Source organism: Homo sapiens, chromosome 3 (assembly GCF_000001405.40).
Source record: "Homo sapiens chromosome 3, GRCh38.p14 Primary Assembly".
Classification (NCBI taxonomy): domain Eukaryota; kingdom Metazoa; phylum Chordata; class Mammalia; order Primates; family Hominidae; genus Homo; species Homo sapiens.
The window spans coordinates 90,190,555-90,262,643 of record NC_000003.12 but is presented as its reverse complement, the minus strand read 5'-3'; the positions used below and the strand labels follow the sequence as shown (position 1 = coordinate 90,262,643).

At 37.1% G+C, this 72,089-nt stretch overlaps 2 pseudogenes; both read left to right on the top strand.

Moving 5' to 3' along the window:
• On the top strand, positions 936-1,230 carry HSPE1P19 (heat shock protein family E (Hsp10) member 1 pseudogene 19; annotated as a pseudogene).
• Positions 20,580-61,524, top strand: PROS2P (protein S (beta) pseudogene; annotated as a pseudogene).

Below are 72,089 nucleotides of genomic sequence, written 5' to 3'. Positions count from 1 at the left end.
TTACTTTTTTGAAGGTAAGTCAATCAAATTTACACTCAAAAAATGAAGATTTACCCTTCACATGAAGAGAACATATGCAGGCTGTGAATACAATTTCAAAGAGAATTCCAGTTCATGTTTGCACAATGGTTTTATTGTTATAATTGTTCCACCTGCTTTGATCATCATTTTGAAGAAGGAGTGACTCAGGGAAGTTAAAAAAATCAAGTTGACTCAGTTGTACTTCTTATCTTGAAAGACTCATAAACTCCACATTATAACTTAAAATTTTGAATCTGAATGTAACATTTTTCAAGCAACATAGTTGGGTTTTAACAAAGACTTTTTTGAGCTGCTTCTTAATACAAAGAAGTGAAAAAAATGAGTAAGGGACAGTGTGCTAATATAAAAACAGGACAGGTTTTGGATGCTGGTTGTCTGTGTTCTCAGCTGTGGGAACTTGCTAAAATTAACTCAACTCTAAATTTTAGCTTATTCATATATGAAATGGAAAATTTTAGTCTACTTATAACAGTTATGATTCAGATTAAAGGAAATAATGTAAAACAGCATTTATGTGCTCATATGTCATGGTTATTATGGTAAATAATGGAACTTTTTAGATATTGCTGCATGTCAGCAGGGTGAATATTTTTAGGCAGAAGGACTTTGAGTCAATTGGTGAAAGTACTTCACACCCGGTGCTTATCTCATCCCACAGTCCTGTAGTTTTAATTTGGGTTCATGATGTCATGCCGGTATCTTTCTGGCAAGAAACAGTAGACTGCTTCAAAAGCCATTCTCTTAGATGGATGGGTTTATTTTGTAAAGGACAGCTAATTATTTAAGATAGTGACCTTACCCACTGCACAACCACATAATTTCTTTTACAAAAATTAAAATCAGCTCGTGGCAGTTGTGCAAGAACAGAGTATGAGCTGTGGCAGCGGCAGTCATGGGAGACCAAACATGTAGAAAGTTTCTTCTGCTCTTTGACCGAGTGTTGTTTGGCTAAAAGTAGTGCAGCCAAAACCGTAACCAAAGAAGGCATTATGCTTCCAGAAAATTCTCAGGAAAAGTATTGCAAGCAATACTGTTGGATTGGGCCCTAAAGGAAAGGGATTCAAGCAGTTAGTGTGAAAGCTGGAGATAAAGTACTTCTCTCAGAATATGGAGGCACCAAAGTAATTCTAGACCACAGCGATTATTTTTTTATTTAGAGATAGTGACATTCTTAGAAAGTAGGTAGACTGAAATAATTCACTGTTGAAATGGCATCAACATGAAGCTGCCCATTCCACTGAAGTTCTAAAATCTTACATAATATATTAATTACCATGTCTTTTATTATAAAGTAATTTTGTCTAAATTAATGACATCAGTGTCTCTATAATTTAGTTTCACTGTACTGATAAACACATTTCCAGATAAAAATATGTAAATAAAAAAATTAAATCAGGTACATCGTGGACATTTGAGTAGCAGAATACACTGCAGAAAAGAGCACTGGGCTAAGGGGATGGGTATATTTGAATTCCATTAGCACAACTTGTAGCAAATCATGTCACCTCTCTCAGCTTCAATTTCTTCAATAGGAAAATAGGGATAATAATTCTGACTTATAGTTTATTTCATTATGTGAAAATCAAATGAAATTACTAATTCATGCTTTGAACATTGTCATGTATCATACCAATTTAAAGCATTGTTGCACTGAATTAGATGAAATCCAAATTTGGTGCAAATATATTTAGACAAAATTTTTTGTTGTTGTTAGCTTAATTTTCCTGTAGGACAGAAGCGTAACAGTTTTTGTTTTTTAATATTCCTCTCAACAATGGAGACAATAAAACTTCCTGATTTTTGAAAAGCAGCAGACAATAAACAATGGATTGCAGGTCTGAGAGTTGGGATGCCTATGATCTAGCTGTAGGTTTGTTGTCTATTCACTTTGCAATTATGGAAAAATATGTTGCATGCTTTTTACCTGAGTTTTGTCGTCTCTTAAAAAATAAAGGTGGTTATGTTTACTTTTATAAACTTAAGTGGACATTCCCAAGAACTCAAAAACCTTGGGTATTCTGGGTGATTTAGACCTTTGCTTTCACAAGCATGAATACAGTATGTGTTATTACACCTGGTTTGTACCCTTTAATGGGGGCCCATACGGGGAAAGAGATGTTCTTAAAAATCACCATCAAACTCCTAATTCCAAAAGTTAATATTGTGTAAGGAATAAATGCCAAGAAGTGAATATATATGGAGCTTTATTTCCTAAGTGCATTTCACCTTGATTTTTAAAATTGAATCAGCGTATTCACCCTTCAATGAAAGTATTATCGTTTTCCCCAGAAAGAATCACATAGTTGCTGTGAAGTTCAAAAAGTCCAAATTTTTTGCTGTATTTATTACAAACCAGCATGAATAAAACTACTTCAACTAAATGAGATAATTGCCCACATCAGGCTCTTTCATTGTTGACAGGACTGTCACTGATAAGTCAATAACACACTTGGCAGATAGATAGCATGATCACAGAGTACCATCTTTTATATACACACTGCCTTGACTTAATCTCTATTTTAATGAGCATAATGATAAACATGGCAAGAGATAGGGTTATAAATCTAACCCAAACAATGTATTTATTTATCCATTACATTTAAACTTCTGCTTTGGCAAGTCAGATAAATAAAGTAATATTACTTCACTCTTGAAAGATTTTTTAGTTACTTAACTAATAAATAAGTTGAGTGCCTGTTGATTAGTCTTTTTGCTTCTTTTTTCTTCTATTAGTCAACTTTTGAGTATTTATTGCTTATTGTTTACCAGGTAATAAGAGACAAGAAAAGGGAAAGAAATTCAGACATTTGTATTACTTATTTATCTTCTTAGTGAAAGAACCATTTGTGGTTAAAATCAGGAAAAAAGTTATTTGCAGATTTTATTTTTTTTTACATTTTTTCATTAAAAAGCTATATTAACATACTAAAATAATAAACCAAAACTCGGTACTCTCCATATTTTTCTCCAAATATAATCATTGTATTAGCAGTTTGTCTTTCCAAACTCTTTTCTATGTATTTTTCCACATATTTACATATCTACTACTTTAACTGATTTATAGAGAATTATGCTATGAGTGTGGCACTTTACAACTTGCATTTTAACTTATGGTATCTTTGAGATCTTCAGTACGAGAGTGTCTTCCTTTTAGCAACTGCATATTATTCCACAGTACAAGTTTTTATAGCTTTTATTTCCATTCCCCTCCTTTTTTTTTTTTTTAAGTCAGGGTCTTGCTCTGTCACCTACACTGGAGTGCAATGGTGTGATCATAGCTGACTGTAGCCTTGACCCCTCACAGGCTCAAGTGATCCTTCTGCCTCAGCCTCCTGACTAGCTGGGACTACAGGCGTGCACCACTACACTTGGACAATTGTTAAAATTTTTTGGAAATATGGGGTCTCTCTTTGTCATCCAGGCTGGTCTTGAATTCCTTGGCTCGAGTGATCCTCTTGCCTTGGTCTCCCAAAGTGCTGGGATTACAGGCATGAGCTACCGTGCCTGATCCTGTGCTCCTCTTAATAGATATTTAAGTCATTTTTAATTTTTTGATCTCACAAACAGTCTTTCAATAAATAATGCTATTTTTTCCAGCACATGGGCATATATGTACGACATACTTAGAAGCAGAGTTGTTGAGATGAAGAGTATATGTGCTTGAAATTTTACCAAAATACCTTCAAATAAAACCTGCCAGTTTATGCTCCACTACCAGTGTACAAGAATACATGTTTTCCCTTACTCTCACCAATAATTGATATTATCATTCTTTTAAAGTTTTGCCAGTCTAATATGCAAAAATATATTTTTTAAAATAGTTTGATTTGAACACTTTATAATGTTTATTGCCCATTTATTCTCTGTCATGATGGTTTATAGGATTGTTTATATTGTTTTCTTTATAGTTTTTTTATATTTTAGAAATGATTCTATATACAACCATACATGCATTTCTGTATTGGTCGGCTTATCTGGATGCTATTTTTTCTATTCTCTATGCTGTAAGTATTTTCCTCCAGTCTGTTGCTTGATATTGAACTTTGTTATGTTATTTTTGTTGTTGCTGTTCAACAACAATATCCACAGAGATCTTAAAGGTTTTTCATTAAAACTGAGAAAGTTTATTACTCTTGCTTTAAAGATGGTATGGCTTTTTTTTTTTTTTTTTTTTTTTTTTTTTTTTTCTGAGACAGAGTCTTGTTCTATTGCCCAGGCTGGAGTGCAGTGGCGCAATCTCAGCTCATTGAAACCTCTGGCTCCCTGGTTCAAACGATTCTCGTGTCTCAGTTTCCCAAATAGATGGGATTACAGGCATGTTCCACCAGGCCTGGCTAAGACTGCGGCTTTTGACATACACATTTCATCATTTTTTTTTTTTTTCAGTTTTTTTTTTTTTTTTTTTTTTTTTTTAGAGTGAGGGTCTTACTGGCTGGAGTGAAGTGGTATGATCATAGCTCACTATAACCTTGAACTCCTGCACTCAAGTGGCACTCCTGCCTTAGCCCCCCAGGTAGCAAGGACTACAAGTGCATACCACCATGCCCAATTAATATTTTTTATGTGGTGGCACACTCCGGTAATCCCAGATATTCAGGAGGCTGATGCAGGAGAATCGCTTAAATCTGGCAGACAGAGGTTGCAGTGAGCCGAGATCGTGCCACTGCACTCCAGCCTGGGTGACAGCAAGACTCCTTCTCAAAAAAAATAAAAAATAAAAAATATATATATGTGTGTTTGTTTGTTTTTTGTAGAAATAGGGTCTCGCTAATTTGCCCAGGCTGGGTTTGAACTCCTGGGTTCAGGTGGACCTCCCGCCTCAGCCTCCCAAAGTGCTGGGATTACGAAGGTGAGCCACCACACCTGGCCTCAGTATGTTTTCTCCGATGTAGGCATAATGAAGGAAATATTGAATATTATTTGGTGTGTTTAACCTCAAGTATAAACCTGAATAATTAGTGTAGACCATCATACAAGGGCTACAGCTGCACACCAAACCTGCTCTGTGAATTGTTGTTAACCAACAAGCTTCTATATCTGCGTTTTTTTCTCAGTTCGATCATACTGATTTTAAATGTCAAACAATTCATAGACAGAAAATGATTTTAACTATTATTGTTTAATAAAACAATATATTTTCGATGGAAAAATGATTAATTCATATAAACTTATTTTTTCCTTCACTTTTGTCAAAGCAACAGGCTTCACAAGTCCTGTTTAGGAAGTGTCGTGCAAGTTCTTTACTTGAAGAAACCAAACAGGGTAATCTTGAAAGAGAATGCATCGAAGAACTGTGCAATAAAGAAGCAGCCAGGGAGGTCTTTGAAAATGACCCTGAAATGGTAAGCATTTATGGAAACTATCAAGTTCACACATCTAGACATACAACTACAGACTGAACATTTTCAGCCTATACTTCCTTCTGTTCCATCTTAAAGTCAATAATTTTGTGTATCACCTTCCACATGTAACCACTTCCATTTCAGGAGGAACTACCTTCAAAGGAAAGTGGGCTTGTTAGGCAGACATGATCACCAATAACAGCTTGTCCTGACTAAACTATAGTTCAGTTACACCTCATTATCAGCAAATAGTATTGACCTTATGGTTTGCAAATATTTTCTTCTAACTAGAATTTGATAGCGTTAGAGGGAGGGGAGAGGATATCTGAAGTATTAACTTTGTGTGTGTGTGTGTGTGTGTGTGTGTGTGTGTGTGTGTGTGTGTGCATGCTAGTTTGGATTGTTATCACAATGCTTCATTAAATTTCTACATTGGCATTTTTTTTAATTTTTATTTTTTGAAGCAAAGTCTCTTTCTGTTGCCCAGGATAGAGTTCAGTGGTGCAATCTCTGCTCACTGCAGCCTCCACCTCCTGGGTTCAAGAGATTCTCATGCCTCAGCCACCTGAGTAGGTGGAATTAGAGGTGTGTGCCACCATGCCTGGCTAATTTTTGTATTTTTAGTAGAGACGGGGTTTTGCCATGTTGTCCAGGCAAGTCTCAAACTCCTGGGCTTAAGCAATCCACCTGCCTTGGCCTCCCCAAGTGCTGAGATTACAGGCATAAGCCACTACAACCGGCCTACTGTTACTTTACATGAAAGATTTTAAGTCATGATTGTAGGTATCATCTAATATTGAAATTTTAAAATAGATTTTAAATAGACCTCAAAGTAGAGAGAAAAGTGTAATAAATTTCAGTATACAAACTCCCCCACCCCTTTAATAATGGTCAACACTCTGCCATTCTTGTTGTACCTATTTTTTACCCCATCCATTCTAATTTTTGTTTTGGTATTCTGGAATATTGTAAGGCATGCCTGTCTGCCCAAGATACCATATTAGTACATCACTTATTAACATTGAGTGTGTATTTCTAGCATAGTAGATATATTCTATCAGCTTACCCTCTAAGCAGCAAAAGCCCAGTGAGGGAGAAGACCTAGATGCAGAGGAGGAGAGATAATGAGGAAGGAAAACTCATTTGTGCACTTCCTCCCTTCCACTAGTTCTATCATTGGTCTCATTGACAGAATAGAAAAAAGTGACAGAAAGAGCAAGACAGAAAGAGGATAAATGAAAAAAAAAAAGTTTTTTTTTTTTTTTTTAAGACAGGGTCTTGCTCTGTCGCCCAGGCTAGAGTGCAGTGGCATGATCATGGTTCACCGCAGCCCCGCCCTCCAGCTCAGGCAATCCTCCCATCTCAGCCTCCTATGTCTCTGAGACTACAGGTGTGCAGCCCCACACCTGGCTAATTTTGGTATTTTTTGTAGAGAGGGGGTTTTGCCACGTTGCCCAGGCTTGGCTCAAGCAATCTGCCCACCTTAGTCTCCCAAAGTGCTAGGATTTCACGTGTGACCACAGTGACCCCCCTGCCCCACCCTCACCAAACATTTGTTACTGTGTTATGATTCTCATGATCACAAGTGTGATCATTTTCGACCCTAGCCAACCACTCCCTGTCCACATCCCTAATACCATAGTCCACATTTCCAGTCCCTACAGTACTACTTATGCCTCAACATCTCTAATATATTCCTTTGATGGTCGCAACATCACCTTTGAATCCCATCTATTGTGTAGGTTTATATGTGAGAGGAGGTAAGAATGAGGCCTTTGGCTCAGTTCTGGATGAGTTTATGTTCTGTACTTACTAAGTGGTAACACTGAATATGTCTTTGTGCAGAAATTCTGGTTTCTCATGAGGTATTCTTGTGCTGTTAATGGAACACATCATTAGATATATTATGGCTTAAGAATGCTTTCGTAAACCAGCCTGAGAACTTTACTATCAGAAATGTTTAACATTTTTCTCCCTTTAAGAAAGCACATTCTTTACTTCAAATAACTGATCGACAGAAAAACTTTTGGTACACAACCAATTTATAAGTAACATATTACATGTACATAAGATGTACAAGAGAAATGTCTACTTTAATTCACTTCAAAGTATGTCACTGTTAGCTGGGCACCTTGGCTCACACTTGTAATCCTAGCACTTAGGGAGGCCAAGGCAGTAGGATCGCTTGAGCCCAGGAGTTTGAGGCCTAGGCAACATAGTGAGACCCCATCTCTACAAAAAAATTATTAACAACAACAAAAAATCAGCTCTGCATGGTGGCCTGTACCTGTAGTTCCAGCTACTTAGAGGGCTGAGATGGGAGGATTACTTGAGCCCAGGAGGTTGAGGCTTCGGTGAGTCATGGTCATGCCACTGCACTCTAGCATGGGTGACACAGGGAAACCTCGTCTCAAAAAATAAATAAATAAAAAATAAAGTATGTTACTGTGATTCAACATTGAATCTGGTGTAGGTGATCGTTATGACATAAAATGTGTCAAATGGTTATCTAATCATTATGGGAAAATTAAAGGATGTACAAAAAAGGGCATGTATAATTATATTTACCATCTTAAATAGAGCTTGTTTTCAGATTAGAAACTTTTGAAACATGATTAACTGATCAATATTTCTTTAAGCCTAAGTATCTTACTGGTTTAATTTTATTGTTTTCTCTTGGTATATTTTGCTATATAAAAATTATAATGTGAAAATGATGGTTATATATAATTTGTTTGCATATTTAATATAAAAACATTATAAAATTTTTAACTCTATAATGAAATTTAGATTTGCTAAGATGTATGTTTTCTTTTTCTTCTTTCTAGGATTATTTTTATCCAAAATACTTAGGTAAGTTCAAAACATCTCAGTTATATAATCTTAGAAATGGAAGGGAACTTAGATATGTTCCTGTTTAACTCTCCACCTATCTATTCCATCCAATGTAATTTCATTATCCTTGGGAGTGAGGTTTCATTTTATATGCAATTTTGCTGTCTTTATATTTAAGACAATGTTGAGAGATTTGGAACGGTTTTTTAATTACCATGTGGCATTTTAAATTTTAGTGTTTTTCTTTTTCATGTCTTTCTCATGAAGCTCTTGGGCTGATGCTCAGTTATACTGAGGTGCTAGACATAGTCTATGAGCATATGCGTTTTCATGGGTTAACTTTTTTTCTTTTTTGAGACAGGACCTTGCTGTGTCACCCAGGCTGGAGTGCGGTGGCCTACTCTCGGCTCACTGAAATTTCTGCCTCCCTGGGTTCAAGTGATTCTTGTGCCTCAGCCTCCCAAGTAGCTGGGATTACAGGCATGTGCCACCACACCCAGCTAATTTTTTTATTTTTATTAAAGATGGGGTTTTGCCATATTGGCCAGGGTAGTCTTGAAATCCTGGCCTCAAGTGTCCACCCTCCTCAGCCTCCCAAAATGCTAGGATTACAGGCATGACCCACCCTGCCCAGCCTTAGCTGGTGTATTTTAAAAGGGCAGTGGGATATGGATATACATCCATGAAAAAGACGTTTTATTTTGTAAAGTTACATGTTACTCCTCACTTTTCAAAATGAAACCCAAGAATTTGTACTATTAAAGTGTAGAAAAGAAAGTATATCAAGACTATTTCAGCTTTTTAATTTTAGATAAAAATGTAAATATTTTATAATAAAAATAAATAGACAATATTTGGCTGTTAAATGTTATGTGTGCATTAAAAAATACGGTGTTAACTCTTGCTTCTTATGGCCATGTAATGAGGCTGCATTTTTGCATGCACACTACTGTAGAGGATACATTCTTTTGATCAGAGTACATTTGGATAAAGATAAATACCTTGTTAATACAGCATTATGTGTTCTGGGGAAGTTCCTTAGATAAAGTATGTTTCTTTTATCCTCGTATCTCTCTTAACTTCCGCTTTTCTGGCCCCACCCAACTCTTTCTTCTCTTTGCCTATCTCATTTGGCAACATAGTAAAAAAAACCAAAGTATAAAATAAAACAAACTAAAACAGAAACACAAGATGTGGGCTCCAGCCTCAGACCTAAAAATTTTTAGCTGTGTCAGGTTAAACAAGTTGTTTAGCTTTCCAGGTTCTGTAGTTTTAAGTGTGCACTGTAACTATATTTTCTAACTTCAGAGCTTTTAAATCACCAAATAAATCAATGTATATAAATAACTTACTGTGTCAAAATTTCTTCAAATGTATTCTTGTTTAATCAACTCATCATGTGAAACAAAAAATATGCTTTTTATTAGGATTTTTTTAAATTTAAATTTCATATTTTGGTCTTTATTTGTATATAGACATGTGTGGTGAATTCCACTGTTAAAAACAATTTTTAAAAATGTCCTGCCTAAGTTACACTTTTTTTATTATTTGGTGTGTGTATTCTATAGGCCAATGGCTCTAATTTGAAAAGCAAAACAAAACAATCCTTTCCCTGGTAAATCTAACAGTAGTTTTACTAACTACAACAGCTCATACAGGAAGGTCCCTGTAGTGAGATAAAGTCACCAAAGAAATTAAAGAATTGCAACCCATATATTTGGGGCAATATTTGGACTTTGTTTTCAGGGGCTAATAAAGCACTTCAATTGGCCTACATATTCCATGTACTATCTTGAAAACATGCGATTTGGAAATAAGTACTCTGGGTTTCATTATAGCTTTTAAATTGTGTTCTTCTCTTTTGTAAGAAGTAGAATAAGTAACTACCATTTCCATAGGCCTAGTATCACCTAATAGAGTGGGTGTTTCTATTAAAGAGAGAGAAACTTTCTGGGAAGAATGGTGAACTCTGAGCCTAAATATAAAGATTAGAAATCATTTTTTGATGTGAGCTGGCAAAAAATAAAATAAGGAAAAAACCTGAAAAATAAAAAATAAAGAAATTATTTTTAGTTTCTAAAATAAGTTGGTGAATTACCTCAGAATGCTGACTCCCTCCCTTCAAATCTTCTCTAAAGAAACAATAAGATTCCAAGCACTAATAATAACAAAATAAAATGACAACGAGAAGTTTAAGAAATGCCTGGGTAGGCGAAAAGCTGGCCTGACCTGCTGGTATGTGTGGTGGGGCATTGGGTTCTAACTAACAAGGCAGTAGTAACAGAACAGATTTGACAATTTAAAAAATGACCTGAACTTTCCAATTGAGAAAACAAACACAAAAAAATACAATAGAGCAAACCCTGAGTAACAAGAAGTTTTAAAATACCAAAAAAAGAGATAGAAATAAGTGAAACAGAAAAACAAAAGTGAGTATTAACAAAAGCAAATTCTCATTCTTCGAAAAGGTTAGTAAGTGAGACTGACATCTGGCAAGAATAATCAAGGAAAAACAAAAAGGAGAAAGAGGAAATGCCAATACATAGAGTACAACATAGAAAGGGAAAATATTCTAAACTCAACACAGATTAAAAATATTATTATAAAATATTACAAACAGCTGAATCAAATACTTTTGGAAACCTAAATAAAATGGATGTATTCCTAGAAAAACATAAAATATCTGTAATTTCACAGGAAGCGATAGAGAACTCAGTTATACAAACAAGTATTAAACAAGTTAAAACCGCAGCCAAAGCCCTCTTCTTCCTATTTCTCCGGAAACCCAGATCTAGATGGTTTTACAAATGAACCCTTCCAAATTTTAAGAAATTATTAATGTTTCCTGTATTAAGATATTGTCCTTTAAAAATGAGCTTATTCTAAGAGGCTTGTATAATCCTGACTCCAAAATCAAATAAAGACAACATTTAGTAAACTGATTTTAAAATTTAAGTGAGGGAATAAAAGAAAAGAAAAATAGCATTCCTTTTGATTTCTGAATTAATTCTAAATAAAATGATATTCAGTCCGATCTTAAGTGTGTTAAAAATAATATCATGATCAAGTAGAATTATTCCAGAAATTTAAAGATGATTTAACATGAGGAAATCAGCTGGGTGCAGTGGCTTATGCCTGTAATCCCAGCCACTCAAGAGGCTGAAGTGGGAGGATCACTTGAGGCCAGGAGTTTGATACCAGCCTGGATAACATAGTAAGACCCCACCCCTGAAAGTATATTATTACCTCAGTTCATACAGAAAAAGCAGTTGATAGAGATCACTAATTAATTATGATAAAAGCTTTTCTCAAACTAAGAATATAAGAAAAGGCTCTGAGGTTGATAAAGGTTAAATATAGAATAACCATGTAATTAATCTTCCAAATTTTCACACTTCAGTTCAGGATTAATAATGCACAAGGTAATGTCAGCTAGAACAAGAATAAGATAGGGTTGTTTTGAGCAAATTAGCATGAGAAAGGAGGGAGTGAGGGAGAGAGGGAGGGAGGGACAGAAAGAGAAAGAGAGGGCAAAGAAAAAAGAAAAAGAAAGTGAACAAAATCTGCAGTAAACATTATACCTAATGGATAAAATTTAGATATAGTTTCTTTATGGTTGAGAACAAAAAGAAAAGTACTGGAGGTTACATTCAATGCAATAAGGAAAGAAAAATAGGGATTTTATAGATCATAAGCTATAATATATTCCTGTCATTACTTTTAATTGATATAATACTGGAAAAAAATAGAATCCATAGACAAAATATAAGAGTACATAAAAGATTCAGATAATTCTATGACTCTCCTATAAAAATCCATAGTAGTTCTTTATGCAAGCAATAGTCTAGTAGAAATTAAAAAGATGATGCCATTCATAATAGCAGCAAGTCCCATAAAATATCTAGAAATATCTTAAGAACACATAAAAACCCTATGGAGAAAATGTTAATACTCAAATTGAAGACATAGAAAATGAATTAAAACCATGGAAAGATATTTCATGATGTTGAATTGAGTGATGCTATAAAGTGATTAAATTGATTTTATTTTATCTTATTATATTTTATATTTTTAGAGATGGGGTCTCACTATGTTGCCCACGCTGGTCTCAAACTCCTGGGCTCAAGCAATCCTCCGGCCAGCCTTCCCAAAGTGCTGGGATTATAGGTGTGAGCTACTATGTGTGGCCATCCTCAAATTTATATATTCAGAATATGTTTAAAAAAATATTTTTGAGAAACTCAGTAAACTCATTTTAAAATTTAAGTGAGGGACTAAAAATCCACACATGTCTAAAATATAAAAGAGAGAAATACCTTATCAAATACTAATAATACAAAGCTATAGAAATAAAACTATATGGTATTTTCAGAACATGAAACTGAACAGAAAGTTCAGAGAAAGACTCATATCTATGACAACCTAATATTTGATAAAGATGATACTGTAAGTCACTGTGGATTATTTAAAGATGGTATTGCGAAGAGTGGCCAGCTATTAGCAGACAAATAAATGTGGGTTTCTAATTACCACCAAGTGTAAAGGTGAATTCTAGATGGAATAAAGACAAAAATGTTAAAATAAAACTATGAAATTAAAGAAACAATATGGGAGAATATCTTTGTGACTGATGGCATGGGGGAAAATTTTAAATTCACAAACTGTAAGGTGAAATAATAAATTGGATTATAACAAAATTAAGAATTTATCTTACAAGAGAGACATGAATAGTAAGATTAACAGACAAATGACAGATCTGTCTCTGTCAAATAAATATCAAAAATATAAATATCAAGAGATGATATTTATAAATGTTTAATTTTTTTCAAATCCGCAGGAAAAACAAATAAGGATCAATAGAAAAATGGTAAAAAAATAGGGAAAATTTTCAAAGAAGAAAACTTTCAGATTTGGAAAATGACATGAAAATATGCTCCATCTCCTTAGAAATCAGAAAAACAATGAGATATTACTTTATTACCTATTAGTCTGCCAAAAATTAGAAAGCAAGGATGTAGAAATCCTTATACTCCACTGGTGAGAACGTACCTCTGCAGAGCCATTAAGTACATTCCTATTTAATGATCACACAATTCCACCGCTGGGTATCTATTCCAAAGAAATTGTTATGCAGGTACTAAGGAGACATACATGAGGATGTATTTTCCACCTTCTTGTAGCGGTAGAAATTTGGAGGTAATTTGAGTGTCTTATCATGGGTAGAGATAATTATAAAGTGGTGGTTGCATATTGTGGTGTAACGCTTAGTGGTTAGTAGCAACGAATTTTATGTAGCAGCATGGATTGATTATAAAAACCAAGTTCTGAGAAAAAATATTAGAGGATGTGATATATAACATAAAACCATTTACACACATTAAAAAAATATTGACATGAAATTGTAAATATATATTTTCAAGAACACTTGCAAATTTTAAAAATACACAAAACCACTGGGCATGATGTCTCATGCCTGTAATTCCAACACTTTGGAAGGCTGAGGAGGATGGATCACTTGAGGTTAGGAGTTCGAGACCAGCCTGAGCAGCATGGTGAGACCCCATCTCTAGTAAAAACATAAAGATTAGCCAGGAAGAAAGAAGTGGTGGCGAGGCCTGTAATCCCAGCTACTGGGGAGGCTGAGGGATGAGAATCACTTGAACCCAGGAGGTGGAGTTTGCAGTGAGCCAAGATCGTGCCACTGCACTCCAGCCTGGGCGACAGAGACTCTGTCTCAAAGAAAAAAACAAAGAAACAAAAAACAAAACAAAACAAACAAACAAACAAAAAGACAAAAACCACATAACCCATTAGAATGACTGCCTAAAGGGTGAATGAAAGTGGAAATGGAGGAAATAGAGATAGAAAGGAATATATATGTATTTTTTGAAAGCAAGTGATGGGCCTTTCAAAGACCAGCAATCATAATATACTGTCAAAGGGGTGGGGTATGAATAACTCAGCCTTGTGCTCCTCCAGTCAAAACAAGCAAACATTCAGCCTTTTATGTGATGCTTCTTCTGTGACTTAAAGACAGAGGAGTATAAAGTAGTTTCTTGGAGAAGTAAAAATTTTACCTGACTCTTGATCCATTATAATTCCAATACAACCTTTGTCTAGGAGTCAGTGGCTGTTTGAACTATTTTTTAGAATTGACAAATCAAGATAGCTAGGATAGTGCTGCCTATAGAAAGTGGCAAAAGGAAACCAGTTTGATTGTTAATAAAACTAATGGTGAAAAATACAAGTAAAGGTACATGTAGCAAGATCTTTTCCTAAGAGGCTATGCCTTGACCACCAGAAACTCTCTGGAAAGGGTCTGTTTCTTAGCCTTTCTCTCATATGGTCCTAATTTCTGTTTTTAATCCCTTTTCTTGTGGGAGCTTCTGCATCAGTTTACAGAAGCAGAGACAATCTCCCTCCAGCTTTCACCTTCCTGTTTACCCTCCTCAATTTTTACTATTCCTGTTGTGTGGTAAGAAAGAGAAGTGGGAATATGAGGGTTCTGTATTGCACTGCTTTGGAGTAGCAAAGCAAATGGCTCTTCACAGTTTAATTCTGAAAGCACTTTTCCATGAAAGTATTATCATGAATATTAATGTAGGCTTCTATATAATGTGCCTTATGTGTTTAAGCTAATGTAGTCTGGCCTGGGGGTTTAAACCCATATGAAACATTTCAACTGGGTCTCCAGCCTCAGAGCTTTCAAATTTTGGCTGTTATTCACTGTAAAATTTGCCAGAGATGCAAAATGAAGCTTCTCAAAAACGATTCTAATGAAGCATTCACACTAGAATAAATGAAGTCTGAGAGTAGATGATTCAAGAGGAAGGACACATGAACCAAAGATAAGACTACTCGATACCTAAAACTACTTAGATTTTACTGGGGCTGAGTTTGGCTCCCTTCCCCTCACTATCTCTTGTACCCTTTTGCCTTACTACCTTCTCTCATGGGATGATGCAGTAAGAAGGCCCTTACCAGATGATTAGCACCTTAATATTGGACTTCCCAGCCTCCAGAACTGTAAAAAATATATTTTTTTTTATAAATTACTGAGTCTGTGCTATTCTGTTATAGCAACACAAAAAGGGCTAAGACAAAACATTGGTGCCAGACATTGGGTTGCTGCTATAACAAATATCTGAAAATATGGAAGCAGTTTTGGAAATGGGTAATGGCTAAAGGCTGGAAGAATCTGGAGGAGCAGGCTAGGAAAAGCCTAGATTGCTGTGAATGGAACATTGAGGATGATTCTGGTGAGGGGGTCAGAAAAAGAGAAGACATGCAGGAAAAGAAAGTAACTTCTTAGAGATTACTTAAGTGTTGTGATTAGACTGTTGGTAGAAATATGAATGCTAAAGGCCATTCTGATGAGATCCTAGATGGAAATGAGAAACAAAGCACTGGAAACTAAAGACCAACATTGTTACAAGGTAGCAAAGAAATTGGCTGAATTATCTCCATGCCTGAGGGCTTTAGGGAAGGCTGAATTTAAGAGATAAGTACTAGGATAGCAGATTTCTAAGAAAATATTGACGGAACTGTGTGGCTACATTTATTTATTTTTCTATTTATTTATTTAGAGACAGAGTCTTGATTTGTCACACAGGCTGGAGTGCAGTGATGTGATCTTGGCTCACTGCAGCCTCTGCCTCCCAGGTTCAAGCAGTTCTTGTACTTCAGCCTCCCGAGTAGCTAGGATTACAGGCATGTGCCACCACACCTGGCTAATTTTTGTATTTTTAGTAGAGACAGTGTTTTGCCATGTTTGCTAGGAGGCCTCAAACTCCTTACCTTAACTGATCCGTGTGCCTTGGCCTCCCAAAGAGCTGGGATTACAGGTATGAGCTACCGTGCCCAGCCTTTGTGGCTACTTTTAACTGCACACAGTAATATATAAGAAAAAGAGAAATGATTTAAAGATGGGATTTATAATTAAAAGGGTATCAGGGCAAAAATATTTGGGAAATTCACAGCCTGGTCATATAAAGAGTGAAAAGGTCTTTAGGAGAGCAAACCAAGGGTGTGTCCCAAGTTACCATTTGCCAAAGAGACTACCATGAATAAAAAGGAGCCATGGGCTCATTAGCCTAAGTGAAGTAACTCAGAAATGGAAAACCAAACATTGTATGTTCACAGTCATAAGTGGGAGCTAAGCTATGAGGATGCAAAGGCATAAGAATGATATAATGGACTTTGGGGACTCGGGAGAACTGGTGGAAGTGGGGTGAAAGACAAAAGACTATATATTGGGTACAGTGTACACTGCTTGGGTAACGGATGAACCAAAATCTCAGGAATCACTATTAAAGAACTTACTTATACATGTAACCAAACACCACCTATTCCACCAAAAACCTGTTGAAATGAAAATAAATAAATAAATAAATAAATAAATAAATAAAAGGAGCCAGGCACTGTCTTTCAAAACAATGGGTGAAAGACCCCAAAGACATTTGAGAGATTTTTGAGGCTGCCTCTCCCATCACTGGCCCAGAGCAGGACCTTGATGCAGTTTCCAGAGGGGCACCTGAAGGACCACCACTGCTCTGTATGACCTAGGGACTCTGCTGCTTGAATTTCAGCACAGTGTCCCTTGGCCATCCCAACCATGGTTCAAGTGGGCCTAGGTGCATCTCAACCCACCACTCTGGAATGTACATACCTCATAAGCCTTGGTGGCATTCATGTGGTGTTAATTTTGCAGGTGCACAGAATGCAAGAGCTGTGGGGTCATGGTGGCCTCCACCTAGATTTCAAAGGTTATTATGGACAGCCTGGGGGTGCTCAGGCAGAGACTTGTTACAGCAGCAGAGCCACTGTAGGGAGCCCCCACCAGGGCAATGCCTAGTGGAGCCATGAGAGTTGGGAAGCCCCAAGAGCCCAGAGCTACAGGGCTACCAGTATGCAACTTCTGTCTGGGAGAGCTGCAGTCACAAGACTCCAAACTTTGAGAGCCGCAGCATGGCCTACATCCAGCAAAGCCATAGGGATGGGCTGGCCAAGGCCTTGAGGGCTCAACCCCTACCCCTGTGTGCTCAGAGGTCAGGACATAGAGTCAAGGAAAACTATATTAGAGATTTAATGTTTTATGTTGTTTTTCTTAATGGGTTTTGGACTTCCTTAGGACCAGTTACTGTTCTTACCTGTTTTTCCTTTTTGTAATGGAAATGTCCATCATGCTTATCTCATTGCATTTTGGAAACTCATAGCTGGTGGGAGTTTGCCTTAAGGTGAATCATGCCTTGAGTCTTACCCATATCTGATTTAGATGAGACTTTGGACTTTGGACTTTTGAGTTGGTGCTAGTATGAGTTAAGACATTGGGGCTTGTATTAGTCTGTTTTCACACTATTATGAAGACATACCCGAGACTGGATAATTTATTAAAAAAAAGAGGTTTAATTGACTTATAGTTCAGCATGACTGGGGAGGCCTTGGGACACTTAGAATCATGGCAGATGGCAAAGGGAAAGTGTATTAGTTCATTTTCATGTTGCTAATAAAGACATACCTGAGACTGGGTAATTTGTAATGTAAAAGAGGTTTAATGGACTCACAGTTCCACATGGCTGGAAAGGTCTCACAGTCATGGCAGGAGGTGAATAGGGAGCAAAGTTACTTCTTACCTGGTGGAAGGCAAGAGAGCTTGTGCAGGGGACCTCCCATTTATAAAATCATCAGATCTTGTGAGACTTACTCACTACCATGAGAACAGTATGGGGGAAATTGCCCCCCATGATTCAATTATCTCCATCTGGCCCTGCCCTTGACACATGGGGATTATTACAATTCAAAGTGAAATTTGGGTGGGGACACAGCCAAACCATATCAGGAAGCAAGGCACCTTCTTCACAAGGCAGCAGGAAGGAGAATGAACACAGGAGGAACTACCAAACACTTACAAAATCATCAGATCTCATGAGAACTCATTCACTATCATGAGAACAGCATGGGGAAAATCGCCCCCCTGATTCAACTACCTCCACCTGGTCTGTCCTTGACTCGTGGGGATTGTGGGGATTAGAATTCAAGATGAGATTTTGGGTGGTGACACAGCCAAACCGTATCAGGGCTATTGAGATGGAACGAATGTATTCTGCACATGAGAAGGACATAAATTTTGGGGGCTGGAGCAAATGCTAGGCTTTGAATGTGACCCTCAAAAAGTATGTGCTGGAAACTTAATTCCCAATGGAACAGTGTTGGGAGGTGGGGCCTAATGGGAGGTGTTTAGGTTATTAGGGCTCCACCATCATGAATGGCCTAACACTAATTATAAAAGGGCTTGAGGCTGCAAGTTCAGCCTCCTGCTCTTTCACCCTAACTCTTTTGCCATCTGCTGTGGGATGGTGTAGTAAGATCGCCTTCATGAGATGCTGAAGCACCTTTATATCAGACTTCCCAGTCTCCAGAACTGGGAGAAGTAAATTTCTTTCTTTTATAAATTAGCCAGTCTGTGGTATTTTGTTATAGCAACACAAAGTGGACTCAGATAGGGGCTCCAGAAACACCCCCATGATGTGTAAGCTAAGATTTACTTGGGAAAATATTCTAACTCACCATAATAGGCTGAATAATGACCTCCTTTCTCCAACCTGCCTGCCCCTCCCCTCCCCAAACATATCTATGTCCTAATCCTCAGAACTTGTGACTGTTACCTTATATGGCAAAAAGAGACTTTGCAGATGTGATGAAAGATCTTTCCATGGAGACATTATCCTGGGATATCTGAGAGCACCCGATAAAACCATAAGGGTCCTTATAACAGGATGGCAGGAGACTAGAGTCAGTAGTAGATATGGAATGACAAAGCAAGAATTGGTAGACATACAAGGATGAGGCCATGAGCCCAGGAATGCAGATAGCCTCTAGAAGCTGGAAAAGGCAAGGAAAGGGATTCTTCCTTGAAGTCTCCAGAAGGAATGGAACCCTGCTAGCCCTTTGGTTTTGGACTCTCGGCACTGTAAAACAATAAATTTTTATTATTTAAAGCTACTAAATTTGTGGTAATTCGTCATAGCAGCCATAGGTAACCTAAACACATGCTGACTTCAAATGAATCTTTTAATCTGTCTGTGATACATTGTATTTTTCCAAAGATGGTTCAAAAATGTCTTCCATTCCACATACCCTTCTACAGTGTCATTTTGCTGTGTCCTCATCAAGAGGTAGAATAAATCCCCCACCCACACCCTACTCTTTGAATCTGGGTGGACCCTGGGACCCCTTTGATCAATAGAATATGATAGAAGTGATACAATGTCCCATAACTGCCATGGCAGCTTGCTTTCTCTCTCTTAGAAGCTAGCTGTCATGAAAGAAGTGCCACTTTAAGACCAGCATGCTAAGAGAAACACCCACATGGAGAACTTTGAAGCATGATCTATCATATGGAAAGAGAGATGCCAAAGAACGTTAGCTCCATCTTGGACGCAGTCCCCTGCCCCAGCCATACTGGTTGACTCCATTGGAAGCAGAGACAAACAACTCAACCAAACTCTGCAAATATTTGACCCACAAATCATGAGAAAAATACAATGATTATTTAAGCTACTAATTTTGGGGATGGTTTGTTACTCGGCAAATGCTAAGTAAAACACCTTTTTTCTCTATAGTAAGCCGGTGACTGAACAATGAAGTAATACATATAGTGCCTTTAGTGCCTCTTAAGAAATATATTTTTGGCAATAAGAAACTCCTAGTTATGTTAAAGTTGCAAAGTATTTCATCTTTACAATTCCAGCTGTTATTTCTTAGTTTCCTAGTAGATATTGCTAGTAAGTACGTTGCTATATCTGATTTCACAGGGTTGTAGTGAAGAATGAAGGGAATGAAGTAAACCTGTTTTGTAATATAGAAGCATTATACACATATTATTGTATTAATCTCAGGGTTTAATTGTGTTTCTATAGCAGGCTGTATTGTGTTTCTATAGCAAGTAGAAACACAAACTGATTGTATTGACTTAAATATATATACTTTATAAATCAGACTCTGGTCAATAGATTTGAAGGTAACATCTCGTTTCTCTATGGAATTAAAAACATAGACTTATATGACAATAAATTTCTGTGCTAAACCAAGGTTTTTTTCACTTCTGACTTTAAGGTTCTTCTCCAGAGAGAAGAAGCTGTCACAGACCTATTTTTTATGATTCTGTATCTGTTGCCGTCTTGCTTGTAGATTTTTAATTTTTCAGAAAGGTAGATGGAAACATTTAGTGTTGCATTTTGAAGACTGAATCTTGTGAATCCACAGGAGCATAAATATCCTACCTCTTGGGACAGTTCCTACCATGAATTCAGATCAAGTATATGTGTCTACTGCAAGAAGATTATGTTCGTTTTTATTTTCAGTGTGTCTTCTCTCTTTTCAAACTGGGTTATTCACTGCTGCACATTAGTCAACTAATGCTTATCCTGACCTAAGAAGCTGTGTCAATGGTAAGCACTTCTACCATCAACTGAAAAAACAAAATAAAAACTCTGTAGGTAACGTACACCCATGCTAATATAAACTAATGTTTAAAAATTGAGAAATGATCCTTTGATGGGTTGTATGCCCAACAAGGAAGTATTTTCAGACTACATTTAAAATACTTGTTTATAGTTGTAAATGCTGCTGTATTACTCAAAATGAATTTTTTTGCCTAATGTGTAAACTGAACAGTGTTCTCTGTTTAGTAAGCTTTAGGTCATCAGCTTCGGAATTTTTATTCCCAACAGTTTCATTTTGGCTGTTGTTGCATAATCATGTAGTGTGACTAAATGTTAAAGTAGATTAATAGCTCAGAGTAGAGCCATGTTTATTCTTCTAACTTTTTGGCACTGATAATATAAAAGTGGAAAATGTTACATCAATCAAATTAGCTTTCTTGCTCTGAAGTTCACAAGGGGCCTAATGATAATTCTGGTACATTATTTTTGACTCTTTGTTGGAAAATTGGTAAATTAGTAAAAGCAAATGGTGCAACTGCAAGATATAAATTGTGATGTTTGTTCAGAGAATATTTTGCACCCAGAATTTACATTCTCTAGATATTCATTTAACTGTGTTTTTCTCTAATTTAAAGTGCTTGTAATTACACAGATAGAATAGTTTGTCTGAACACGTATATTTAATTATTTAATTCATGCTTTATCTTTTCTTAAAATTTACCAAAGAACAGAAGAATAATAATTTTGATAAAATTTTTCTATTAGTTTCTTTTCTATGATTTTTAACTAATACCTAAGTATTGCCACATCTCAAAAAAACTTGATCTGATGAAGACTTTTTAAAAAAATTGTGGAATTAATTAGGCATTAGCTAGGTTGGTTATTTATTTATTTAACAACAAAAATTGTCTTTGGCTAACATATGCAAAGAGATAGAAATATTGGCAGTATTGGGAGTATTGGAAGTATCGGAAGGATGGGAAGAACATGTACAGTTGACTGGGAAGTTGAGAAGCTGGTGTGGAAATGTGCAGAAACCAAGGGACTATTGCAGTATCTAACGAGGGGACAGAAATTACAAATAAAAAAAAAAAGGCATGTCTTTTGCCATATTGATAAAGTGCTTTGATATTTTAGGAAGAAAATAAACAAGGTACTATAATTGATCTTTACTTGTACTTTATCTTTTTTTTTAGACAAGCTCTTGCTCTGTTGACCAGGCTGGAGTGCAGTGGTGCAATCATGGCTCACTGCAGCCTCAACCTCCTAGGTTCAAGCAATCCTCCTGCCTCAGCTGCCTGAGTAGCTGGAACTATAGGCACATATCATTACTCCTTGCTAATTTATTTTTCATAGAGATGGGGTCTTGGGTGTGTTGTCCAGGCTGGTCTCAGACTCCTGGCCTCAAGCAATCTTCCTACCTGGGCCTCCCAAAGTGCTAGGATTACAGGCATGAAACACCATTCCAGGCCTTACTTTGTACTTCTTAATATTGCTTTTTTCTCTGGTAATATTCCTTATTCTAAAATCTATCTTATATTAATATTGTCACTGGCTTTCTTTTGATTAGTGTTTTTATGATTTACTTTTCCATCCATTAACTTTGAACATACCAGTGTGTTTGTATTTCAAGTGAGTTTCTTTAGGTCTTGCTGTTTTCTCCAATCCGACAATCTCTGTCTTTTAATTGGAGTGTTAGACTGTAGACATTTACATTTAATGTTACCATTGATGATGGCTAAAGTCTGTTAATCCCATCTGTTCTTTGCTTTTTTTTTTTTTTCTTTTCTTACTGCAATTGTATTGATTAATTGAGTTTTTCTTTGCGGTGGGGGGGAGTTGATTCCATTTTATCTCCTCTGTTATTAATTATGCTTCTCAAACTTCTTTTACTCATTTCTTTTCTTTTCTTTCTTTCTTTTTTTTTTCAGTCAGGATCTCACCCTCTATCCCAGGCTGGAGTGTGGTGGGGTGATCATAGCTCACTGCAACCTTGAACTCCTGGTCTCAAATCCTTCTTCCCTTCTGCCTCAGCCTTCTTAGTAGCTAGGACTACAGGCATGTAGCACCATGTCCAGCTAATTTTTAAATTTGTTTGTAGAGATAGGGTCTCACTTTGTCACCTAGCTACAAATCCTGGCTTCAAGTGATCTTTTTGCCTTGGCCTTCCAAAGTCCTGGGATTACAGGCATGAGCCACTGTGCCAGGCCTCATTTCCTCTATTTTTTTGTGCTGTTTCTGCCTTACATTTTAATATTATACATTATAAACTCCATGATATGTTAATTTATAAATAGCTTATCAAATGAGAAAATATTGTTTTATTTATGTATTTATTTATTTGTTTATTTATTCATTCATTTATTTATTTTTGATACAGAGTCTCATGCTGTCATCTAAGCTGGAGTGCAGTGGCACAATCTCAGCTCATTGCAACCTCTGTCTGATGGATTCAAATCCTTCTTGTGCCTCAGCCTCCCAAGAAGCTGGGATTCTAGGCCTGGCTAATTTTTTGTATTTTTGTGGAGACAGGGTTTTGCCATCTTGCCTAGGCTGGTCTCAAATTCCTGGCCTCAAGTGATCCACCCACCTTGGCCTCCCAAAGTGCTAGGATTACAGGCATGAGCCATTGGCACCTGGCCCAGAAAACATTGTTCTGTATTTTCTCTTATGTTTATCATTTCTGGCATTCCATATTCTTTTTTGTAGATCTACATTTCCATCTGACAACATGTTCCTTCTGCCTGAAGAAATTCCTTTAACATTTCTTAAGCTACATATCTGATGAAGATGGATTTTCTCTTTTTTTCTTGAGAGAGAGAGTCTTGCTCTGCCACCCAGGCTGCAGTGCAGTGGCACAATCTTGGCTCACTGCAAGCTCCGTCTCCCAGGTTCATGCCATTCTCCTTCCTCAGCCCCCCGAGTAGCTGGGACTACAGGTGCCTGCCACCATACCTGGCTAGTTTTTTGTATTTTTAGTAGAGATGGGGTTTCACCATGTTAGCCAGGATAGTCTCGATCTCCTGACCTTGTGATCCGACTCCCTCGCCCTCCCAAAGTGCTGGGATTACAGGCATGAGCCACCGCGCCCAGCCTTTCTCATATTTTTTAATTAAAAAATAGTATATTGCCTTTATTTTGGGGAGATATTTTTATTGGGTAAAGACTTCCATGTTGATAGTGTTCTGTCAGTATGTCAAAGATGTCTCTCTATTGTCCTTTCACTTGAATAGATGCTGATGGGAAATCTGCTGTTATTCTTAGCTTTTTTTTTTCTCTATGTATGCACTGTGTTTTAGATTTCTGTTTTTCCCTGGTGTTCTCTAATTTGACATAGTATTTTTAGGTTTATCCTGATTGATGTTTAGTGGGCTTCTTGGATCTGTGTGTTCATAGTTTTCATCAAATTTAGAAAACGATTTACTATTATTTATTCATATTTCTTTTTTCTTTTTCCCTGCTATCTTTCCTCTTCTCTTAAATGTCAATAACATGTATTAGGCGATTTCATATTGTTTAACAAGTCATTCATGCTCTAGTTATTTATCAATTTATTTATGTATTTGTTGTTTTTATACTTCTTATCTGTACTTCCTTGATTTTGGATAGTTTTTATGTCTTCAAGTTCACTCTTCTTTTCTCCTCTCATGTATAATTTACTTTTAATCCCATTTAGTGTATTTTTCTTTTTATATAGTTCATTTTTCATTTCAATAAGTTCCATTTGGGTCTGTTCCACATCTTCTATTTTATTTTATTTTTTTCATCATGCCTATATTTACTACTGGAACATGTGGAGGGCATTTAGAATAATTTTATTTATTTATTTTTCTGATTTTTGGTCATCTCTTTCATTTTGGATATATTTTCACCTATTGACTTTTCTCTTGGTTATAAATTAGGTTTTTCTTGTTTCTTTACATGCCTATTTATTTTTTAACTTAATTTTATATTGTATTTTATTTTATTTGGATATAAGGTATCACCGTTACCGAGGCTGGGGTCCAGTGGTGTGATCATACCTCACAGTAACTTCAAACTCCTTGACTCAAGCTATCCCCCTCCCTTAGCCCCTCAAATGGCTGGGACAACAGGCATGTTCCCCCAACCACAGCTGGGGAATTTATTCTTTAAATTAATTTTAAAGATTACATCTCGCTATGTTGCCCAAGCTGGTCTTAACTCCTGGCCTCAAGTGTCCTCCCTCCTCTGCCTCCCATAGTGCAGAGTGAACCACTGCATCTGACCTCTACTTATTTTTAATTGTTTACTGGACCAAGCAAACAATACTATTCTCAGTATAAATAGAAAAAAGAACTTGGAATTTTCAATTTGGGCTAAGATGATGTAATAGGGACCAAGTTTATCCTCCTGCCTTAAATAAGTAGAACTTTGGTCTAAGTATATAAAATAATGGTTTTGAACAGTGGAGAACAGGAAGCAGAACACTGTGACTCCTAAGGAAAAGAAAATAAGCTTACAGCTTATGTTACTGGGTCCTGGATTTTCTTGTCTTCTTCCAAATAGTGTTGGATTTTGTTGTGGCATTTAGGTAACTTATGTGAAATACATTAAAAACAAATGTTTTGAGGTTTGATTTTAAGCTCTGTTAAGGCAATCTCGAGTAGCCATTAGCTTAAAACTAATTTAGCCTCAATAATAAGTCTATATCCTTGTGAGGATTCTACCTGATGCCCTTTGTACTATGAAATATTTTAGGTCTGGGCAGTCTAAAACAAACTATCTCTATCCCTCTATGAGCTCTGGAAATTTTCCTGTGTAAATCATCATTCAGCCAAAGACCCTAGGGGATCATTTTGCAGATCTCTGGAGACTGTCTTTCTCTTTTCCTCTATCTCTCTTTCTCTCTCTCTTTCCATACACACACATTTTTCCCTTTCTCTTCCTTTATGGTACTCTGACCAGCAAAATTCTAATTTGATCTCCCCAAACTCCAATATTTGTTTTCTCAACCCAGGGAGACCACTGGGATCTGTTTGTGTTTCTTGTACTGTTGCATAGAAGCTATCTCCAGGCAGTAATGTGGTCCAATTGTAGGTCTCAGCTTGTTCATTTTCTTTTCCTTAGGAATCACAGTGTTCTCCTTCCTGTTCTCCAATGTTTGAAAAACCATTATTTTACATAGTTAGATTGAATCTCTACTTATTTAAGGCAGGAAGATAAATCTGTTCCTTGTTACATCATCTTAGCCCAAATTGAAAGTTTTCTTTTTACTTTTTCTTTCTTTTTTTTTTTTTTTTTTTTTTGAGAGAAAGCCTTGCTGTATTGCAGTGGCATGATCTCGGCTTGCTGCAGCTTCTGCCTCCCAGGTTCAACAATTCTTGTACTTTAGATTCCCGAGTAGCTGGGACTACAGGAGTGTGCCACTATACCCAGCTAAGTTTTGTATTTTTAGTAAAGACAGGGTTTCACCTTGTTGTCCAGGCCTCAAGTGATCTGCCTGCCTTGGTCTCCCAAAGTGCTGGGATTACAGGTGTGAGCCATCATGCCTAGCCTCTTTTTTCTCTTAATGTTGAGAATAGTATTGTTCTGTCTACCTTATGGAATTGTTCTAAGGCTCAAATGAGGTAATATATTTGGAAAAATATCTAAATTACAACTATGAAATACTATATATACTTTCAATGCAAAAGAAGTGTTATGGGATCTTTGGGGTGTTGCTTTTCTGGCTGGAAACTTCTGTGGCTGGTGGTGCCTTTGCCTGAGTTCTTGTCCTGGATCCATGAAGAATGAGATATGCAGAAAAGTGGAGGGTGAGCAAGATGAATAGGAGCTTTACTGAGCATTAGAACAGCTCAGAGGAGACCCTCAGTGGGTAGCTCATCTCTGTAGGCAGGTTGTCCCATCAAGTGTTCAGCTCTCAGCAAACAGGAGGACTTGAAGCCAGGTCATCCCATTGTCTCTGCAGCTCTCAGTAGAGAGGAGGCCTAGAGTGGGTGGCTGCTCTCTGCAGCTGGTTGTCCCATCAGCAGCTCTCAGCAGAGGAGGGCCTGGAGAGGGTGGTTCTCTGCAGACAGGTCATTCGATGTCTGCAACTCCCAGTACAGAGGAGGCCCTGGAGATAATAGCTCCTTTCTGCAGCTGGTTGTCTGGATATCTGTTGTGCTCTGGCTGAGTCTAGAGTTTTTATGGTCTTCATTTTTATGGTCTTCAGAGGAGGAAAGTACATGCTGACTGGTCCATGGGCTGCCATGGGTGGGCCCAGGAAAAAGCACCAAGTGTTCCCCTTTCAGTCAGCAGGACTGACAGCCCAGCCCACAGGCCCCAGGCCTTCCCCAGCCTGAAGGTGGGACTTCACAGGGACCCACCCTTTTCCACCTAGGAAGCTGTCTACCTCCTGCCACTGTTCATGGCACCCAGCCTGTTTGTGCCGAGGGGGTGCCTGCAGGCCAACACTGAGCTGCCCTCAGCACCGCCCTCAGCTCCCTTCCCATGCTTGTTGGAGCCCAAAGACTGGAGGGGGCAGGGGCTGGCATGTTAGCACTGCCCTGAACCTATGCCCACCCGGCCTGGCTGCAAGAGCAGCTGGCTTCAGCTCCAACCTTGCTCCATGACCAGAGTGGGTGCCAGGAGTGAGGAGAGGCCAGGAAGCAAGAGCAGGCACTGCTGAGCCTGTGGTGGGCAGAATGGGCTTTCCCAGGCCCTCAAGAGCACAGAGATGCCCAGGTTTCCAGCCAGGCTTGGGCAGCTGCAGCTGCACTCAGGGCACTCTTGTCCCACCAGTTTGAAAGGGGTGGGGCTCCCCCTTGTCCTTGGTTTTCACCAGCTCTGGGGCATGTGTAGCCCCAGCCATGCCTCTAAGATCAGAGTGGATGCCTGCTGTGGGGAGAAGCCTGGCAGCAGGAGCAGGACCCCAAGAGCACAGAGACACCCAGGTCCGGAGCCATGACAGGGAAGCTGCAGCAGCATCCGAGGAGTGTGGGACTCCTACTTGCTCCATGGAGTGGGAGGCCCTGGCCCACCTCCCCGCTGCAGCAGGCATCTTGGCAGCGGCCACTGTAGATGGGCCACTGCTGCCATCTGTAGTTTACTTTTACAAAATAATTATAAATATTTGCCTAATGGGCTCACTTTTTAATTTAAGAAAAGTATTATTTAAAAGAAGGAGTTGTGTTTTTTTTTTTTTTTTCATTGGTTCTAGACTTCAGGATTTTTATTATAGTGCACACAATTTTATTTTACCATGACATTAGGTAAAAAAAATAAATAGATGTCTATTTCCTTCAGCCATTCCAGACCAATGTAGTCCTCTGCCATGCAATGCAGATGGATATATGAGTTGCAAAGAAGGAAAAGCTTCTTTTACTTGCATTTGTAAACCAGGTTGGCAAGGAGAAAAGTGTGAATTTGGTATGTATAGTAACCCCTGCCCCCCAGCTCATCAGGATTGGTCTCCTGAAAAGTTCTCTGCTGGTTATATTACTTTAAAAATAATTTATTTTTTTCCTGTTTTAGACATAAATGAACGCAAAGATCCCTCAAATATAAATGGAGGTTGCAGTCAAATTTGTGATAATACACCTGGAAGTTACCACTGTTCCTGTAAAAGTGGTTTTGTTATGCTTTCAAATAAGAAAGACTGTAAAGGTAAGAGCAGGATGGTAGAATTAAAACACATTTACTGTGTGAGAATAATCCCAGTTAGAGAAATTTTACTAGCAAATTTTTAGAAAAATGATTGTAAGTGCTTATACTAACACATTTTTATCAACATTGAAGCCTTGTGATATTGTGGAACTGCTTTTTAGATTTTGTTTGTTTTTGAGAGATAGGGTCTCACTCTGTCTCCCAGGCTGGAGTGGAGTGGCTCCATCATGGCTCACTGTAGCCTTTACCTCCCGAGCTTAATTGATCCTCTGACTTCAGCCTCCGAAGTAGCTGGGGCTGCAAGTGCATGCCACCATGCCCAGCTAGTTTTGTTTTGTATTTTTTGTAGAGATGGGGTTCCATCATGTTGCCCAAACTGATCTTGAACTCAAGTGAGCCTCCTGCCTCAGCCTCCCAAAGTGCTGGGTTTACAGGTGGGAGCTCTGTGCCTGACCTGCATTTTAGTTTACAGTACTGATAACACGATTTTTTAAAATTTTCTTATTATATGTGCATGTACAGACTTGTGTGCATGTTTCAATAAGGAATTTTATTATAAAGTGACGTTTCAATGCAAGTCTTTGCATGCTACAAACTTTGCAAAATAATTGTTTATCCTTTGTTTTCAGACGTTATATTTTTTATTTTCTTCTAGTAAGATAAATAGCCATAGAAAGAAATCCACTGCAATAACTTCTTCCATTGTATTTTATTTTTCCTTTTCAGAAATACTTTTCTGATTTCCAACATCAACTCTTCATCTGGCACCTCATTTCCTGCTGTGGTTTTGGGAAAGTAAAAGATCTAGTTTTCTTTCTCTTTATACCTTTAAGATCATATCATTGGTCATAACTCCTTTTTCTCCTTCAGACTTAAATATTCCCTGTTAGTTTAGTTTTCTAACAAGTCATTTTACTAGTGCATTTCTTTTGTTTTTCATTGTTTTCCTATCCCTAAATTTTGACTTTTTTTCTCTCTGTATACTGTCTTTCAGTTTGCCTGTGTTAATGCTATGACTAAATCTTCAAGTGTTCATACCAGGTGTATGGATGACTAAAAACGAAATTTCCCACCTGGACTTAAAATTTGTCTTTAGAAACTGGATACAATTAATATCCAAGTTCTCTCCTCCACTACTTTTTTTTTTTTTTTTTTTGCTAAAATGTTAAAAAAAAAAAATAAGTTAAAATGTGAATTTCTTGTTCAACTCTTTATTTTATATATGTTTTGATAAAGCCCTAAATTGGATTCATGTTCAAATCGTCTATCTCTTACTGAATAGCAGTGTTTAGTATGATAAAATGTACTATAATGTTATTTAAACTGCAGTTAAATGACTCTAAAGTGAACTACATCAACAACAAATTCTTCTAAACAGTTATCCAATTTGTGACCATGTATGTTTCTTATCTGCCTATTTGAAGGTCTGAGTTTGGATTCTGATACTGCTTAGAATAAGACTGTCATTAGAACATGAGTGATAGAAAAACCATCACAATGCTGGATACCATCTGCATTTTGTAAACAAATAGTACCCATTCATACTTCTACTCTTAAATACTCTCATAGTCTCTTTCTAAAGAATTTGTGTTTTTATTGTTTTTTTAAGATAGACAGGGTTTCGCTCTGTCACCTAGGCTGGAGTGCAGTGGAACGATCTCAACTCACTACAGCCTCAACCTCCTGGGAGGTCCTCTCACCTCAGCCTCCCAAGTAGCTGGGACTACAGGCGTGCACCACCATGCCTGGCTAATGTTTGTAGCTTTTGTACAGATACAGATGGAGTTTTCTCATATTGTCCAGGCTGGTCTCAAATTCTTGGGTTGAAGCCATCCATCCAATTCAACCTCACAAGGTCATGGGATTACAGGCATGAGTCACCACACGTGGCTAAATTTGTGACTTTTTAAAAACTAAAAAGTATTTAATTCTTATCCACTCAGTTAATACACATATATATGTGTAAATGATTACAAAAGTGCTCTTATTAATAGGAATGTTCCTGATGACCACATCTGTCCTTATATTCATTTGCATTATTGTTTACCCATGATATGTAAGTAATAGCGTAGAAAACAGATAGAAGAATATATAAAAATCGATTACAGCCAGGCGCGGTGGCTCACGCCTGTAATCCCAGCACTTCGGGAGGCCGAGGCGGGTGGATCAGGAGGTCAGGAGATCGAGATCATCCTGGCTAACACGGTGAAACCCGGTCTCTACTAAAAGTACAAAAAATTAGCTGGGTGTGGTGGCGGGCGCCTGCAGTCCCAGCTACTCTGGAGGCTGAAGCAGGAGAATGGCGTGAACCCGGGAGGCGGAGCTTCCGGTGAGCCGAGATCGCGCCACTGCGCTTTAGCCTGGACAACAGAGGGAGACTCCGTCTAATAAAGAAAAAAAAAAAAAAAACTATTACAATGGGACGTTTGCCAAGATGTAGAAATGGTTGGGATCCAGTTGCCAGTAACTGTCTAAAGATGAAAGAATAAATAAAACTTTTCTCTTTCTTCTTCTTCTTTCTTCTTTTTTCTTTCTTCTTCTTCTTCTTCTTCTTTTTTTTTTTTTTTTTTTTTTTTTTTTTGAGACAGAGTCTCGCTATGATGCCCAGGCTGGAATGTAGTGTGAGCTTGACTCACTACAACCTCTGTTTCCCGGATTCAAGTGATTCTCTTGCCTCTGCCTCCCGAGTAGCTGGGACCACAGACGCACGCCACCACGCCTGTCTAATTTTGTATTTTTCGGTAAAGACGGGGTTTTGCCATGTTGACCAGGCTGGTCTTGAACGCCTGAGCTCAAGTGATCTGCCTGCCTTGGCCTTCCAAAGTGCTGGGATTACAGACATGAGCCACTGTGCCCAGCTGAAAGCATAAAACCTTTCAATCAAACATTAGATGTCAGTGTGGAGTCATAAAACCAATGCACTGTAACTTAAACTTGTATGATCTAAATAATTCCCTGAAATATGCCTCAAACCAAATACACTTATTGACATATTTTTACTGATTTTATTATATTTTATTATTTATTTATTTAGTGACAGGGTCTCCCGCTGTTGCCCAGGATGGAGTGGAGTGGTGCAATCATAGTTCAAGGCACTCCAGCTTCTGGGTTCAAGTAATCCTCTTGCCTTATCTTCCTTAGTAACAAGAACACATGCCACCACTCCTGGCTAATGTTTTTCTCTTTTGCTTTTTTTTTTTTTCAATATATAGAAGTGGTGTTCCACCATGTTGCTCAGGCTGGTCTCGAACACTTTGCTTCCCAAAGTGCTAGGATTATAGCACTGCCGCCATGCCCGGCCCACTCCTGGCTAATTTAAGAAAAAAAAAACTTTGTAGAGACAGTGTCCCACTGTTGCTCAGGCTTACTTTATTTCAAAAACATAGAGTTTTTAGCTCTTTTTAAAAAATTGGATATTTTACTTTGAATTAAAGATTCACATGAAGTTGTAAGAAGTAATACAGAGAGATGCTATGTACCCTTTACCCCGTTTTCCCTTAAAGGTAACATTTTACAAAATGGTAGTACAATTTCACACTCAAGACATTGACAATGATACAGTGAAAATATAGAAAAATTCCTACAAGGGAACTGGTTTTATTATTTTTGTGCAAGTTATTTTAAATAATATCCTAAATTTTGATGATTAATCTGGAAAAAAAGCTGTCAACTTTTAGAATAGAAAACATATTTTCTGTTCTGAATTTGTCTTTCTCCAGAGAGTACACAGAAGGGTTCACTAATAATTCCATCTCCGTTGAACTATTTCTGTCACATGTTTTGTTTTCTTCACAGGTCCTCATCTAGTAACTAGTTACTATCAATATGTTGTCTCCTTCTTAATTTCACAATATAATATGTGCATCTGAAATTTCTGGAATATCCATTTAGCACTAAATTCATATTGGATTAACTACAGATTTATAAGTACTTAGAGACTTTAATCTTATTTTAAATTTGAATCACTATTGTCTACTTTAGACAACAATAGTAGTGTATAAATTAGATATTTGTTCTTTTCCAAAGAAACAAGATCAAATAGATGAGCCATCCCATCTACAAAAAAAATACTTGTGATAATATGCAGTGAATCTGTTTCCAAGACTTCCATTTATTGTCATACCACAACCTGGCAAATAAGAAAATTTCTAAAGCTTTCTCCTTAACATAACTAGAAAGGAACATGGCAAACATCAATCAAATTCCCTGTGCATTTGTAGAAAGAAATCATATTTAGTGAACTAACATATGATGATAGATTTAATGTTTTTTTTTTTGTCCGAAGGCCAATCTGTTATCTCATTACATACAGTAAACTAGATCCAGGAAACAAAAATCAAGAGTTCTTTGCTAGTGTCTGCTGGTATGGGAAAAATGTTTTTAATATAGTGATTTTATTTATAGATGTGGATGAATGCTCTTTGAAGCCAAGCATTTGTGGCACAGCTGTGTGCAAGAACATCCCAGGAGATTTTGAATGTGAATGCCCTGAAGGCTACAGATATAATCTCAAATCAAAGTCTTGTGAAGGTAGAATGATGGTGGTGTCATTACTGATGGTGGAGAGGTTGGGTGTGAACCCTGAAATGGTATTTAAAAGCATTGGTTTTGTTTGACATCAACAGTCATATTTTCTTATCCCTAATATAGCTTGTTCAATTGGGTGATCATTGGCTTCCTTCCTTCCAGAGTAAGAGTATGTAAGGTATATGCTCTTTAAGTTTAGTGTTATGCACGCCAATTGGCCCTTTGAGCTACCTATGAATTGGAGACCTCCATGTGTGATAAAAACAAGATAAACATATTTTCACGTCATTTACATCATATTCAAAGATAAAGAGAATTTCACTTTGGAAGGAAAAACAATAGATGATAGAAAAGAAAGACACAAGCTTAGAAATCATCTGAGTGAGACAATGAGCATGGTTAAAACTTTAGTTTTTATTCCAAGCTTTTCAGTGATTTTTCTGTGCATATATAAATAAATCATTTATTCTAAAATAAAAAATGACACAGTTCTATTATCTCATGATAAAGAAATGATAACAATACTTTAGAAATTTAAGAAGTATTGATCAGTAATGTCAGAGCCTGTGGGTTTGGGGCAACCCCTTGAAGGTGCTATTACTTCATGTGACTGCAGTGGCACTGCCCTGTGTGCCTCAGGAAGCTTCAATATATTATAGTTGTTTGTTTGTAGGTTTGTTTATTATGATATACAGATTATCTCATACCTTCCTTTCGATTTCTTAAAATTTTAAAACAGATTTAATGCCATGGCTGGAACTAATTAATACTAATTTTTCTATTGTGGCTGTATATATATATATATATATATATATATGTGTGTGTGTGTGTGTGTGTGTGTGTGTGTGTGTGTGTTTGTATATTCACACACATGTATAATGTACCTTTTAAAAATAGATTTAGGGGGTACAAGTACAGTTTTAATGTACTCTTTTAACCATTTTTAAATGTACAATTCAGTGGCATTAATTACATTCATGCCTTTATGCAGCCATCAATGGTATTTCCAAAGTTTTTCTTCAGCCCCAACAGAAACTTTTAAGTAGTAACCATTAAGCAGTGAGTTTTCTTTTATTAGTTACCTTGATGGCGGTAACCTGTAATCTTGTTTTCTGTCTCTATGAAGTTGCCTAAATCAATAATAATTTTACAATATATTTTTTAACTACGTATGCTGTTTTTGAGATTTTGATGTCCTATCATCTCCTTTTGCACTCACCAAAAATATTCCCCTGCCCCCCACACACACATTTCTCCTTTCCCACCATTGCAGATAGAAATTACTGTGGAAAACTCTAGATGTCTGCAAGATTTATCATTAGCCAACTTCATCACCTGTACTGTAGTTTTATTTAATGAATGACATATTTTTTAAAAAGATTTATATATGACTCTATCTATCTATAACTTTAATAATAAGCCATTTTAATGCTAAGGATTATTAATTTTGGGAATCTATTTTAAATTATTTTATGAGAACATAATCAATAATAGCATTTATGAACTTGTGGAGTTTTAAAGGTCATAGGGCATATCCAATGAAAATGTCAATGATCTTATATAACTCTGAGATAGATGTTTGCTTCAACATAATATTATAAATTTCCAAGAATGATTTTCTTAAAGTATGGAGTAGGGACAGGGACCATGTAGAAGATTTCATAATATGGGAGATTACATCACAGTGAGGTTTTTATTTGGAAAAAAAAAACAGAAAGATATTTCCCTAAATTCACTGGCACCATTAATTATGGCATTATGAGGGTTCCAATGTTCTTGATATTGTCATTTAATTCCTGATTGTATCAACCTTCAGTTAAAGGGGTCTTTTCTTCCCTTCCCTTCCCTACGTTTCCTTTCCTTTACTTCCCCATCATCCTCTCCCTTCCTCTTCCCCTTCTCATTTCTTTTTTCTTTTTTTCAAAGCAATGAATTGTGAGGTAATCTCAATGGGATTCAAATAATCAGAAATGACAGTTAGGTTGAGATTCTCAATCTTTTTTTCCTTCAAATTCAAAATGAGAAATTTGGTAGAATTGTTATACTTTACTTAATCACTGAAAGTCATAAATTAATTTTTGTTTCAAATATGTAAATAAATAAAAATTATACTTGTAAGTCGTTTAAATTTCCATGTTAAGTATTATATTTAAATGTAGTTTGATGTCATAGTATTTCTTTCCCTAAGGCTTGATTATCATTGATTATATCATACTACAATCATAATATTCCTGTGCCTATAAGATTGAACATTTAGGAGATATTAAAGTTTGTGTGTGTGTGTGTGTGTGTGTGCGCGCGTGTTTACCTCAGATATAGATGAACGCTCTGAGAACATGTGTGCTCAGCTTTGTGTCAATTACCCTGGAGGTTACACTTGCTACTGTGATGGGAAGAAAGGATTCAAACTTGCCCAAGATCAGAAGAGTTGTGAGGTAAACATTTTACAAAGCTTAACTTCTCACCGTTTTCTAAAATGAGAGATCCTAGATACTTATTTTCACATAGCTGAGTTAGGTCAGGAAAATACAGTCGTTCTACAATAATTGCTGAGCTTTAAGCAGGTTATGAGTCATTATTATTTACTAATTATGGTCATGTAAGTAATAAACATTGGGGATAATTAGTGACTGGGTTTAAAAAAAAGAGTATAGAGTCACAGTTTAGAGAGTACTTATCTGTAGCCTGTACATTTATAAAATACAACTTGTATGTTTACTTAAGAAATCAAGAAAAGCTGAGTTTAATAGCCCTCATTGTGAAAAATTCTCCCACAGAAACTTCGGTGAAAACATTTTCCAGTGTCTACTTTTCTGGATTCCACTCTGACTAGTTTGATCATGCCTTAGGCATTTTAAGGTTTATAAAGTGCTCATAAAGTTTCAGAGGGTACAAGTGCAGTTTTAATGTACCCTTTTAACCATTTCTAGGATTTAGTGGGGTTAAGTATATCATAATTCAGAGAGGTTGATTTCTTAATCTGTGTCTCTCAAACTTGCTTTTAGTTACTTAGATTTAATGCATAATTGACCCAGGAATTGAATATTGGGGGTAGGTGCTCATTTTTACTTCATTGAAATAAATGTCACCATCTGAGCTCTTTTTTTTCCTGCATATTTTTTTGACAAGTGAAGGTAAAATTATATATAATTATGAGGCAGACCACAAAAAAATGCCTAAATAATGATTTAACTAAGTGTACACACATACCTCTATATCTGTTGCCAAGACAAAGCTGTATGTGTCCAGAAAAATGTCACATTCAATCATGTGCAACCTACTTGGTAATAAGCTAATTGCCGCGTGTAGTAATTTTGGTATGGTACTACTTAATTGAAATGCCATGCTGTGTGAACATCTATCTTGTACTTTAGTCCTTTATCATTTGGTGTAACTATTTGGTGTAGTTACATATCACCGTCTGCCTTGAAATAGACTTATTAAAGTTTTAAGGGGAAATAAAATATTATTTCTGGGCCTATACTTAATACAGTGCTATGTACGTAGTTCTCCTTAAAATATCCTCATAGGTGCTCAATAATTTATATGTTTAAAGCTTTTCATTTTAATGTTTGTTTTCACTCGTAGAAAAAAACACTTGATACCATATGTGATCACTTTAAATAATCTTCTTGTAAATTCCTTGGAGACTATGAGACCTTAATTTATATTTATTTCCTTCATGTTTTCCAGTATTCCCTTTACTATCTAGATAGCACATTCTTGCTCAGAAAACTTTTGCTTAATAAATGAATGAGTGAATGAATGAGGTGCTGTTTATTGGTACATTAATTCTTACACCTATTTCTGACTTCAAATAAAAATAATTTTCAGACATAATTCATGGGAGATATTACACCTGACTGTTAATTAAAGAAATATATATTGGTTCTTGAAGAAAGAGTTTGTGTTTAGGACGAAAATTTGCAAAGGAAGTATTAAAGACAAAGATCGAAAGCCATGCACATTGAACGAGACTTTAAAACACACGTATTCTTGGAGGTTATACTGATAGATAGACTATACAAGGAAATGGAAGATATGTCTTTATTATTACCAAAAATATTCTTAATTATTTTAGTGTATTACAGATGATACATTAGTAACCAAACAAGAATACATGACCTCACACAAACATTAAGCAATAACCTATGCATTTTGATTTTCTTGTAGTTTATTTGGTTTCTTTTACTCCAGGTTGTTTCAGTGTGCCTTCCCTTGAACCTTGACACACAGTATGAATTACTTTACTTGACAGAGCAGTTTTCAGGGGTTGTTTTATATTTAAAATTTCATTTGCCAGAAATCAGCAGGTGAGGAACCAATACCAATGATAATTTCTAGAGGTTAAGCAGATAAGGGCAGAAGAAAAGTGGCCGAAAAGGTTTGAAGTGTGTGAAATTGTATTACCTATCAGATAATGTAGTCATATTACCAATCAGATGACTTGGGGAAACCTAAAGTTAATTTACTCCTTCACACATGTAATTTTCATGCTAAAACCTTTTTGAGTCATTCTAGGCTGACTTTCCCCAATGAACATTTTACATTATTCCATATTATTCCTTTTGTAGAAAATGCATATTTACTAAGAAGCTGGGAAAGTAGATTTAATGTACTTGTGAAATTTCCATTATTCTTTACACATGTTATGAAAACTAGGTAATAAAAAATACTCAGCATTGCTTTTAGAATATCATTATATTCAAAATTATTAAGGAAAAAATTTAAACTTGCTTAAGTGGCATTTTAAAGACATACATTACATAATTTTAGTTGGCTATCTAAATACTTTATCCATTATTATCATAGTTAGATTGAGTTAAGAAATGAAGTAATTGCTTATTTTTTTAGTCATGATTCTACCTTATTTTTTTATAGCAATGTTTATGATCCAATTTTTATTTTATTTTATTTATTTATTTTTGATACAGAGTCTTGCTCTGTTGCCCAGGCTGGAGTGCAGTGGCACAATCTTGTCTCACTGCAACCTTCGCCTCCCAGGTCAAGCAATTCTCCTGCTTCAGCCTCCTGAGTAGCTAGGACTACAGGCGTGAGCCACCACACCCAGCTACTTTTTGTATTTTTAGTAGAGACAGAGTTTTACCACGTTGCCCAGGGTGATCTCAAACTCCTGACCTCAGGTGATCATCTCAGGTGATCTGCCATAATTGTACTTTAGTTATCAGATTTTCTCAGAAGCATACATTGTTGGAAGTAAAAGAAAGAAATTGGATTTTTTTTTTTGGAATAATGAGAAGGAAAAATACTTGAGACAGATTATACAGTTCAAATTTTAAAATATTTTAATTAAATAAGCATGTGTGTTTAGAATTTAATGTTAGATACATGAATGATTATTCATTAAATAATTCAACTAAATTCATAGACATTATTAAAAACATTGAAAATTATTCTAAGATCAATAACTTACATAAATACTTAAGCAACTGTGCTCCTTCCACACTTTATTTCTCCCAATATGTGGTTTTTTCCTTTAACATCACAGAGCAAGTAATATCTTCTAATGATAGAGATGGGAGAAAACCCTTCCCTGCTATGAGAATAATGAGAATGACAGAAAAATATTTGTTGTAGTAAATAATGCTTTTAGGAATACAATTGATCCTCCAAATCCTTGAGTTCCTCATCTGTGGATTTAACCAACTTCGGGTAGATAATATTCAGAAAAAAACACAATGACAATACAATACACAATAATACAAATAAGACACAATACAGTATGACAACTATTTACATAATATTTACATTGTATTGAGTATTATACATAATGTAGAGATGACTTAAAGTACTTGGGAGGATGTGCATAGGTTATACGTAAACACTATGCCATTTTATATAAGGGACTTGAGCGTCTGTGGATATTGATACCATCCAGAGGTCCTGGAGCCAATCTCCAGGAGTTTGTTCATTTCTCACTGACAATTCACAGTAGTTTGATCTCTAACATGGGATCCGAATTGGACAAATTATTTTTTCCAGAATTTATTATTTATTTATTTTAAACTTTTCATTGAAATATAAAGTATGTATCGAAATGTACACATTAGATTAAATGTACGGCTTGATGAGTTTTAATAAACTGCCCCCTGTGTGACCAACACAAAGAATAGCTAGTGCTTTTATTTATTTTTGCAAATTTCTTTACGTCTGTTGCTCATGATCAAATACTTTCCCTACGTAAATGTCAACAAATTCACTCTATTTTCCACTTTACCATGCTTGTGAAAAAGAATGAATTGTTCCCCATTGTAATGAATCAATATGCTGATGATATATTCCAGAAACAAAATATGCAGAACACGACCCTTTGAAACTATGAATTCAGCCTGATTTTACAAAGTAAAGGAAATTATCTCCATAATAGAATCAACTACTGGAAGATCTTGAGCATACACAGATTTGGATTTTGGCAAGATAATATTGCTTCACATCAGCAAAATGCCCAGATAATTATGAAAGAGGATAGAAGTCCTTATTCCAAGCAAAATTGTTCTTTTTCACATAATCTGAGTTCAGTAAATTCCTACTACATTGTTATCCATCCAACATACTTTACTCCACATTTTACCTCTTTTTAAGTATTTCTTTGGAATTCTAAAGATGAAAACATTCATTTTGTCACCTTTTCTTTGTTCCATTTGAGGGAGATCTGTGCTCCATTGCAAATGGTGCCTCTATTACTATTACTATTATACTATATTGCGGTAAGAATGTGGGATTCTGTCCTGCCTAATTTAGCAATTATCTGAAGTCCAGACTCTTTAACTTAAATTACCTTTATTTTAACTTAGGTGACTAATAGTTACTCACCTATCGTTCCTTTTCCCTGTTTGTCTTTCGTCAATCATTTGGATTTGCTAGTCCCTTGGAAACTTCAATGCTGATTCTCATTGAAGTGTTTTAAGGATGCTGAATCAACACATGTCATTTTAAGTCCTGCATCCTAAGACTTTTCACCCATTGTAATAGCTACATGTATATCTAGAGTCTTAATAGCAACAGATGTTGCCAGCACTCATGGGTAGACTATGTCTTTTAAGTTTTCCTTATGTGTATTCTACTACAGTGACTTATGCAATTAGAGTTTTAGGAAAGCTAATAGATGTATTTTAAGTTTTTAAATTTTACCTTTCTTACCACATGTGAAGGCTTAATGATGTCTGCAGTCATCCATATGCCATCTTGTAGATCTCCAAGAGTGATTCCTGACATGTGAAATTATAGGGAAAATATGGCTTTTGATGAATAAACCAACAATGAAATTGTAGCACATTTTATGATCACTTATGGATATAGCAAAAACAAAAACAAACAAAAAACTACCACTTCTTAATGTCAGATTATGTAGTGTATAAAAGGCTCCAGGAGAGATATAGTATGCCTGATACTTATACCTGTGTATTAATTCCAGCATTTGGAAAGTGCTTTCAAAACATATGCCAAAGAAAGATGACAAATTACCAAAGCATCTGTTCCCTGGGGAAAAAATTGCAAGAATAAGCAACAAAATATAATAACTTAATTTTAAACATACATGGAGCCAGAGATAATACATGAGCAGCTTAATTCTGCCCTTCTCTTTAATTAATTCGAGAAACAGAAAAAAATAATTGACTCTTTGTCTGTGTTACCATTTGTCAGTACAAGAAAAAAAGAATAATGCATTGAGCCTTCTGTATTTCTCACTGTTAAGGATCTCTCTTTGTCCATTGTTTAGATTTTCAGCAGAATTTCATTTCTGGACATATGATTCAGAAGGCATGATACTGTAAGCAGAATCTGTCAATCACTCAGCATGGCTCCTGATTGCACTTCGTGGTGGAAAGATTGAAGTTCAGCTTAAGAATGAACATACATCCAAAATCACAACTGGAGGTGACGTTATTAATAATGGTCTATGGAATGGTACGTTTGCAGATTTTATCAATATTTTCCCACTTTGATGCAGTTTGTATAAAATCATAATTTATTTTTATAGAGATACCAAACCAAAATGGATTTGGAGTTATCTGATTCTATATGAGGTATATTCTACATACTGTAAATCCCTGAAACATCCTGAGAAATAATATTCTCACTTAATATATTAGAATCATTGTTTTTAGTTATTTGCTTGAACTACTCTGTCTTTAACTTTTTACCTTTTTTAGTGGCTGTTTGGCGAACAGTGGTGTTAGGGATTATTAGGCAGCCTAAATTTTTTTTTTTTTTTTGAGATGGGGTTTTGCTCTTGTTGCCCAGGCTGGAGTGCAGCGGCGCGATCTCAACTCACTGCAACCTCCACCTCCCGGGTTCAAGCGATTCTCCTGTTTCGGCCTCCCGAGTAGCTGGGATTACAGGCATGTGCCACCACGCCCAGCTAATTTTGTGTTTTTAGTAGAGATGGGGTTTCTCCATGTTGGTCCAGCTGGTCTCGAGCTCCTGACCTCAGGTGATCCTCTCATCTTGGCCTCCCAAAGTCCTGAGATTATGGATGTGAGCCACCACACCTAGCCTTTCTTTTCTTTTTTTTTTTTTTTTTTTTTGAGACAGACTCTCATTCTGTTGCCCAGGCTAGAGTGCTGTGGCATGGTCTTGGCTCACTGCAACCTCCACCTATGGGTTCAAGAGATTCTTGTGCCTCAGCCTCCTGAGTAGCTGGGATTACAGGTATGCAACAGCATACCTGGCTAATTTTTGTAATTTTAGTAGAGACAGGTTTCACCATGTTGGCCAGGCTGGTCTCAAACTCCTGGCCTCAAGCTATTCACCAACTTCAGCCTCCCAAAGTGCTGGGATTACAAAAGTGAGCAACCACACCCGGCTGGCATAACAATTTATGCAAAGATACCACTGATCAAAGAAAACTCTCCTCAATTGCCAATAATTTTTTTAAATTAAGGAGAAATAAACATAGTAACAAATTCAAAAAGGTAATTCAAATTCAAATATAAGCAGATAGATAAGTAATCCTTTAAAAAAAATAGACACAGGGTCTTGCTGTGTTGCCCAGGCTGGTCTTGAACTCAAGGAATCCTCCTCCCATTTTGGCTTCCCAAAGTGCTGGGATTACAGGCATAAGCCATTGTAGCAGACCTAGTAGTCAGTTTTTGTGAAAGCGATATACAGTAGCAGGTACCAGTGTGCTTAGAAATTAGCATTTTAGGCTGGGTGCAGTAGCTCACACCTGTAATCCCAGCTCTTTAGGAGGCCAAGGCAGGTGGATCACCTGAGGTCAGGAGTTTGAGAGCAGCCTGATCAACATGGCAGAACCCCATCTCTACTAAAAATACAAAAATTAGTCAGGCTTGGTGGCACACACCTGCAATCCCAGCAGGAGAGTCGCTTAAACCCGGAAGGCTGAGGTTGCAGTGAGCCATGATCGTGTCTCTGCACTCCAGCCTGGATGATAAAGCAAGAATCTGTCTCAAAAAAAAAAAAGAAAGAAAGAAAAGAAATTAGCATTTTAATTTAATCCTACATATAGCCTTTATTCTAATGATCAAGAATAGCACTTTAATCAACTGGATTAAAGTGGGACTTTTCTGAAGGGATTACTGCTAGTTGATAGTGGGGAGAAGTCTTTTCTGAAGTACAGAGTCATTGCTGCCATCAGCAGAGGATAGTGGAGAGAAAATTGGCTTCACCTTAGAATGTGGTGCACAAAAGAGACATCTTTTATGCCTAGAGGAGCTGGCAAGAAGTTTTTGCTGATGTCAATTTATTTATTTATGTTATTTATTTATTTATCATCACTATAATTATTATTATTATTATTATTATTATTATTATTTTGAGACAGAGTCTTGCTCTGTCGCCCAGGCTGGAGTGCAGTGGCATGATCTCTGCTCACTGCAACTTCCACCTCCCGGGTTCAGGTGATTCTCTTGTCTCAGCCTCTCGAGTAGCTGGGACTATTGGTGCCTGACACCATGCCCGGGTAGTTTTTGTATTTTCAGTAGAGATGGGTTTCACCATGTTGGCCAGGATGGTCCCGAACTACTGACCTCAGGTGATCAGCTCTCCTCAGCCTCCCAAAGTGCAGGGATTACAGGTGTGAGCCACTGCACCCAGACAAGAAGTTTGTATTGAGAAGTCATGTGAGGTCATCACTAAATTATTTTGGTCCTTCTTTTATGCAGACATGCACTCATTTATTCAATAAGCTTTTAGTGAGTGCTTTTGCTACTAAGTTCCTGAGTTCAAGGCATTAGAACGATAGTATATCAGGAGAACCTGCCTCAAATATTTCAGCGTAGGTTCTTTCTATTTTCCATAAGTGTCAGCTGGCTGAGAAATAAAGAGAAAGAGTACAAAGAGAGGAATTTTACAGCTGGGCCTCTGGGGGTGACATCAGATATCAGTAGGACTGTGATGCCCACCTGAGCCACAAAACCAGCAAGTTTTTATTAAGGATTTCAAAAGGGGGGGTGTGTAATAACAGGGAGTAGGTCACAAAGATCACATGCTTCAAAGTGCAAAAAGGAGAACAAAGATCACATGCTTCTGAGGAAACAGGACAAGGGCAAAATCAGAAACTACTGATAAAGAGTCCAACAAAGATCACAAGGCAAAGGGCAAAAGCAGAATTATTGATAAGGGTCTATGTTCAGCGGTGCATGTATTGTCTTGATAAACATCTTAAACAACAGAAAACAGGTTTTGAGAGCAGAGAACTGATCTGACCTCAAATTTACCAGGATGGGTTTTTTCCCCACCCTAGTAAGCCTGAGGGTACTGCAGGAGACCAGGGCGTATTTCAGTCCTTTTCTCAACTGCATAAGACAGACTCTCGCAGAGCAGCCATTTATAGACCTCCCCCAGGGAATGCATTCCTTCCCCAGGGTATTAATTATTAATATTCCTTGCCAGGAAAAGAATTCAGCAATATCTTCCCTACTTGCACGTCTGTTTATAGGCTCTCTGAAAGAAGAAAAATATGGCTGTATTTTGCCCAACCCCACAGGCAGCCAGACCTTATGGTTGTCTTCCCTTGTTCCCTAAAATCGCTGTTATTCTGTTCTTTTTCAAGGTTCACTAATTTCATATTGTTCAAACACACGTTTTACAATCAATTTGTACAGTTAACACAGTTGTGGTCCTGAGGTGACACAGATCCTCAGCTTACGAAGATAAGATAAGGATTAAGACATTAAAGTAAGACAGGTGTAAGAAATTATAAGAGTATTATTTGGGAACTGATAAATATCCATGAAATCTTCACAATTTATGTTCCTCTGCCGCGGCTCCATCCAGTTCCTCCATTTGGGGTCCCTAAATTCCCGCAACAATAGCAGGAGATTTTCCTCACTCTAGAGCTTAGTACCTCACAGATAAGTAGCTGGTGCTTCTTTGGGAAATAATATAATGTAACGTGAAATATATTACAGTAGAGGTATGAACAAAGCACACTTGGGCAAACGTGGTGAATTTATAAATGATTACATCTTATCTTTGATTATGAGTCTAATATTAACAGGAATTTTAATTGTAAATGTATCATAATTCATTCAGCAAAATATTTATTGGCACTTCTATGTGCTAATCCTTACTCTAGGTGGTAAAGATACAACAGCAAATAAAAAGAAGTCAGTGCTCTTATGGAGCTTGCATTCTAATGGTGAGATGCAAACAACAAATGCATGAAAAAATAAATATGCCAGATAGTTATTCATGTTATAAGGAAAAAGAAAAACCAGGCAAAGACATAGAGAGTGATGGTGGTTAGTATGCATATAGAATCAGGAAAGGCATCTCTGATGAGATTAGATCTGAGCTGAGACTTGAGAGCACATGTCATGAGAAATACATGAGGGAATATAAAATGATTCTGTACCATGTGAACAGCAAGTACAGAATTTCTTGGAATAGGATATGTTTGGTATTTGAGGAATAATACAAAGAGTAATGTAGCAGCAGGGGAGAGTAGTTAGTTAGAAAATGAGGTTAGAAACGTGGTCTAGAATAAGATCATCTAGGGCCTTGGGGGCTATGATGAGGATGTGGATTTTATGCTAAATGGACAAGCCCTGGATGGTTTTGAGAAGGGACATGATCTAGTTTGCATTTTAAAAGATAATCCCGATCAGAAGCTGATGGCTTTGTGGAAACCAGAATGAGAGTAGAACAGGATATGGAGTTAGGAGACTGTTGGAATAACCCAGCGGAGAGAAGATGACAGCTTTGACTGGTGTGCTGATGGTAAGAGTGGTAAGAAGTGGTCAGATTCTGGATATATTTTTAAAGTTAAGCGTTCAATTCAAATTTTTGAATACTCAGCATAAAGAGGGGTTTTAAGGCCATGAAACTGTTTGTGTTGACCAGTGGTTCCAAACACTATCTCATCCAATGTCTGAAAATATATAATGCTCCTTTACTATTCTATAACGAAATGTATCAATAATGTAAACTACCTTCACATATACCCAATCAAAACCAATCTAATGCTCTCATTATTATATTAATATGGATAAATAAAAGGACGGTAATTTAGAAGAAAATAATATGTATTTCAATATGTACGTAGTCAACTATAACGACAACACTAGTCAAAGCTTGCTTCTATGCATAAAGCAAAAGCTACAAATGAAGACTAATGCTGGGGAGTTATATTAGCAACTCAAATACCATTAAGTGCATACATGGTGTTGCCATTGGTAATATTAACTTCCCAAAGTGGTGAGAAGTTCCTGGTAAAGATATTAACAAAACAAATATCAATCTATTCTTAGTTTTCAAGATTATTACATTCTTGAAAAATGTAATGAATGCTAAAATAGTGCAGCAAATATTTTGTGTCTATGTATGTACAAACTCAGATGATTGTAAGCATGAATATTACCTACATGAATACCTAGCAGGGGTGTTCAAAAGATTTTAAGAATACTTGATATTTTATTTTTAGTTCTGCATTACTTATTATTATTAATTCTGCATGACTAGCCTATGTACATAATGCAGATTGTCTATCATCTTGCAATGCCAGCATGGCCCCTACTCATTGTGACAAATAAAAGTGTTCCTCACCTCCAAATTTTCCAAATGCCCTGGAGTGGAATCATGGTGTCTCACTTAAAATACTTGCATGGCTACAGGAAAAAGATCTGGGGCCTGAGCTGTGGGAAGGGGAAGATCCAGCAAAGGAGACTGAGAAGTAGTGGTTAGAGTGTAGAAAGAGAAGCAAGCAGGGTCAGGTGTTGTAGGCTAAGTTAAGAAAGTCTGTAAAGGAGAGAATAGTTATTCACATGCTGCTAATTGGCTATATTAAAGAAGGAGTGTTGACCAACTTTAAATTTGTGTTTCTAAATTTATTTTATGTTGGAGGATAGTTTTTCCTTTCCTATCATGGTGTTTTAATATGCTTATTGTTTGGCTTATATCATTGGTTAGTGAGTGAAGAGTTTGCTCTTTGAGTGCTATAGTTTTACTTGAAGCGATTGCAGCAGTGGTTCTTCAAATTGTCTTTGTGGAAGGAATTTTTATTGTTGTTTATCCTTACTTGAAACCTTTTTTAAAAACCCAAACAACTCTCAAAATTGGGAAACTCCAATTTATGTATTTTTTTCTTATTGCCTCAATCATTTTTGAATTTTAAAGAAAGAATAATTTGTGTGCAATTAACAGAATACTGAACATATTGATTTTTCTTACTTTATATTAAGAACTGATTTACACTGTTGATTCCATATGTGTATTATCAGACAATTGCAAAATAAGACCACTTAAATTTTTCCTAAGATAAAATGGCTCACTTAACTGTTAATTTTCTAGCAGCCGGGAATTGAAAGATGTATAACGGGATGTTTAAGCTTAACAGAATAGTATTTTTTTTAACTTTAAAATATGGTACACTCTTAAATTTTGATCAAGTACTGCCAATATAGGGTGCTGCCACCCTAAATGCCTTTTTATCACATTTATCATAATTTGACATTCCAAATGAGTTGTAGCAAATTAATAATTACATTAAAATGATTACAGAAGTATTTTATTGGAATAATAACATAATTTTTAGATCCCAGTATTTCAAATGACACGTAGTAATGCTTGGTTATTTGGTAAGTTTTCTTTTTAATTGTAGGTGTCTGTGGAAGAATTAGAACATAGTATTAACATTAAAATAGCTAAAGAAGCTGTGATGGATATAAATAAACCTGGACCCCTTTTTAAGCCTGAAAATGGATTGCTGGAAACCAAAGTATACTTTGCAGGATTCCCTCAGAAAGTGGAAAGTGAACTCATTAAACCGGTAATTATCCAAGCTTGTATCATTCATCATGGATGAGTTCCTTTTGTCTATAATAGATTTGAATATGTGTTTTTCTGAGAGTCAATAGAAGTTGTTTTGTTAAGCATACTAAATGTGACGACTTGAAATGATCATGGAAGAATAACATTAGTAACCCTTGAAATTATATTAATGAAATAAAAAAATGATGTAGTGGTTTTGTGCCCATTTAAATCCTCAGCATAAATCATGAAGTGGATTTCTAAAATTCTCAAATTAACACTTGAGAATGTTAATACTACAGTTCAGTGTTAACATCATGATAATCCATACTCAGTCATTAAACATATAAATTCATATATTTAAGTCCAAAATTATGCTATTTTGTAAAAGCCAGTCAGAGGACTTTCTCAAGTCTATTTTTAGGACTTAAATGCAAGAGCTAAAGAATAGCACATAAGGTGAAATTTATTGTTTAAAAAATACCTCTTTACTGAGGGTACAACTATAGCCTGTCACAAATTGAAATTAGATATAATACATGTTTTTCTAAATATAATATTTAATAGCTATAGAATAGGTTTCATGAAAGAGACTAACCACTAACTCTTCAAAGAATTTTAAAAATTTCATTTGAAGTCACAGCCCTGCCAGATACACTTGTTGATTAACTTAAATATTTACTATCTTATATCCGTCTTTCATTCCTGGCAATTCGTAGTTACTTTAACTTTTAAAAGATTTCTATTATATGATATTAAGCTTGAATTAATTAACCCATGTTGACATGAGTATACCTGTTGTTTGAAACTGAGAAATTAATACACTTTAAAAGTAAAATAAATTATTCAAAAAGTATCAATCATTTATGAAATGGCTTTTACATGTCTTGAGCCTGGCAGCATGCTTGATGGAGGCTAAAGAATGCAAACACTTTTGTGTCTGAAGAGACTTAGAGTCTGATTGGCAAGACAAACCCATATTATAAATGCCACTAAATAAAAACAAGACCAGGCACGGTGGCTCACACCTGTAATCCCAGCACTTTGGGAGGCCGAGGCGGGTGGATCACCTGAGGTCAGGAGTTCAAGACCAGCCTGGCCAATGTAGCAAAACCCCGTCTCTACTAAAAGTACAAAAATTAGCCAGGCGTGGTGGTGGGCACCTGTAATCCCAGCTACTCAGGAGGCTGAGGCAGGAGAATCGCTTGAACCAGGGAGGCAGAGGTTGCAGTGAGCCAAGATCCTGCCACTGCACTCCAGCAAGACCCCGTCTCAATCAAACAAACAAAGAAGATAAACAAGACATCTTAGAGACCAGGGCCACAGCTAGAAGCAAATATAGAACTTGAAAGCAGAAAAGTTACCACTGGATGATGTAGGAGAGGCAGGTGGGGCTTGAAGTGTTAAAAATCATTAAGATCCGCTGAGGGCTTGTGATAGTATAAGCTCGCTTGTACTGAAAAAGACTGTCCATCTGAAGAATACTTTGAAAAGGAAAACTTAAATAAAATTCAAAATATTTTCAACTATTATCAAAGAAAGGATTTTTTTCTCTTAATGAAAACCTATACTCAAAATCAAGCCACTGTTTAAGTTTAAAATGCACTCCTTGACTTATATTTTAATTTGTTAGATTAACCCTTGTCTAGACGGATGTATATGAGGCTGGAATTTGATGAAGCAAGGAGCTTCTGGAATAAAGGAAATTATTCAAGAAAAACAAAATAAGCACTGCCTGGTTACTGTGGAGAAGGGCTCCTACTATCCTGGTTTTGGAATTGCTCAATTTCGCGTAGATTATAGTAAGTGATTTTCCATTTATCTCTATTTTCTCATTAATGAGTAAATTTATTCATCAACAAACAGTAATAATTTGTGAAACATTACTATCTACTGTGTGCCCACTCTAGTCTTATGCTTATTCATACTATTATATAACTTTTACAAAAATTTTTCAGTGTATTGGGAAAAATATAAAGGCATTTGAATGTGCTCGTGTTGTTATTTCAGGTTTATCGGTAGGTAGCCTGATTCCTTTTGGGTAAATTCAATTGACTTATTTTAAAGTTCACTGATTTCTCACTTGTATAGAGTCTACCAATGAATGCATCAGAAAGATTCATCTTAATTTCTAGCATTTCTATTTGATGCTTCCTTAAAATTTCTACCTCCCTGTTGAAATTCCCTATCTGTTCACACTTGTCCAGAATGGGTACTGAGCTTTCAATGTATTCATCATAATTATTTTAAATTCCCTGTCTCATAGTTCCAGCTGTGTCATATCTGGGTCTGGTCATTTTGTCTGCTTTGTCCCTTGACCAAGTGTTGTTTTTCTTGCATCTTTGTGTATCATGTAATTTTTGGTTTAGATTTGGGCATCTTACGTATAACAGTAGAGACTGAGATGAAGAATATTTGTGTCTGGAAATGAGCACACTTCTTTTGCTAGGCTGTTAGTAACAGGATTGAATCAATCTAGTGAAAAGCTGAGCTTCTTAAGTTTTGTTGGTGCCAGGATTACCCTTAACGCACCACACGTTTCAGATCTTTCATTTTGTTTTGTTTTGTTTATGAGATGGAGTCTCACTCTGTCACCCAGGCTGGAGTGCAGTGGCACGATCTTGACTCACTGCAGCCTCTGCCTCCTGAATTCAAGTGATTCTTCTGCCTCAGTCTCCTGAGTAGCTGGGACTACAGGCAACCACCACCACGCCTGGCTAATTTTTGTATTTTTGTATTTTTGGCCAGGCTGGTTTTGAACTCCTGATCTCATGATCCACCTGCTTTGGCCTCCCAAAGTGCTGGGATTACAGATGTGAGCCATTGCACCCAGCCTCAGATTTTTTAAATACAACCTTCTGCTTAAAATAAGGGAATGGTTTGCTAGGAAGTTTTTCTTTTTCTTTTCTTTCTTTTCTTTTCTTTTCTTTTTTTTTTTTTTTTTTTTGAGACCGAGTCTCACTCTGTTGCCCAGGCTGCAGTGCAGTGCCACAATCTAGGCTCACTGCAACCTCCACCTCACAGGTTCAAGTGATTCTCATGCCTCAGCCTCCTGAGTAACTGGAATTATAAGGGTGCACCACCATGCCCTGCTAATTTTTGTATTTTTGACGGGGTTTTGCCATGTTGGCCAGGCTGGTTTCAAAAACTCCCGACCTCAGGTGATCTGCCTGCCTCAGCCTCTCCAAGTGCTGATATTACAGGCTTGAGCCACCGTGATTGGCCTAGAGAGTTTTTCATCCTAGCAGCTCAGTTTTATGTATTCCCTCCATAATATGCCTCAAGAAAATGTCTCTCCCACTTGTGTCTCTCAAGTGTCTTGCCCACCCCCAGCAGAGTGCTCTTGTTACTTGACTTTTGCTAACATGGCAGAGAAGATGCAGAGGTTGGGGAAGCATTCTATGTTGTTCTCATACAAATTCAGTCTTAGGCAGGTGTTGTATCCCTGGGTCTCAGGAGTGTGGAATTTTCACTGTTCCTCTTCCCTGACTCTCATCAGTAGGGGAGATGTCTAATGATCAGGACTCAAGATGGTTTCTTGCTCCTTCTCCATGATAGATAGCTTTGTTTGTTCTTCCTAATCTGTAGTTGCAATGAGTCTTCATATGTGTCCTAATGACAAAGTTTGCTGCCTTTCTCCTGGGTTCAAAACTTGTGTTGTGTAGAGGAGACTGAGAAGGATCTAGGTGGGGCTCTGTGGATTCCCTGTAGCAGGTGCTGCTTTCAGGACCATATTAAGAGAGAGACTTTCTCAGGTCTCCTTCCCTGCACTCTGTTTTCTCTTGAGTGCACAGTAATCTGTGGAGAAGAGCCTGTGAATGAGCATGAATTGTCTTTGTGTCTGTAGTTTCTAGGGCTTCTAAACTCTTACATCAGCCCCCACATGGAGTTCACCAATTTGCTTAAATCTTTACCTAAATTATTTTTACCAAATTGCATGGCATCTCCTGTCTGCCCTGGGTTAGAAAGTGTTCTCATTCTGGTTGTCCTTGGAAACACCTGTCTTTCTTTAGGTTTCTGGTTAGTTGTTTGTTGCTCTGTGACCTCAGCTCTTTGATAGTTCCAAGAAAAGTCGTGATTATGCAAATAATTTGGCTTTTGTTGTTGTAAGGGTGGGAGTGGTGCTCTTTCCAATTTTCTACAGCCTAAGTGGAGCAGGGAGTCTTGCCACACTGACCCTATGGTTTTAACCTTATAAATAATACTTCCGTGAACATCCTAAAACATACATCCTTCTACCTTTATGTGATTAATTCTATGGAAGTAAATTTTAGAATTAGGTTATTTCTATCAAAGGTTATGCAAATATATAATTATTAGAGGTTCAATTACATTCTTTTCCAAAAATCTTTTATCAATTAATATTTCTACCAACAGAATGAGAAAGTGTATGCTTTAGCTTTTTTCCAATCTGATAGTTTAAAAATTAAATTTTGTAGGTTTGAATATTAATATTATTTCCCTAATTTCTACTGAACTTGAATAACCTCCCATATGTTTATTAGCTATTTATATATTCTAATTATTTTATTGAATTCTTTTTCTTTTTCTTTTTTAGTAGTTCATTATTTGAGCTACTAACACTTTGCATTATAAATAGTTAGTATTAATGTGATATCTCTGCTTTAAGAAAAAAATTACACTTTAATTGTGTTTATTTGTAACTTAAAAAGGGCAAGGTAAGGTGGCTCACACCTATAATCCCAGCACTTTAGGAAGCTGAGATAGGCAGATCCCAAAGAGCTAGAGCCCAAGAATTCAAGACCAGCCTTGGCAACATGGTGAAACCCTATCTTCACAAAAAATGCAAAAATTAGCCAAGCCTGATGGCATGTTCCTGTAGTCCCAGCTACTCAGGAGGCTGAGGTGTGAGGATGGCTTGAGCCCAATAGGTCGATGCAGCAGAGAGCCAGGATCTTACCACTGCACTCCAGCCTGGATGACAGAGTGAGAGCATGTCTCACAAAAAAAAAAAAAAAAAAAAAAAAAAAAAAAAGAAGAAGTGTTTACTACATTAAAACAAATTTTTAAATTTTTATGTAATTAGGAGGTACAAGTGCGGATTTCTTACATGCATATATTGTGATATATTTTGTAGTGGTGAAATCTGGGCTTTCAGTGTACACATCACCCAAATAGTGAATATGATACCCAATTGGTAATTTTTCAACCCCTACCCTCCTCCCACCCTCCCATCTTTCATAGTCTGTATTTACTACATTTGTTTGTTTGTTTTTGAGATAGGGTCTCTCTCTGTCATCCAGGCTGGAGTGCAGTGGTGTAATCATGGCTCACTGTAACCTAGACCTTCTGGGCTCAAGCAATCTTCCCGCCTCAGTCTCCCAAGTAGCTAAGAAGACTACAGCCACATGCCACCATGCCTTGCTAATTTTTATGTTTTGCAGAGACAGGGTCTTCCTATGTTGCCCAGGTCAGTTTTCAAACTCCTTAACTCAAGTGATCCTCCTGCCTCAGCCTCCCAGTTCTGGTATTACAGGCATGAGCCACTGTGCCCAGCCTTTTTTACTACGTTTTTAAGGACAAATTTTACAAAAATGATTTCTCTTTTTCTAACATGTATTAATACAATGCCTAGTTCTGTTCTGCCTATGAAGGATTGTTTTAAAGTTATAAATGGGGTGAGGATTAAATTAGGATAAAACTAAATCCATGATGATTTGGCCAAAGGAAAAAAATCCTGAAAAGGTAATGAAAATAAGAGTTACATTGTATCTAAAAAAATTACTTTAATAAGTAATCAATCATTTCATGGATAATTTGTAAGTGATCTTTGTAATTAATATTTAATGTTACATTTTAACTTCTCTGCATTTGCGTGTTCATTTTAGTTTGAATTGAATATTCTGTATTAAATTTACTTATTTCAAGATAAATGTTTAGGTGATAGAAATTCCAGTTACCCTGATTTGAACATTACACATTGTATGCATTTATCAAATGACATATCTACCCCAAAATATGTACAATTATGACATATCAATTAAAAATTACTTATTTCACAATGATTACATGTAAACATTCTTCTTTTTTTGGAGACAGAGTCTCACTCTTTTTCCCAGGCTGGAGTGCAGTGGTATGATCTCAGCTCACTGCAACCTCTGCCTCCTGAGTTCAAGCGATTCTCCTGAATCAAGCCTCCCGAGTTGTAGCTGGGACTACAGGTATACACCACCATGCTCAGCTAATTTTTTGTACATTTTTTTCAGTAGAGATGTTTCACCACGTTGCCCAGGCTGGTCTCGAACTCCTGAGCTCAGGCAATTCCAAAGTGCTAGGATTACAGGCATGTGCCACCGCACCCGGTCTATATATTTTTTTCTTCTGGATGGGAGTTACAGGATTATAATGAAAAACTTAGTGACATTATATGTGGCTAAGTGGAAGAACATCTTGTCAAAGGAAAATTATTTTCCTTATTCACATTTACCCTTTCAAGGGCTCCGTATGGTATTTGGGCTTTGCTATACATTACATCATATTAAATGAGGAAGACTTCATTCAGATTATGAACTATTATTTTTAGTAATCCAACTACTCTGGAAACATATTAATTCAACAAATATCTATTGAGCGACTGCTGGGAAAAACAAAGCAATGATGGAGACATATACCTCCTAGAGCTTGCACGTTATTGGGATAGACAATTAACCTAGTAATTAAGAAGGAGAATGTGAAGGATTATGACAAGAGATTCACAAAACAAGGGTTCCCATTCTGATTTCAAAACTAACTGCTGATGTCAGTGTATTTCTCTAGTATCGAACTATCCAACTCTCCTGTGTATATAAATCATACATAAATCATCCTTTGGAGTGATGATGGCAACTGTACCCAGATTTTCCCTAAATTATTACAGTAAATTTGTTGAACTTTCAAACGTGTACTTGGAAATATGACCACTTTGAGATTTGAGCATTGGCGAACATGGAAGAGAGAAGGAAGCACTGTTGTTAAAGAGCAAACCGGGAAAATCCATGATAATCCTTAACACTACAATCCAGAATTCTCTTCTAGGAAGAACGGGAAGATGGTACTCCATTTGCATGTTTCTTGCCTGCATTAAAAAAAAGTTTGTTTTGTTTTGCCTAGGTTATATAGATCATTGAGAAAGGGAAAAAAAATAGTATTACACAAGATAGTTTTGAATATTACCTGGACTGTATTAATAATAATTCCTCCTGGTGCACTTTAGGAGTGCATTGATCATGCTTCTGTTTCATTATTTTAAATAGATAATGTATCCAGTGCTGAGGGTTGGCATATAAATGTGACCTTGAATATTCATCCATCCATGGGCACTGGTGTTATGCTTGCCTTGGTTTCTGGTAACAACACAGTGCCCTTTGCTGTGTCCTTGGTGGACTCCACCTCTGAAAAATCGCAGGTAACTTAACTCTAAACCTAGATGAGCCTTGTTTTTCTTTTCTTTTTTAAAATAGATACATAGCAGTATTTACCTCAAAGGACGATTTTGAAGATCAAATAAAGTAACTTATGTAAAGTATTTGGCACAATCTCCAGCACATCATTAAAGACTCAAAAAATGTCTACTATTGTTACTTTTTTTCTGGCTTGTTTCCAAGGTCTGAATGAAGAAGTAAGGGGAGGGAGGAATGAAAAACCTACTGCATCTATACCTAAGATTAGGCAGACTCTCACACAGGCTGCTTGGAGCCACCCGAATAAATAGAGATCCACCCTTATTAAGAATCCTTTAAGCATCGTGGGAATTAGTCTGTGCTGTCAACATAGAAGTGAATCTAATTACAGTGCACTCTCAGATATTCAGTGCTTAATTATAATGTTTTGTTCTTTCTTACACTCTTAATCTTTTCTCCCAAGAGTAAGTTAGGAAAAAAGAGAGAAAGTTAAAACTGGTCCACTTGGTTTCTTAATGGCAACTCTTATTTGAAATTAGGAGGAAGAACATGAAAAAGCCTTAGATGAAAGGAAATATGAGGGTTATCAGAAAATCTGTATTATTCAGACTTCAATTAGAGCATAGTCGTTCTGTCTATGCGTCATACACAGTGCATTCCAACAAGTTACTGCAAGAACCTGACGTTTATGCCAAGGCTGACTTGGATGCTTTCAGTAGATTTTAGAAAGAGACCTATGGTTGAATAATGTCTATTGTAGTAAAACAAGTTATGCTGTTTGCAACTTAAAGTATGATTCAGGGAGGAGGATGGGAAGTTTCTGGTGGTTAACCATAAGTAACCTAAAAATATCCTGATGAGTTTGTTTTTGTTTTTGTTTTTGTTTTAATCTCCTGTCTTTAAGGAGCTTTCTACATTTGGATTTCAAGGGTTTTTTGTTTGCTAGTTTGTTTTTCTTTTTAAACAAAATGGAATTCCTATCTTCAACACTACATTCATGCAGTGGAGGAGGTTAACGCATGCAATGTCTTTGATATTTATTTTATCCTTTGAGTGTTTGCCTCCATGGTTCTTTCTTTGCATGTCATATTTTCTTCTCAAGGTCTATGCAATATTTCATAACATTATTCCAGATACCATTGATCATTTTGGAGCATTTTCTTTATTGACAATCTCTTTTAATGAGTTTAAGGATACGGACATGTACAACACAATAACAAATTACCTCAGGTAACCTATATTTGCAAAGTTAGTCTTTTCGCTTAAAATAGGTATCTTGGATTCCTAAACAAACATTTCTGACTATGTTTTTATCACTTTCCTCTATGCCATATAAGCTATATGAAGAGATCATACTCAACACATCGAGTAATTTAGGCATAACAGCAGTTTGAAAGGTTCAGCAGAATGAACACATTTTCTTTCTGTAGAATCTTCTGGTAAATGCTCTATAACGTCCTGGTGGCAATTCCTGGTTTTTCTTTCTCAGGGCCTCTTCACTTATTTTATCCCAAGTCTATAGGATTGCTTGTGTGGCACAAAGAAACCTGTTAGTCTTGCTGGCATATGCTTACTAAAGCATTTTAAATTTCCCAAGTCTTTTCTCAACAAAGAGTGATTCAACTCCTTCCCTTTTCATATGTAAACTTGGAAATTAGGAAGGCTCATAAACAGAAAGACATAAGACACTCCTATAGGTGCTGGTTGTTTTACTGAATTTTCAGAAACTAGTATACATTTATATTTTAGCTAAACTTTGAGTTTGTAAAACCAATGTGTATTTTAAATTTTAGTCATAATTATTATAAATTAGTCTTAACATACTTAGTAATTTTTCCCTTAAATTTAGAGGTGCTATCATACATTTTCTTTCCTTATTGAAATTTAGTTTTTGACTTTCAAAAACTCAAAAGTCACCCTTAAGCAGCATTACTCTTACTCCTTGCTTATATTGAATCTTTGCTCTACTCTTCAGGATATTCTGTTATCTGTTGAAAATACTGTAATATATCGGAAATAGGCCCTAAATCTATGTTCTGATCAACAATCTCATCTGGAATTTAGAGTCAACAGAAACAATCTGGAGTTGTTGATACCACTTAAAATAGAAACCATCTCCCATGAAGACCTTCAAAGACAACTTGCCATCTTGGACAAAGCAATGAAAGCAAAAGTGGTCACATACTTGTGTGGCCTTCCAGGTATCTGCTTACTTTTTCTTCAGCTTTAAAAAGTATATTTTAATCAAATTGATAATATTTTAAATATATAATTATAGTAAAAAAGCATCAGAAGGGAACATAAAATCCAGTATTCATTATTCTTTTTCTAGGGGCTAGAACCGACATTTTATTGGCATATTTTTGTTTTGTTTAGTTTAAAAATGTTGAACTAAGGCTGATCAAGTTTTGCTGCATTTGGCTATCCCAGCCAGAAAGGATATGTTATTTTATTTCGTCATCAGAATAGTCTTATAAGTTCAATATTTGTTCTTATTTACCCAATATTTATTCATCTATTACTCAGTTCATCTTATCATTTATCCAGCCTTTTTTTTTTTTTTTTTTTTTTTTGAGAAGGAGTCTGCCTCTGTCACCCAGGCTGGAGGGCAGTGGCGCGATCTCGGCTCACTGCAAGCTCCACCTCCTGGGTTCACGCCATTCTCCTGCCTCAGCCTCCCGAGTAGCTGGACTACAGGCGCCTGCCACCACACCTGGCTAATTTTTTTTTGTATATTTAGTAGAGATGGGGTTTCACTGTGTTAGCCAGGATGGTCTCAATCTCCTGACCTCGTGATCTGCCCGCCTCGGCCTCCCAAAGTGCTGGGATTACAGGCGTGAGCCACCGTGCCCGGCCCCATTTATCCAACTTTTATTGAGATCTTATGTCCAGGCTGGGCACGGTGGCTCACGCCTGTAATCCCAACACTTTGGGAGGCCGAGGCGGGCAGATCACGAGGTCAGGAGATCGAGACCATCCTGGCTAACACGGTGAAACCCCCTCTCTACTAAAAATACAAAAAAATTAGCTGGGCGTGGTGGCAGGCGCCTGTAGTCCCAGCTGCTCGAGAGGCTGAGGCAGGAGAATGGTATGAACCCGGGAGGCGGAGCTTGCAGTGAGCCGAGATCGCGCCACTGCACTCCAGCCTGGGCGACAGAGGGAAACTCTGTCTCAAAAAAAAAAAAAAAAAAAAAAAAAAAACCTTATGTCAGAGGTGCTCGCAACATAGTAATAAACAATCTAGTGGCAGAGGTAGACATTAAACAACTAATTAGGAAAATATCAAAATAATTAAAATTGTGATCACTTTTATGAGGGGAAAAGTATGGGTTGCTTTTAGAACCTGAAAATATGACTTCTCGCCTGGTCATGGGGGCCAGAAACAACTGGTCTGAGTAATAGACGACTAAATTATAAATCTGATACTGAACAGGTTAAATAAATTTAACCAGGTGTGGGAATGGGGATTGGAGTTATTATGCAAGCAAAATGTTCCATGTGTGGGCAAAGTGGAAGGGGATGACACGTTGGAGGAATCCGTAGGATATCAGTATGGTTAAAGCATAGTGAGCAAGGGAGATGGTAGTGTAGAGTGAGGCTGTGAACTGGGCGGTTGGATGGATTGTTTGTAGACCTAGTTCAGGATCGTAAGTCTTATAATGAGAGACATGAAACTATTAAAAGTTTTAGACAAGGAAGTAGTATAGCAATATTACAATTTTAAAAATTCACTCTGCATGCTGGATGGAGATGGATAGGTGGGAGACAAAAGTGGGTTTAATTGAGATGATCTGAGAGGCTATTCAGTAGTCCAGATGAAGAAGCAGTGACAATAGTTGTAGTATCTAAACCACCATCAACTGTTGCAAAACAAAGTCTGGCCACTGTTTGAAGTGCTTCAAATATATCCACTTGTTTAATTTTCAACATAGTCCAGTGAGGTAAGTGCTATTATTATCCCCATTTTACAGATGAGGAAACTGAGGAAGCTGCAGGACCAGGGTGATAACAATGAAGATGATGGACAGTGAATAGATCAGAGATACGTGTTAGAAACAAAATTAATAGGACTTAATGACTGAAAGACAGGTATAAGGATAATTTTTAGGTATCTGGCATGAGCAGTTGCGTGGATGGAGATTCCATTTACCAAGATGGGGAAAACTGGAGGAAAAGCAGATTCATCTTTAACTGAATATTAGAAAATATGAAATTGGCACCAATATTTCACTTTAAATGGAAAAAAAGAGGCAGAAAGTTATTTAGAAGCATTTTCAGATGACATTTGCAATTTATTCTCATGGGGAGAATTCTGAGTTTGATGTCTGGACCTCTGATAACCTTCAATATATTGCTTAAATTGCTCATGGTCTTGATTTCCCATATACGGAAATTGTATCTGGGGTTTTGGGAAATAGAAGTAAATAGGCTTTTAAAGCTATAGAAAGACAGATAGATAGATGATAGATAGATGATAGATAGATAGATAGATAGATAGATAGATAGATGATAGATAGAAAAATAGAGGTAAGTAGCGAGCATGCCTAATTATTAGGGAGTAAAATTATAGTTTAAATGAATAAATTCTATATTGAAATCTACCTACTACCTTATCCACAATTTAGTTGAATGCAATTTTAGGAAATCAAACCAACAAAGAGTTTAAAAGAAGTAGAATTATCAAAATTTCAGTGGTTTCGGGATTTTGGCAACAGCACTGAGGACTAACTTCAGGCAAAATGTCTTGAGAGAAAGAGTGGGGAAAATTTGAGAGGAGCTAAATATTGAGATATTAAGAGTATAAACTGTGGGATGGGTAAATTATTAATTGCATGCAAAGTAGGCATGTTAAATTTCATGTGAACTACTAAAACCCAAGAGAAATGGATGATTTTGAGTAATTTCTTTCCTCAGGAAACGAATGAATTTGAGTAATTTCTTTTCTCAAAAAAGGAAAAGTGGCATAATCTATGATGTTTAGCCCAGCTTCAAAGGGATTCTTAACAAATGCTATGAGCTCATAGTCATAGTAAAGTAGGAACTTTATTCACTGTGTTGGCAAGTTAGAAGTTGAAAATTTAAAGGTTTTTTTTTGGCATAAGGTACTGAAGATAAGGGCTAAAGAATATCCGTTGTGAGTTAAGATTAATGGAGAGGAGAGGCCAAAAAAGAGGAAGGAAAATTGTTATTTTTAGGAACTCTAAATAGTATATGAAAGTGAATCCTGTATCATGACCTATTGTATGCTCAACAAAAAATTATTTCTTTGGAAAAATACAGAAATCTGCTTTTATTCCAACAATAATAAAAGCGATATATTGATCATGACATTTAAAAGAGATTTCCAAGTAGCTATAATTTGGAGTTAAGAAAATGATTTAACAATGCTTAAACTATTGCTTAAGTTTAAAGAGAAAATAGTATGTTATTTGTATAATAAAAATAGAATATCACAAGAATATGCTTGTTTCTACTCTCCCTTAAATGTGTTTAAGTTTAAATGGAACTAATTGTGTTTATGAAATCCGAGGAACTCATGACATGCTGAATTCAATGAAGTACACTAACATGTATATCGGAGTCACTGAATGTATATTTATGGAATAGAATTTCATTATTAACTTTTCCTTTAGGATTAGAATTTGGTTGGAAATAGGAAGTCTGAATGACTTCTCTCACTGTAAACAAACAAGATGCTAAAAGTCTTGGACTAATATTCTAATATTTTACTTTTACAGATGTTCCATTCAGTGCCACACCAGTGAATGCCTTTTATAATGGCTGCATGGAAGTGAATATTAATGGTGTACAGTTGGATCTGGATGAAGCCATTTCTAAACATAATGATATTAGAGCTCACTCATGTCCATCATTTTGGAAAAAGACAAAGAATTCTTAAGGCACCTTTTCTCTGCTGATAATACCTTTTCCTTGTCTGTAATTATACTTATGTTTCAATAACAGCTGAAGGGTTTTATTTACAATGTGCAGTCTTTGATTATTTTGTGGTCCTTTCCTGGGATTTTTAAAAGGTCCTTTGTCAAGGAAAAAAATTCTGTTGTGATAGAAATCACAGTAAAGAAATTCTTCTCTTGCTATCTAAGAATGGTGAAAAATAACAATTTTAAATTTGAATTTTTTTCCTACAAATGACAGTTTCAATTTTTGTTTGTGAAACTAAATTTTAATTTTATCATCATGAACTAGTGTCTAAATACCTATCTTTTTTTCAGAAAGCAACGAAGTAAACTCAAACAAAAGTGCATGTAATTAAATACTATTAATCATAGGCAGATACTATTTTGTTTGTTTTTGTTTTTGTTTTTTTCCTGATGAATGCAGAAGAGATGATGGTCTATTAAATATGAATTGAATGGAGGGTCCTAATGCCTTATTTCAAAACAATTCCTCAGGGGGACCAGCTTTGGCTTCATCTTTCTCTTGTGTGGCTTCACATTTAAACCAGTATCTTTACTGAATTAGAAAACAAGTGGGACAAATTGTCCTGAGAGCAGCACAGGAATCTTACTTCTTGGCAGCTGCAGTCTGTCAAGATGAGACATCAGATTAGGTTGGATAGGTATGGAAATCTGAAGTGGGTACATTACTTAAATTTGGCTGTGTGGGTCACACAGGTCTACATTACAAAAGACAGAATTCAGGGATGGAAAGGAGAATGAACAAATGTGGGAGTTCATAGTTTTCCTTGAATCCAACTTTTAATTACCAGAGTAAGTTGCCAAAATGTGATTGTTGAAGTACAAAAGGAACTATGAAAACCGGAACAAATTTTAACAAAAGGACAACCACAGAGGGATATAGTGAATATCGTATCATTGTAATAAAAGAAGAAAGGAGGTAAGATTGCCACGTGCCTGCTGGTACTGTGATGCATTTCAAGTGGCAGTTTTATCACGTTTGAATCTACCATTCATAGCCAGATGTGTATCAGATGTTTCACTGAGAGTTTGTAAAAATAAATTCTTTTCACTGTATTTTATATCACTTATAATAAATTGATGTATAATTTTAAAATGCATGTGAATATCTTTATTATATGAACTGTTTGAATAAAACATAAAATTACATAATAGACATTTAACTCTTCATACAATGAAGTAGTTCTTCAGTTAAAAGACAGATAAAGCTCCAATATTTGAATAATATTTATGGTTGGGTGGTAGACTGGAGCTCAGAAGGTGAAGAGAAGCAAAAGTAACATGTATCTTTTGACACATCCCAGAAATTGTCTTGCTAAATATAAGTTTTTTCCCAATTGCCACCAGGTACTACGGGGGATGAATATCAGCAAGTGACTATTGATAATTACATTCATGTAAAAGAGCAAGGAAAAAGAAAAACTGAGAAAACATGAGAGAGGGGAAAAAAGAGTGAAAGAAAGGGGAGGAGTTGCCTGCTTCTCGTTTGATTATGCCACATACAGGTCAGATATAGGGATCAATTCTACCTTTTACATCAGGAGCAGAAACCTTCCCATACGCAATGATACTCATAGAGGCTCCAGAGACGCATTTATAAATTTCATCTACCTTTGAGATGTGCTCATACATGGCTAGAGAGAGGGTCTAGACCTATGGCTAAGAATCTTTGATTGATGTTTAATTTTCAACTTTGCCAAGAAATATAGATTCCTACTTTTAAAGAGTTGGTAGAGAACAAGGCAAAGTGGATATTTGGTGCCATTTCAGCTTTGTATATAAGTGAAAAAACTCCAAATAACAAAGCCATTACAGAATCCCTTAGAATTCACCTTTTGAAAAAGTTTTCTTTTTTCTTTTTACTTTTTGAACATGCTATGTGAGATGGTAATAGAACTTAACCATTTGCAGCAGTCAGTGATGGATCAGTGAAAGCACTGGTTAATCTGTAAGAACAGGACTATTCACCTCATTTCCCCTGTCTGAAAATATTATTCTAGTCTCAGTTCCTATCTGCCAGTACAATAAAGTATTTCCAATTTTCTTTTCATTTTAGAATTAAGGAACTGGTGGGATTACTGGAAAGAGGACTTTTTCATTTGAAAATTTATTTTTTCACAAAAGAATTGCCTATTTATTTTTGCATTCCCCTGGACCTTTAGTTGCTATCATTAGTGGGAACTGAAATAATAAAGAAGATGAATATCTGAGATAATTTTTAGATTTCATCATGTTGGTATTAATATTGATTTGGGAGATGACACGGTCACTAGAAACTCAAAGGACAAGTATGATCAATTTCTAATTCATTCATTCAGCAACAAATATTTATCAAGCACCTACTCTACTCTGTGCATGTGGAGTCAAAAGTAGTATCTCTGAGGGCTAAACTCAATGGAATAGGAAGTCACAATACTCAAGTTGGCCCTTGGTAGTCCTCAGGTTCCTGTTCCTTGGAGCTACAAAGCAGCTCTTTTCTGGTCATCCTAAGAAATTGAAGTGATAAAACTTTTGGTCGGCCAGGTGTGGTGGCTCACGCCTATAATCCCAGCACTTTGGGAGGCCCAGGCAGGCAGATCATCTGAGATCAGGAGTTCGAGACCAGCCTGGCCAACATGGTGAAACCCCGTCTTTACTAAAAATACAAAAATTAGCTGTGTGTGGTGGCAGGTGCCTGTAATTCCAGCTAGTCGGGAGGCTGAGGCAGGAGAATCACTTGAACCCGGGAGGTGGAGGTTGCAGTGAGCCAAGATTACGCCATTGCACTCCAGCCTGAGCAACAGGGTGAGACTCTGTCTCAAAAAAACAAACAAACAACAAAAAAAACTTTTGGTCAGTAGTTTGCTCCTTATAAAGAAGATTGTTTTGATGGTGTTCTTGCACACGAATTTCTTGCTATAGCAAGCTTTGAGCTTTCAGAGAACTTATATTTGAAAACTGGATCTTCTATGGCAGAGACATTGCTTAGGGGTTCATCTAGTGCTATACAAGATAACCTATGGCTATCTTGTATTTGTGTTTCCAGAATGCAAAGGTGGAGGCAGTTACCTGGGTCAGCATACATGGGTTTTGGGTACATATTATTAATAATATAAACGGTGCAAGGCCAGATTATGAGGTCAAACTGACAATGGAAAAAGATCTTAGCTTCAAGTTGTGAAGCTAAGAGTGTCAGAAATAGAGGGGAACTGAGTATGGGGAGGTTTGGAACAAGCTGAAAACCAGTGAGGTTGGAGGGTATTTCCTGATCCGCAGTCCATTACTCTGTAGCGCTTTGGACATGCCATGGTGTAGCAGTTGTCTTACCTGTGGATAAGATTAGCATTTGGTGAATTTACAGACTCATTTCTGCTAATCTACTTGCCATAACAAGCCCTCCTCCAAGAGAATCCTATTTTCATGGGAAAGAAATTGTAAAGTAATACCTGCAATTTGCTAGTGATTGATTCTCTTTCCTGCTAACATTTCCAACTGAGAAATCTGGAATCTCATTCTGTAATTGGGGTGTCCCCACTTGATAGATCAAATCATTCCTCAAGTTGATTTGAAGAGATGGGAGAGCGGGCCAATATTTAACTGACATAGGAAGAATCTGGCATTATTATCTGGAGTTCCCAAAAAATAAATATAAAAAAATTAATTTAAAGCCAAATTGAACACTCAGGCTGACACTGGATCTTCTGAAGATGAGCATCTTCCTTAGCCAACTCAGCAAGTACAGATGGCCACAGGGGACTAACAACTGGTTGTTCTGAAAAACAGGCACAGTCTTAGTCTGCCTTGTACATGTAGCTAGCCAAGTTGCAAAGCTGGGATTGCAAGGCAAGTTGCAAAGAGCCAGGATGTCTGGGTCAAGAGGCCACAACCAAATTTGAAACTACACAGTTCCCATATTCTTACTAGTTATCTCAGCACTTAGTCAATGGTACATGGTTGGAATGAACAATTCCAACAAATCTAACAATTGGTTGGATAGAACTAATTCTATCTCCAGTTCTACATATAACTGGTTGTGTCATTAAGTCTCAGTTGTTAATATTAATCATTTTAACATTTCAAAGATTAAGTATGATATTACTTAATTGAATGAAGCAAATGCTGACAATGACTCTGAACACTTAGATAATTAGAAGTGTGGGCTAGAAAGAATCCCAAGAAAACAATGGAGCAAATATCTTGGTACTGCCATCAATGTACTCAGTCCAGGGGAGAGCGGACACATGGACAAGTAATTAAAAAATGAGCCTGAGTTTGGTAAAGACTGAAATGCAGAAATAAACATTTGCAGGGGGTTCTGGGAAGGAGAAATGGATTCTAAACGAAAGCTCAGTGAGGTGCTATTTGATGAGGCCCAAAAAGACAGATATGAATCTCTGTTTGTTTCCCTGCATCCAAGTCCTGTCTTTGTGACCATCCCCTACAATGCTTTCAGATTCTCTCTCACACACAGATATCTTATTTCACTGAAGTCCTCAAAAATCTCCTTTCTTTTCCTATTGATTACTGCATGAGGTGAAAATAATTAATCTTGGCTTTCAAGGGGTTTCATCATTAAACCAGTAGATCTAAACCCAGGCTTATTAGATTCATTGACCCCTTTGCAAACAACTAAATCAGAAGATTCTCATGGGAAACCAGGGTTACAAACCACAGATTCAGTCTCTGTGGGTAGCTCTCTAACCTCATGCACTCCTCTACTTGCCTCTCCTGTCTTCTGTGCACATGTGAGGGTGTGCATACACGACGCACACACACACATACACAGACAAGAACAGACATAAAGCCAAAGAATGAATTAAAAAACAGGACAGGAGGCTGGGTGCTTTGGCTCATGCCTGTAATCCCAGCACTTTGGGAGGGTGAGGTGGGCGGATCACGAGCTCAGGAGACTGAGACCATCCTGGCTAACACGGTGAAACCCCATCTCTACTAAAAATACAAAAAAAATTAGCTGGGCATGGTGGTGGGTGTCTGTAGTCCCAGCTACTCCGGAGTCTGAGGCAGGAGAATGGCATGAACCCGAGAGGGGGAGCTTGCAGTGAGCCGAGATCACACCACTGCACTCCAGCCTGGGCAACAGAGCGAGACTAAACTACTTTAAAGTTCATGTGTAACCAAAAAAGAGCCCACATCACCAAGTCAATCCTAAGTCAAAAGAACAAAGCTGGAGGCATCACGCTACCTGACTTCAAACTACACTACAAGGCTACAGTAACCAAAACAGCATGGTACTGGTACCAAAACAGAGATATAGATCAATGGAACAGAACAGAGCCCTCAGATATAATGCTGCATATCTACAACTATCTGATCTTTGACAAACCTGAGAAAAATAAGCAATGGGGAAAGGATTCCCTATTTAATAAATAGTGCTGGGAAAACTGGCTAGCCATATGTAGAAAGCTGAAACTGGATCCCTTCCTTACACCTTATACAAAAATTAATTCAAGATGGATTGAAGACTTAAATGTTAGACCTAAAACCATAAAAACCCTAGAAGAAAACCGAGGCATTACCATTCAGGACATAGGCATGGGCAAGGACTTCATGACTAAAACACCAAAAGCAGTGGTAACAAAAGCCAAAATTGAGAAATGGGATCGAATTAAACTAAAGAGCTTCTGCACAGCAAAACAAACTACCATCAGAGTGAACAGGCAACCTACAAAATGGGAGAAAATTTTCCAAACCTACTCATCTGACAAAGGGCTAATATCCAGAATCTACAATGAACACAAACAAATTTACAAGAAAAAAACAAACAACCCCATCAAAAAGTGGGCAAAGGACATGAAAAGACACTTCTCAAAAGAAGACATTTATGCAGCCAAAAAACACATCAAAAAATGCTCCCCATCACTGGCCATCAGAGAAATGCACATCAAAGCCACAGTGAGATACCATCTCATACCAGTTAGAATGGCAATCATTAAAAAGTCAGGAAACAACAGGTGCTGGAGAGGATGTGGAGAAATAGGAACACTTTGACACTGTTGGTGGGACTGTAAACTAGTTCAACCATTGTGGAAGTCAGTGTGGCAATTCCTCAGGGATCTAGAACTAGAAATACCATTTGACCCAGCCATCCCATTACTGGGTATATACCCAAAGGACTATAAATCATGCTGCTATAAAGACACATGAACACGTTTGTTTACTGCAGCACTATTCACAATAGCAAAGACTTGGAACCAACCCAAATGTCCAACAATGATAGACTGGATTAAGAAAATGTGACACATATACACCGTGGAATACTATGCAGCCATAAAAATGATGAGTTCATGTCCTTTGTAGGGACGTGGATGGAATTGGAAATCATCATTCTCAGTAAACTATCGCAAGAACAGAAAACCAAACACCTCATATTCTCACTTATAGGTGGGAATTGAACAATGAGAACACTTGGACACAGGAAGGGGAATATCACACTCTGGGGACTGTTGGGTGGTGGGGAGAGGGGGGAGGGATAGCATTAGGAGATATACCTAATGCTAAATGATGAGTTAATGGGTGCAGCACACCAGCATGTCACATGTATACATATGTAACTAACCTTCATATTTTGCACATGTACCCTAAAACTTAAAGTATAGTAATAGTAAAATAAAATTAAAAAAAAAAAAAGAGAGAGACAAAAATGTAGCCCAGGGACCATTTGCTAAAGAAATTAGTATGGATAGAAGGGAGCCAGATGCTATTCCACAAGACAATGGAAGAAATACCTCCAAGGCATTTCAGATATCTTTGAAACTGCTCCTTTCATAACAGGCTAAGAGGTCTAGGAAGGCAGAATGGTTTTTGGGTACAGGCCTGGAGTGCCCTCCATAGGCTCCTTCACAGAGATCCCTTAGGTATATGCTGTCTATATTTCAGCACAGCACTCCTTGACCACCCAGCTGTGGTTCAATTGGCCCCAGGTATGGCTTCACTAGGCACCGCTCCAAAGGTACAAACCTTAATCCTCCGGGGCATCCACATGATGTTAAAACTTCAGGTCCACAGAATGCAAGAGCTGTGGAGGCATGACAACTTCCACCTAATTTCAAAGAATGTATCAAACAGCCTGTGGGCCCAGGCAGAGACTTGTTGCAGGGGAGGAGACACCATAGAGAACCCCCTACTAAGGCAACGACTTGGGGAGCTGTAGGAGCGAATTTGCCACTGAGATCTTAGAACTGTAGATCTACTAGGGTGCAACACCAGCCTGGAAGAGCTGAAGTGTGGGCTGAGCCATGGAAAGTCATGGAAGCAAGGCTGCCTGAGGACTTGGGGTCCCAACCCCTGTACCAGTATACACAGAATGCTGGATATGGAGTCATGGGAGATTATTCTCTAGCTTTAAAATTTAATGTCTGAACTTTTGGTGCCCACAGTCTTGTACTTGTCAGCCTCCATAACTGTAAGGAATAAATTCCTTTTAAAAAATAGATTGCCCGGCTTCAGGTATTTTGTTATAAGTAACAGAAAACAAACTAATACAGTTGTGCTGTTTTCTCTACATAAAATATAATTCTCTCAGTTTTGCCCTGATAAACTTCTATTTGTTATTTAAGTACCCATTGAATACCACTTCTGTGAAGTCTTTCTTTTTTACTCTAGGAAGAATGAATTATTCTGTCTATATTCTGGCCAAATATTTTTATGCTCTTGTACATTTTTGTTGGTATTAGCTCCTAAATACTTCACAAAAATATTTATTTCTGACCATCTTCAACACTACTACTCTTGGCAAAGCCACCAACACCTTCCATCTTTACTGCTACAGTCTTTTTCTATCTGGTTGTTTTTTATCCTTATTTGTTTCTATCCATTCTCTTTACTGCAGCCAGAGTGATCTATCACCACTCTCCAGCAAAATCTCTTCAGTGGCTTTCTTGGCTCTTAGATGAGGATTAGCATTCTTAATTTAGTATCCTACTCTCTGCCTGGCCTGGCCTACATTAGCAGCCTAATCTTATACTTTTTCTTTCCTTGTACTTTGCTCTCCATTCATTCTGGATGTTATTCAGTTTCTCAAACAGCTGTTCATGGGACCTTAGCATACGTTAATTTCTCACTCTAGAAATTCACCATTCCCCTTTTTATTTTATTTAGCTCACCTTGTCTCTGTCATCAAATCTTAGCTGAATCATCGTTTGTTCAAGGAGGTCTTTGCTGCCCTCCATGATAGACTGAGCACCTCTATTACACACTCACATAACACCATATTCCTTTCCTTCACAGACTTACCCATTTTAATGATTATTTGTATTATTCCTTTATAAATATCCATCTGCTTTACGAAATCATGTATACCATTAAAGCAGCCTTTTTTTTCTTTCACCTTGGATACCAGTTCCTGGAAGAATGCACTCAATAAATATATCTTGAATGAATAGAACGTAATATATTATGTTACAGCAAGGTTGTAAGTGCCGTCCTTGAGATCAGGGCCCATGGATCTCTCATACTGATCCCCTCAGAATCTAACACAGTGCCTGAGTTGCAATAAAGCATTGAATCCAGGGGGGTCTGTTCAAAGATGGCCGAATAGGAACAGCTCTGGTCTGCAGCTCCCAGCCTGATTGACACAGAAGACAGGTGATTTCTGCATTTCCAACTGAGGTACCTGGTTCATCTCATTGGGACTGGTTGGAGAGTGGGTGCAGCCCACTGAGGGTGAGCTGAAGCAGGGCAGGGCATTGCCTCACCTGGGAAGTGCAAGAGGTTGCAGGATTTCCCTTTCCTAGCCAAGGGAAGCCATGACAGACTACCTGGAAAAACGGGAATCTTCTGCCCAAATACTGCGCTTTTCCAACTGTCTTAGCAAAAGGGACACTAGGAGATTATATCTCGTGCTTGGCTCAGCTGGTCCCATGCCCACAGAGCATTGCTCACTGCTAGCTCAGCAGTCTGAGATTAACCTGTGAGGCAGCAGCCTGGCAGGGGGAGGGGTGTCCACCATTGCTGAGGCTTGAGTAGGTAAACAAAGCTGCCAGGAAGCTCAAACTGGACAGATCCACCGCAGCTCACCAAGGTCTGCTGCCTCTGTAAACTCCACCTCTGGGGGCAGGGAATAGAATAGCTGAACAAAAGACAGCAGAAACTTCTGCAGGCTTAAACGTCCCTGTCTGACAGCTCTTAAGAGAGCAGTGGTTCTCCCAGCATGGTGTTGGAGCTCTGAGAACAGACAGATTGCCTCCTCAAGTGGGTCCCTGACCCCCGTGTAGCCTAACTGGGAGACACCTCCCAGTAGGGGCCGACTAACACCTCATACAGGTGGGTGCCCTCTGGGATGAAGCTTCCAGAGGAAAGATCAGGCAACAATACTTACTGTTCTGCAATATTTGCTGTTCTACAGGCTCCACTGGTGATACCCAGGCAAACAGGGTCTGGAGTGGACCTCCAGCAAACTCCAACAGACCTGCAGCTGAGGGACCTGACTGTTAGAAGGAAAACTAACAAACAGAAAGGAATAGCATCAACATCAACAAAAAGGACATCCACACCAAAACTCCATCTGTAGGTCACCAATATCAAAGACCAAAGTTAGATAAAACCACAAAGATGAGGAGAAACCAGAGCATAAAAGCGGAAATTCTGAAAACCACAGCACTTCTTCTCCTCTAAAGGATCACAGCTACTCGTCAGCAACGGAACAAAGCTGGATGGAGAATGACTTTGACAAGTTGAGAGAAGAAGGCTTCAGACGATCAGTAATAATGAACTTCTCTGAGCTAAAGGAGGATGTTCGAACCCATCACAAGGAAGCTAAAAACCTTGAAAAAAGATTAGATGAATAGCTAACTAGAATAAACAGTGTAGAGAAGACCTTAAATGAACTGATGGAGCTGAAAAACCATGGCACGAGAACTATGAGATGCATGAACAAGCCTCAATAGCTGATTCAATCAAGTGGAAGAAAGGGTATCAATGTTTGAAGATCAAATTAATGAAATAAAGCAAGAAGACAAGTTTAGAGAAAAAAGAGCAAAAAGAAACGAACAAAACCTCCAAGAAATATGGGACTATGTGAAAAGACCAAATCTACATTTGACTGGTTTATCTGAAAGTGACGGGGAGAATGGAAACAAGTTGGAAAACACTCCTCAGGATATTATCCAGGAGACCTTCCCCAACCTAGCAAGGCAGGCCAACATTCAGATTCAGGAAATACAGAGTACACCACAATGAAATGAAGGAAAAAATGTTAATGGCAGCCAGAGAGAAAGGTTGGGTTACCCACAAAGGGAAGCCCATCAGACTAACAGCGGATCTCTCAGCAGAAACCCTACAAGCCAGAAGAGAGTGGGGGCCAATATTCAATATTCTTAAAGAAAAGAATTTTCAACCCAGAATTTCATATCCAGCCAAACTAAGCTTCAGAAGTGAAGGAGAAATAAAATCTTTTACAGACAAGCAAATGCTGAGAGATTTTGTCACCACCAGGCCTGCCCTAAAAGAGCTCCTGAAGGAAGCACTAAACATGGAAAGGAACAACCAGTACTAGCCATTGCAAAAACATGCCAAATTGTAAAGACCATCGATGCTAGGAAGAAACTGCATCAACTAATGGAGAAAACAACTGGCTAATATCATAATGACAGGATCAAATTCACACATAACAATATTAACCTTAAATGTAAATGGCCTAAATGCCCCAATAAAAGACACAGACTGGCAAATTGGATAAAGATTCAAGACCCATCAGTGTGCTGTATTCAGGAGACCCATCTCATGTGCAAAGACACACATAGACTAAAAATAAAGGGATGAAGATCTACCAAGCAAATGGAAAGCCAAAAAAAAAAAAAAAGCACGAGTTGCATACCTAGTCTCTGATAAAACAGACTTTAAACCAACAAAGATCAAAAGAGACAAAGAAGGTCATTAAGTAATGGTAGAGGGATCAATTCAACAACAAGAGCTAACTGTCCTAAATATATATGCACCCAATACAGGAGCACCCAGATTCATAAAGCAAGTCCTTAGAGACCTACAAAGAGAGTTAGACTCCCACACAATAATAATGGAAGACTTTAACACCCCACTGTCAACATTAGACAGATCAACAAGACAGAAGGTTAATAAGGATATCCAGGACTTATATTCAGCTCTGCACCAAGCAGACCTAATAGACATCTACGGAACTCTCCACTCCAAATCAACAGAGTATAAATTCTTCTCAGCACCACATTGCATTTATTCCAAAATTGACCACATAGTCAGAAGTAAAGCTCTCCTCAGCAAATGTAAAAGAACAGAAATCACAACAAACTATCTCTCAGACCACAGTGCAATCAAATTAGAACTCAGGATTAAGAAATTCATCCAAAAACACACAGCTACATGGAAACTGGACAACCTGCTCCTGAATGACTACTGGGTAAATAACAAAATGAAGGCAGAAATAAAGATGTTTTTTGAAGCCAGTGAGAACAAAGACACAACATACCAGAATCTCTGGGACACATTTAAGGCAGTGTATAGAGGGAAATTTATAGCACTAAATGCCCACAAGAGAAAGCAGGAAAGATAAAAAATCGACACCCTAACATCGCAATTAAAAGAGCTAGAGAAGCAAGAGCAAACAAATTCAAAAGCAAGCAGAAGGCAAGAAATAACCAAGATCAGAGCAGAACTGAAGGATATGGAGACATAAAAAACCCTTCAAAAAAGCAATGAATTCAGGAGCTAGTTTTTTTAAAAGATGAACAAAATTTATAGACCACTAGCAAG